At 41.2% G+C, this 63756-nt stretch overlaps 4 protein-coding genes across 7 annotated transcripts; 2 read left to right on the forward strand and 2 right to left on the reverse strand.

Moving 5' to 3' along the window:
• Positions 1–8644: 8644 nt before the first annotated feature.
• On the forward strand, positions 8645–33560 carry LOC139289087 (lymphocyte-specific protein 1-like). The gene is made up of 14 exons (XM_070910599.1): positions 8645–8797; positions 14399–14539; positions 17486–17744; positions 18492–18628; positions 18750–18999; positions 20437–20553; positions 21205–21228; positions 21317–21358; positions 21670–21701; positions 21940–22024; positions 22132–22272; positions 22717–22815; positions 23612–23717; positions 33397–33560. Exons 1-14 carry the CDS (start codon positions 8739–8741, stop codon positions 33420–33422), a joined length of 1518 nt encoding a protein of 505 aa, XP_070766700.1. The 5' UTR covers positions 8645–8738; the 3' UTR covers positions 33423–33560.
• Positions 27333–32872, reverse strand: LOC139284839 (uncharacterized). Its single transcript, XM_070905182.1, has 7 exons — positions 32460–32872; positions 31547–31781; positions 31092–31321; positions 30630–30800; positions 29396–29486; positions 27443–27676; positions 27333–27344 (listed from the first exon to the last, which is right to left on the reverse strand). The coding sequence occupies exons 1-7, from the start codon at positions 32870–32872 to the stop codon at positions 27333–27335; spliced, it is 1386 nt and encodes a 461-aa protein (XP_070761283.1).
• A 6202-nt stretch (positions 33561–39762) lies between the features above and the next one.
• Positions 39763–53865, forward strand: LOC139284127 (troponin T, fast skeletal muscle isoforms-like). Of its 4 annotated transcripts, XM_070904501.1 has the most exons (16): positions 39763–39840; positions 42473–42512; positions 42668–42681; positions 42962–42970; positions 44641–44778; positions 48914–48931; positions 49147–49167; positions 49823–49841; positions 49929–49974; positions 50866–50982; positions 51165–51242; positions 51629–51742; positions 51881–51990; positions 52800–52890; positions 53210–53250; positions 53582–53865. In XM_070904501.1, the coding sequence occupies exons 2-16, from the start codon at positions 42493–42495 to the stop codon at positions 53616–53618; spliced, it is 873 nt and encodes a 290-aa protein (XP_070760602.1). In that variant the 5' UTR covers positions 39763–39840; positions 42473–42492; the 3' UTR covers positions 53619–53865. The 4 variants fall into 4 exon arrangements, with proteins under 4 accessions (XP_070760602.1, XP_070760446.1, XP_070760523.1 ...); XM_070904345.1 differs by lacking the exon at positions 42962–42970; XM_070904422.1 differs by lacking the exons at positions 42962–42970; positions 49147–49167.
• Positions 53866–54967: 1102 nt separating this feature from the next.
• LOC139297895 (myoblast determination protein 1 homolog) lies at positions 54968–56310 on the reverse strand. The gene is made up of 3 exons (XM_070920742.1): positions 55765–56310; positions 55398–55470; positions 54968–55164 (listed from the first exon to the last, which is right to left on the reverse strand). Exons 1-3 carry the CDS (start codon positions 56308–56310, stop codon positions 54968–54970), a joined length of 816 nt encoding a protein of 271 aa, XP_070776843.1.
• Positions 56311–63756: the final 7446 nt, after the last annotated feature.

The following is a 63756-nucleotide window of genomic DNA, read 5'->3' on the forward strand; positions in this document are numbered from 1 at the left end:
CTGTAGCTTTGTCACAAGAATACACATTGGAGACATCTGGAATAGAAAAATCTACTACTGACAATGCTGCAGCCACAGGCAACCGTCATACAACCCCAACAGCCATGAACCACTTGATGACTTAAAGCCAGTCACTTTCACTTCCCTCATTTTGAAAAACCTCGATGACCCAGCTTGTTAAGAAAACTGATGTACTACACCTGATGCAATTCACCCACAGGGTGGACAAAGGAGGTGATGTTGTAATCTTTAGCCATAAAGCTGATGGTGGGATTGATTTTCTGACAAACGGTAAACTGATAGACTTTCACCTCCTCTGTGATGCTGAAGTTTCAACATCTGTTCTGCAGGGAACACGTGGAAGTGGAGCCTAGGGTCGTCAGAATACAGAAACTGGGCATCAAACGAGCCACGGGACAACGGCGACTGTGTCTCCATCTTCTCTTTGAACAAAAGCATGGCCACCCGAAGCTGCTCTGCCCGGTTACCCTTCATCTGTTTCAGGGACAACCTGGTCCTGGTAAAGGAGAACAAGACCTGGGAGGAGGCGCTGGAGCACTGCCGAGCCCTATCCTACAATCGCTACGAGCTGGTCAGCGTGCAGCCTGGAGAAGACCACAACTACGTGATGATCAAGGTCATGGAGGCCATCACAGAGAAGGTGAGAACCTGAGACCACAGTTGAAAATAAGCTTCGGCTAGAGCTGCTGCAACAAATGCATTCAGCATTGTCACTGTTAAAGTGAAAAAATATATATAAATAAATAGAATATAAACAGAAAATCTAAGGAGGAAGACGTCACTGTCCCACACACACGTGATCTTCAAGAATTGATTTGCCGAAGCACCACAATGATGTTTTTTTTTCTTACACCTCCATCTTATTTGTATTATAAGCACTGATTACCAGACTCTAAGATGGTGCACATTTATTCCCATGAAAGCGTCTCACCCAGCACATACGCTGAAAAATCTCTTTCTCTGGGTTGCTTCCGTGTTGTGCAGCCGACTGCATGTTCTCATTATCATCTCTGTGAGCACCAGCCCGGCACATAAACTCCACACTGAGATTACATCATGCACATAAAAATAGCTTTTCTGTGCTGGAATGTACAAATATTAAACTTTAATGGTTTGAAAATAAAAATACAAAGAGTTGTAATTGACCTTGTTTGCAGTTGGAGGCGTCCTGTCAGCAGGTGATTTTTCGGATGCAGTTCCACGGTGCATCTCTCTTAATGCATCTGTGGAGGATCATTAGTTGTTTCCTCTCCTTAGGTGTGGACAGGCCTCCATTTCCTGGCCGGTCGTTGGCTGTGGGTCAACAAGGCCAATATGTTGTACTCTGACCTGCCCCTCTGCCCCCCTGAGGGGCAGCGCTGCGGAGCTTTATCCCAAAATGACTCGGGCAGCGTGGAGACCACAGACTGCTCGGAGAAAAGGAACTTCCTGTGTTACAGAAGATGGTAATGACATCACTACCATCGTCTGCATCAGGGTGGTAACTAACAGATCCACCACGTTTATGATGTTCAGATGATAGACACACAACTGTGTAGAAAGGCTTTGAACACATTAATGCAATATGTACTATATACTAAGGAATAACTTTGCTCAACCTTTATGTTAAAATGGGTAAAATAGGTTTTATGTAGCTGAATTTTCTTTCATTGAATATTGGTGCACTGGTTTCATTTTTTTATGGAAATGTACAAGTTGACAATGTATTTGGTAGATTGTCCATAGGAACATAGTGATACTGTGGAAACTTTCAAAAGAGCAAATTGATCAGCGCATTAAACCAAAAGTTATGTAATTTTGTAATGCACAATGTACAGCTTTGTATGAACAATGATGCTCCTAATGATGGAAAAAGGTAACAAACTGGTCACATTAACCAGCAGCTATTTCAATGGAGGCTTCCACTGGAGGGGGAACGCACAGCTAATGTTCTGCAGCTGCTGAAATCCTAATTCTGAAGCCAAAACGACGGCTAGAGTAACAGATACAAGCCACTGGCATCACGCGGCAGACAGTCTGAGCGATAGTTATAGTAGCCAGCAAGCTAGCTAGAGCGAGCAAACACAAGCTAACAAGGTCCAAAATAGTCCAAGGTACTTATTGTAAGCTAGAGGTAACCACACCGGTATGTTGGATGTCTTAACTGAATTGTCAAAAGGTTGTTTGTCTTCAACAGTAAGTTTCATAAATAAGTGATGAAAAACAGTGGAAAGCATTTTAATTTCAACATTTGAATGTAAACCAGATTGGAAAACCACCACATCTACCAGTAGCTACAAAAAAACTGGAACAACCAAAAAGAAAAAAAGCAATTTTTTCCTTTATTTAAGTGTTTTAGTGTGAAAGTCTGGCTGTAGCTGGCTGTAGCTAACAAACGAGCTAACAAGCTTTGACGCGTTCGCTCACATTACCAGTAACTAAAGGTTGAGTAGATGTCTTCACAGAAGGTTGTTTGTCTTCAGCTGCAGTAAGGTTTCACGAATTGAAGTGATGAACGCCGACAGTGGAAATAATTTTAATTTCAATTTATAGGGAGTGCTATGGCCTGACTCAGAGACAAATCAAAAGTAAGAAACCAACCAAAACGTTACCCACGGTTAACTGATTTTGAATGCAAATCCCATTATTCATTACTCTTTAGCTTTTTGTCATATTTTGTGGTGATAATAGCTGTTGTTGTTTAAAACCATACATTTATTTGCTTTTTGTTTGTGATTTTTGGACAAACTTAACTCCATAATCCAAAATAAATAGAACTGTGCGATTTGTTATTCGTGTGGCCGCGCTGCTCTTCCCGCTCTGTTTAGCGAGGCAGAGATGGATGAAGTGATGAACATGGAAACGGGCCACTCGTTCATGACTCACTGCGAACACTGTCCATGTTGTAATGGAAACGCTGGAGATGAAACTGATTCCTGTCAGTGATCAGAGTGTTGCTGTGCAGAGAAACATGCTCTCTGTAAATCACTGTAGTCAGCTGAGTATCAGGCTGAACACACACACACACACACACACACACACACACACACACACACACACACACACACACACACACACACACACACACACACACACACACACACACAGCAGGCGTGTCCAGTATAACAGAAGCGTCTCAGTGAAACATCTGAGACCAACGAAAAGATTCTAATTTTGAAAGCAGGTAGAAATTAAATGAAAACAACCTCGAGGATATCTGGAATTTATCAAAAGCTGGATGAAGGATATTGTAGGTAGTGTGATTTCTGTTTTTGTCTTTAACAGCTAATCTCTCGCTGTGTTTAATGAAGCTGGCAGCTATTCAGTCATGAATGTTTCACAGATGTGTCATGTGCTTGTTATGAACGAGGGCTGGAAACCTTTCCAGGCAGGCAGAGTCTTAGAAACCCTGAACGGGACGTGTGTGTGTGTGTTTGGGCATTGGAGTGGCTTATAAACTATGTCCAAATACATAATTTCTGTGTGAAACTGTTGAAAAAGAATGATTTTACTTGATTTCAATGCAGTGTGTGGAGAGAGCGGTTGGTCCTGAGGTGCAATAAAAAACAGGACTTGTAAAACAAATTACCAAAGAACTCAAAGTTTCCAAACTAAATAATGATTGTCATTGCTTTCCAAAATGATCCAATCAAAACAAGTGTCTTCCAAAGCATGTACAAACCCAAAGAATGAGTTTTATGATCTGCCACCTCTACGGTTAAGGTCTGGTTAGATTTATGCACAAAAGGGTACATTAATTCCTTCTTCTTTGTCAAAGCCTGGCCCTTTCATTACCCACAATGCAATTTGAACGCAGACAGTTTGGTCTGAGATTTAGGTGTGTTATGCTAGTAGTGGCTAATATAGCCTCGAGCTGCTAGCCCAGCGCAGAGATCAGGTGAGCTCACTTCTTCTCAACTTCACACCCACAGAGTTTTTTTTTTTTCATTTTCACACTTGTAGTCTTCAACCCGACACTGACTCAAGTGACATCACTTGAGGTAGTTTATCCCCGAGACCTGTAAACAAAAAACAAGACTTGCAGCTGTGTAAAATCAGTGGGAATGATTGTGGTCCCGATTAAAAGAAACCAGCGTTGAAAGACACGGATGCAAACACTTGTTCTTCTATGTTAAAGTCAGATCTTCTGAAAGCCCAACTGCCCACCTCAACCTCTGGAAAGGGGTTTTGCATGAAAACCTGCTAATGATGCACAAAAGCTTTGAATGGGAAAAGAGCAAGAGCAGCAGAGAGTGATAGTTTTATATATAGTAGTAACATTACACAGTGCAGCTCTGATATGACTGTAGGAGAACATTCACTTCTGATTGGAGAAAATCAACTCGTGATTTTATTCTGTTTATTCAGAAACATGAACATGATTCAGACGTTTAGAAATCATGTTTTATGTACATGGCGTTTTTTATGAATTCCATAATACATTCAAATGTAATTCAAATTATGTTTCAATGTGGAAACTTTGAGCACAAAACCAAGAAGCCACTGTCTTCTGGTCAAACCCAGAGGCCGACTTAAGAGAGATGTGATGGACCCTGAAACTCTGAACCAGTACTGACGGCATGTAGTGCTACTGGCAGAACATGGAGGTTTATTGTCAGCAGCTGTTCATTCATTTGATAAGAAGTTTAGTTTAGTCTAAATCGTTTTTTGGTCAAAGGGAGATTCAAATGGATTAGAAGTTAAGTGGAAAATTGACGGAGCTGACGTGACTCATTCTCACCTTCATCTTTGGAAAAGTTGACGTCAGAGTTTTGTTTATGTGTTTGTGGATGAAGGCAGATACAGACGTTGTAGTCTACAACTGATCTAACTGAGAGAATCCACGACCCTCCACTCTGGTCCCGGACTATGCAAAAGTTTGTGCAAATCCATCCAGTAGGAAAAGTCAGGGGTTCACCAAAGTCACTAGCATTCATCCTCTGGGAACCATGAAGGTCTGTACAGAATTTCATGGCAATCCATCCCATAGTTCCCAAATGGTGGACTGACCAATTGACAGGTTGACAAAACAACATTGCCATCCCTTCAGCCATGCAGCCAGCAAAGCTAAAAACTATGGCTGTATTTGAAACCGCCTACTAGTACGTACTGATTTGGCCAAAATGTAGCCTGTAGTATGCAGGATGTCACAAACACCTGGATGTCGTGCTGATTTGGAAAAAATCTCCAGTCTGCATTAGACCAGTCTACCTCGCATACTGTGTCCGGTGGTTTGCCATTAACGTTACGTAAACACTTATTTCAGCAGTCATCAAAATCTGTTTCTGAAGACATCTGAGGTGAGAAAGAAACAGCCCAGTTACTGAGTCTTCACTCATATATATATATATAGATCTACAAGGCCTCATTTAAAAGTTTGTTCTGACTTTCATGAGGCAGAATACCTGCATGATTACTACTTCCGCTTTCCAAAACCTGAAACCGGCTAAGTCTGCTCGGGTATACTGCAAAATAAATCTATTCGACAGTTTCATACTGCATACTACTATGAAAAGTTGCTTTTGTCGGTAGTATGTTGTAGGTGGTTTCGAAAACAGCCTATGTCAGGTGGGTGAAAAGTCCCAAACAAACATGAATTACCTTGACAGAGACTGGGGGACTCTGTAAACTCAAAGACGCTGCACGGCTCCTCTCGACTACTGACACTTTTTGTACTGTACACACACCAAACAGTGTTTTTTTTCCTCCTCTTTATGTTGCTGCAAAGATTTTCTTCCATCTGGCGAGTTCCTTTTTTCAAGACTCTTCCTGTGAACACATTCTATAATAGCCTGAATACATCCGTTCATCAATGGTTACGCTGAAACAAAGACCTGCTCCTGAGGCAGTGTTCCCTTCCAAGCCGTGCATCAACTTCTTCCTGACGTCACTCACTTTGAATCCATTCCCTCATCTGTCTGGATCGGCAGCGGCTGCTTTCCTGCTCGTGACGCCGTCTTTACGGGACAGCTGGCAACGTTTACCACAGTGAGAGAGAGACTGACGGGGGCGCGTGAGTGGAGAGCAGAGCTGCAACCTTCAGGCGCAAACTCAAGGCAGACGTTCTCAAATTCAATCAAACAGTAAAACTTTGGATTACAGAATGAACCCAAATACAACGCAAAGGCAGCATGAAGAGGCCGGTTCTCTCCGGGTGACAGGAAGACGTCCGGCATGACGCCTGACCGAATCCACACGTCGTTTAAACTGATCCTGATGCAGTTTGTATTGTAATGTTGAGTGTCAGTGAGGAGAGATCAATATGAAATGAAATACTGATTTGAAGTTAAAAAGAAGGATCTGGTATTTGTAAGCAGTCTACATTGCTTACATTCAATAAATGGTTTGAAACACATAAAGTGTTTATTAATGTGCAGTATTTGTCAACAACTATAACTTCTCTTAATAATTATTAGATTATTATTATCTTATTGGATTACTTGTTTATACAGCAGCCTCTACTTACATTACACTACATTAATAAATACTTCTTGTATCTGCTTACATTTACATAATAGTGTGTAATGAACTATGTATTAAGTGTTTATATACTGAATATAAACACTAAATAGGAGAGAGTTAAAGTGTTACTGGTGAGGGATTCTTTAAATCATATAATTTTCATGGAAGTAAGCCAATTAAAGATACTGGTAAATAACAGATAAAACCCCAAATAATAAGCCCTAATTAAGGTGTACTATAGGTTGTACACAACAATTACTACTCATATCGCACTCACTGAGACTATGATATTATTAAGCAGAAACAGGTTACCAGAAAACACTTTTTACTATTCTACTACTCTGTTCTGTGTTCATATTGAAGTATTTTGGTCTTTGTACATTAACTGACTGAAAGTCCGCCAGATATATGCGAATATCACCTGAAACTGATCATCAGCCTGTTAAAGAGAGCAATCCTTCAGCCAGCTATCACGTTTTCACGGGACAATAACACAGTGTGAGTCTTGCTGTCATGCTTTTATTCTCTAAAACCGAACTCCTCCTTTGGGGAAATACAGGAGAGAGTGTCTCCGTCAGACCCCATCAGCCTCGCACGGAGCTGTTACAACAGTCAGACTGTGTTAAGTGCTGTGGGAGTGTTGCCGTGGCAACCGTTTTGTGGAGTGTTTGTGAGTGTTTCAAGCTCCCGCGGGATTTTGGGGGGGGGGTGGGCGAGCGAGAGAGAGTGTGTGTGTGTGTAAATCAGTGTTGGCTGGAAATGCCTGGGTGACCTAATGCACATCTGTGAGTGTTGGACTGATAGACGGAGAGAGTTTTTAAAAAGTTCCACTTCTGACTTTGAGTTAAAGAAGTCGAGAGCTCAGTGTTTTATCCAAGTGTCTAAACACAAACAAACAAACAAACTAACAAACAGACAGACAGACAGACAGACAGACAGCCGGGTGGTGCTGAGCCCCGATGCTCCGACAGCGATGTGAGTATTCAGAGGTGGACACATCAGATCAGCTGGTCGCCTCCAGCAGCTGCTCCTGTTCTGAGCTGCCATATCTTATTCATAACCTGCGGAACAGTAACCAGATCCAACACACTCATTATTCCTGCAGCCTCGTTCTCAGGCTGCTGCTCATATCTGAGTTCAACACAGTCAGAACAAAGCGAGCGAGTCACTTACCTGCTGCGTTTATTATGTTTATCTACACTCCTGCTGTGATGAAGTTTCTATTTTAATTTGTGTTTACCAGACAGACAGTTTGACTCCTTTCCTTTCCAATCATTTATGATTCGTATACATTTTTGACATAAATGACATAAAATAGCTGTCTTAATTCTACATATTATATTACATTATATTATATCATTGGATCCTGCAGTTTTGTTTTGGGGGTTTTTTTGCAACAAAGCTCATTTGGCGGGACACCAATTCAGAGCATTTGCAAAAGTACCAATAAAACAATGTAAAAAATACTCTATTGCAAGTAAAAGTCTTGCATTTAAAGTAAAAGTAGAAAAGTATTATTAATAAAATGTACCGACAGTATCAAAAGTAAAAAAGTACTGCTTTTGCAGAAAAATGGCTCTTTGTTGAAAGGTGAGAGCCTCATCGATGATTATTAGGCTGTTTGAAGGATGTGAAATGTAAATCACTTACCAGTATTTATTTATTCTATTTATTGGTTTATCTAACAGCGACATTAATAAACATTCCTATAAATCTGAGTTCGACAGATTTTCATCTGTAGTCCCCGGACAGGTTTTACAAAGTTACACCGTCAGGACAAGAAACATTGATTGGTAAAATTAATGGAAATTAATAAATTTTCAATTCAGAAAACAACAAAGAAGAAGAAGCTTCATGTCACAGTTGCATATTTAAAGAATTAAATATAGTAATTGATTATTTCTCAGGCTGATATAAACACACTCGCTGCCTCACAATGTGAATATGTACAATATACATGCATATAATATTATCACAGATCCACTGTTATGATATCATCTTACTTTCCCTTGGGAGAGTCACATGACCCTTGTTAGAGTGAGGGGGGGGGGTCAAAAGGCTTCAATGAAAACCACATGGAGGGAGGAGAGAGCTGCAACTAAACAGAGAGAGAGAGAGAGAGAGAGAGGCCAACATGAACCACAGAGACAGACGAAGAAGAACAGGAGAGCAGCTGTAGGAAAGTTCTAAGCCTCCAGAACCAAGATCAGATCCGGGACCAGCGGCTACACTACAACCAGAACCAGAATCAGAGACCAGGAGCAGCCCAGTCCACCATGTCAGAACCCATCAGAAGGAAAAGCTCCAGCAGACAGCTCCTGCAGAACCTCATCAGGTGAGAGAAAAAAGCTTTGAACGCATGACCGTCGCAGATGTTTTCACACCTGCAGGATGAAATTTGCAATTTGCTAAAGGTGCGTGATAGATCGCCTCTCAGAAGAAGAGCAGAACGTGACTTTCATGCAGTCATCATAAAATAATATAATATTAATAAACCACTGGTGGAAAGTAACTGCACGTACTCTAGCACTGCACTTAAATACAATTCTAAGGTATTTGTATTTTACTTAAGTATTCTGCTCTTATTTGACTTGTACTCTTCACTTCTCTACGTTTATGTGACAGTTACTTACTTTGCAGATAAGGACTTTAAAAAGATTTACAGTACTGTACACCGAGCAGTATGCAAAATATTTAAATGTACTTGACCTCGACCAGAACAAATAAAGTAATACAATCATTTCTAATAATGTAGCACTGACAGGGGCCATTCGGCCTACATAATGGGTACTTTTACTCTTTTCTATCTGTGTAGTATTGATACTTTGATACTATTTGTCCCTTTTACTAAAGTAGAGCATCTGACCGAATACTAATATTATAATAGTTAATTGATAATAATATAATATATTGGTACTAATATTCCACAACTGGAAAAACAGTTTATGTTCACAAAAGCACAATGTGGGAAAAACTCAATCAGTTTCTTCCCCCTTCCTGTAATGTGGTTGCGATTGTAAAAGATTATGTAATTTAGGAGATATTAAAGTGTAATGAGTATGTTTTGCAGAAGGGTTAGAGGTTAAATTTAGGTTTTCTGTCTCCAGTAAAAAAAACCCAAGATGACATCAAGTGGTAAACCCAAATTACAGCCTCATAATAATTTATTTGAATTATTGTAAGAGGGGGATTTTTGAGGCGTCAACTCTTGCTGAACTGCAGTAGAAGAGCAGGAGTGCTTGCTTTAATCAAATTGAAATATGTAACATGTTTAATTAAAATGTGTAAAATGTATATAATGTACATGATTACAGCTTCATACAATCTTTTTAAATCTCTGAAGCAAGAAAATCCAAACTGGGGAAAAAACGTTGGAGCTCAGGTGGAGTTGAAAAATGGCAACCATATGACACATATTATAAAGTTAAAAACATATTGACTCTGTGTTTCTGGAAGAATTGAGGGGTTTTCCTCATTTATTTGAATACAGTCAAAGATTGGTGTCGTGTTCATTAGAAAATTGCAGTTTAAAGCATTTCTGCATTGGCTTCGGCATTAACGTGCGATGGTTGCCAGTTAATAATGTGTTCTCAAAAGATGTGGTCAAAAAATAATCCAACCATGTGGAACACAAGAGAAACCAGATAACCGGAAGACCAGATTGTGGTTTACGATCCGGCTGTCAGAGGCGATGAGCTGAGTTTAATAACTGCTAAAATGGGGCATCAACAGTTCACCATTACTGAGTTATTATTAACAGGTATGACTGATGCATCATTCGGTGTTCACCCCCACCTCTAATGAAACAAGCCGTTTGGGGTTCATCAACAATGAAAGTAAACTAAACTAATGGTTGTATTTCCCTCGATCTGCCACACTTTATCTGAAAAATCAAATACTGATATCATTAGTTTTTCCAGTTGTGACGTCAGCGCCATGAGCAGCTCAGAATGGCTTTCTGTGATGAAGCAATGAGAATTATTAGCCTTGTACTCGAATAGCACTGAATAACATCTCTAACCCCTCTGTAGACAGATGGTGGAGGCTCTATAGTTGGACTGAAATGCCTCTATTTAAGTTATCTTTCTCCACCATTACAATCTGTTTCAATTCAATCACCTTTAATTGTGTCCTTTGTTCTCCATTGGCCTAATTTGACCACCTAACTCCGTCTATTCTGATTGATCTCCTCTAACACGGGAGCCTGGTTTCTTGCGTTGTTTTCTGTGTTTGCGTCCCTCTCCTAACTCCGGTTCCTTATCGTCAGAGAGGGTCTTGTTCCCTCAGTGATCTGTGGAACATTACTGTGTGACTTCACTGAAAATGACACTGAGCTCTGAGGTCAATGGCTTCTTTTATAGCTGCAACTTCCTTAATGGCCATGACATCATCTGGCTGAGTCCTGAACCCCCTCCTGCTCCACTACACACACACACACACACACACAAAGAAAATGCCATTCCCCCGGCCTCCATTGCCTCATTGTGTAAAGGGTGGAAAAAGTGATGTGTATCAGACAGATTTCCTCCATAATTTGCTCGTTTCACATTTATGCCTCGCAGCATCGTGTTAAATGTCCCCGTAGACTCTGAAGGTACCTGGAAGGACAGACGGCCCTGCAGAGACAATACCCTGTACCAGTGTGAATAAAGCAGAGCAGACATTCGTCACCTACATCTGCTTCAGTTAGTGATTTCCTACACTTCCCATAATGCCTTTTGATCATCTATCATCACTGTACAGTGGATGGTTTTTGTAGCTTCGTGTTTGGAGACATTTAAGATTATTATTTTTTTATGTTGTGTGCGCACAAGCAACCCTGTCTCCTCGAAATACCACATATATATATGTATATATATATGTATATATATATATATACATATATATATATTACGAAACTTTTTTTTCCCAATCACGTTGTGGTGTCAAACATAATCGCTGCTTGGATTATGTTCAGAGGCTTCGTCTTTTAGAGTGAATGAGGTGCTACATTTGTCTATCTTGAGTCACAGAGAGGTGGTGGGGGTGGGCGGGTGGGGGGGCGTACAAAGCTCAAGACACCAGAGTCTGGGGTTCGCGTTCAGAATCCCGTCTGTGGTTAGGTTCATGAAACAGACCTTTTCTGTATTAAATCAGATCATGATCTTTCCCTAACCTTAACAAAGTGCTGCCAGTGCCTAAACATAACTTTAATAATGCTGTAGTCACAATGATTGTATTGTAAGATCAGATTATTTTCGTCGAAAACGATGAAATACGTTGTCAGTGAACATTTTACTGCCATATCTGGCAACTAACAACATTTCCTCATGATGTCAATAGAATACGTAATCTGTTTTCCAGTGTTTCCAGTGTTTTTCTGTTGCAAATTATTTGTATATAAATGTAATTTCTAAGGTTGGCACAAGATATTAAGTTATTACAGTTATTACTGTACAAGTCCCTACATATAATAATAACAAGATATTAGACCATCTAAATAAAATACCAAATATCTTCAGTTGGAGTTTAGAGGATTAGAATATATGTGATTTGTAGGTATTGGCTAAAGCTTTGAGCCAATAAAAACACTTGCAACACATGCAGGACCACTGATATGGTCCTTTAGGGATTTTATACTCCTTCCCCTTGTTGCATTTCAGGCAGCAATGATGAGGTTCAGACAATCAAACCTCATCCCCAGTTGACCCATTTCCCCCAACAAAATGTCCTGACTGAGAAGCCAAAGCAGTCCTATCACACATCAAACTGATTTACAGCAGACAAAGACTGACTCTGGCCGATATGACTCCCACATCTCTAGTGAGTATGATCTTATGTAGGTCACTTTCCCACATAATAATGACCGCAGCATGTTGGACTGTCCTCACCAACAGCCATAACCAATGACATTCGCATCAGCCTTTCATATCTGAATTTGTTTTTTTGCCCTTTAAAGATGCCAAATGTTTGATGAAGCGAGGGGTTGACATGTTGGGAAAATGAATCATATTTTTTGGGCGAAGGCCTATGCATCGAATTTAGCTGCAATTGGCCGGTACAAAGGAGGATGGTCTGCATGTTTTATGTATTCTTTTAATGAGAACCAACAAGCTCGAGGCTTTGGCCCGTTTTTCTTCCATGATGCTGCTGCAGTGTTGTGACTGAATTCACAATCTGCTTTTACCAGCAGATTTTTATCAGTCCTCGTTCTGTGCGAAGATGCACTGTGAAGTTGATCTTAAGCCAAAGCAGTTAGTAAAATCAAGTGAGCGTCTCCCAAAGTTGCGGCTGTTTTAGTACAAAATTCCCTCTTTTGCGTTACTTTCCCTCCTCTGCGGCTCAACAAGGAAACGCAAAGAGAGAATTTTGCAGTAAAAGGAGAGTAACTTTGGAGAATATCCACTTGATTGTGTAACTTGTCTAAGTCAGACTGCTGAAGCCTCATATTAACGTTGTGTTATCTTTGGATATATTTTAGCTCAGGAGGAGGACTGTGGTGGTTTCAGTGTTTGTATGGGCATCTGACTATTGTCTATTGGGCTTGAAAATTGTGCCTTGTAAAGGATTCTGGTTTATTACAACTTAGGTCAGGTTTTTGTTTTTGTTTTGCCATCGTTTCTGTCAGTTATGATAAAATGTGACACTTGAGGAACTCCATCAATCAGACAATTAGGTTGTAAACGCGCTAAAAGTTATAAAAATCCATCACTGAACAGGAGAACCGTGTGTGCACAACTACAGTAAGAGCAGTAGGTCAAAGTTGAACCAAGAAGTCAGTCTGTAAACTGTGATGGATGTTTTCAGAAGGTTTGCTTTAAGTTTTTCTAACCCTGGTTGGTTTAAGACATGTATGACTGTCATGTTTCTTGCCCAGTCAGACATTTTTACTTATGACACCACGTTCTTTGAGATCTCAGCAATTACTTTGGTGAGTACAACGTTATCATGGCCAAATCTAAATGATCCTTTCAGACCAACAACAGGTGCTCTCCAGAGAGTTCACACCGACGTCCAATCAAACGGCTGACTGATTACTTCCAAAGTTCTTCTCGTTCCAGTTCTTTTGACAAGATTTTCTCCAGACCTCCACAAGTATGACGAGATGGAGTTAAAGGATTAAAGTCTCTCTCCTGCTCCTCCTCCATCTCTTCACCTCCTCCCTCTCTCTCTATTTGTTTCCCTCCAGAGATTGAAATTAAGTGAAACAGCACAGCAGCTGGCTCAAGCTCCACCAGATGTGCTTGGACAATAAAAAGGCTTATTGTTATCAAGTCCCGCCCACTGGAAACTAGAGCCGATCAGACAGAAGAACTGAATGAGCTTTCTATTGAAGAGAAGGCCAACTAATTCTTTCCTATGATTTTTAAATCCACTTTCCTCAGACATAAACTTTTACATACCTTTAACTGTTGTAGCAGACACATAACTGATAGGAAATGTGAATAATGTGTAGGTGGGTACCAACGTGCTTGGTGGAGCAGATAACATGGTTAAAATTTTCTACATACAGTATTTATCTTCCCTACATTGATATTTAAGACAATAACGTGCTTCCAACTTTGGGGCAACAGTAGGGGGAAGATCCTTTTTTCTGCAGAAAGCCACCTCCTCAAAGAACTGGTTTTCCCAGTTTGATGTGGAAGAACTGCACAGAGCCCTGACCTCGACCCCAACACCTCTGGGGTGAACTGGAACGAGCCAGACCTTGTCAAACATCAGTGTTGGCCCTCACTAATGCTCCTCTGTCTGAATGGGAGTAAATCTCTTCATCTAGGAAGGTGATTTTTCTTATCTTGAAGCTACTTAAGGGGGAAAACGAGAACATTGTATGTGAAGAGGTGTAACACCACTGTCTGAAGGGTCCTGGTGAACTCTGTTACTGCTAACTGAGAGTTTCTGAGGTGTTGTGGGAGGTGGTGTGGTGACAGCCTGTTGGCGTCCACGTTGGTTGCAGGGTGACGGCCCAGCGGAGCCAGGAGGATGCTGAGGAGGTGGAGCGGGAGCGAAGGAGGAGAGCCAGGGAGAAGGAGAGAGGAGAGGGGAGCCCCTCCTGGCCAGAGCCCCCCCAACACAACGACCTCACACACAACACAGAGTGAGTACGACAAACTGTCACACACCTCACTGTACAGGCCTTACAGTTATAAATATCTACCAGCCAGACCAGAAACACAGAGCTACTGTAAAGCTGTCATTATTCTCTAATAATGTCGATGTAGGTTTGTTTTTAAATATAGTTTACTGTCCTAAGTAAGTTTCCAAAAGACCTCAACATCACAAAGAAATGTGTTTACTCTCCCCTCAAATAAAAGGAGAATTCCGAACATGTTCGCCCTGTGAAAGTCCTATTTCACCCTAACTTTCTAATGAAGTATTTCATAAGGGTTATAAGATGGAGCTAATGGCTTATTAAAGGTTAGTAAATTAGCTATTGATGCTTTGAAGTAATAGTTGGACATTTTGGGACTTTCTTGCTGAGTGATAGATAAAAAAACAACAACATTGTTCTCATATCTGTGCAGCTAATATGAAGCTAGAACTAGCAGCCAGCTAGCATAGCTTAGCATGAAGACTGAAAGCATGGGGAAACAACTAGCTTTGCTCTGTCCAAAGCAAGACTCAAAAGCACCTCTAAAGCTCACTTTTATATCTCATTTGTTTAAGTGTGACAAACTGGTTGCCTAGCAACCTCATGGTGATGACAAGACTCCAGGAAGTCACTGCTCCCGGCCAAGAAATAGTCCGCCATGTATTGCCTTGTAAAACCACCATTTTTACACTTCATACAGAACAATCTAGATTCAACATGTTTGTTAGTGAGCTTACGAGGTTTCTCTTTATGCTAAGCGAAGCTAAGCGGCTGCTGGTTGTAGTTTCATATTTACCATACAGATTTGAGAGTGGCATCAATTTTCTCATTTAACTTTACAAAGAAAGCGAATAAGCAGATTTCAAGATTAGTAACAAGCCTTTAGTGAGAACAATATTTGGGTTGCCAAGTTGTAAAAAAATCCCTCTTGAACTATCCTCAGCTCAGTTTGGGACTGATAGATCCCTGTGTTTTGAATTTGGAGGCACATTTGTGTGTTTACATCACTGATTGGATGGAAAAGTCTCCCCATTACCTGCAGTGCTGATTACAGGGGAAAAGTGTGCGTGTTTAATCAGTCGGTTCAGTCCAGTTACAGTCCAGTGATGTTGCTGGTGAATGAGCTGAGAAAGCTGCCGTACCATCAGTTTCTGTTTAATTGGTCAGAGATGTGACATCCGAGCAGGTCTATCCTCCTCACCTGAGACTGTGAGCTGCTGAGCTGCTCATTTACAGCATCGAATACTGCACCGTTCGCCGGTTCACTCATTAGCTGCCCGGAGAGTTGAATGATATTAATCTACTGCTCGTTCAACAACAGGCTGTAAACAACAGTTAAGACAGTTTGTTGGTGCACAAAATAATCCGGATACTCTGTTAATACTTGATGATAAACTCAACTTAAATTATTTGTATTTCAGCCATACTCTTGGGTAGTTTCTTGTATCATGAGCGTTGGATTAAAATGATTCAGGTAATTAAATTGTTTGTGTGGCAAATCAAAGAACAAATTCAAACATTTTGGGGGCTCAAGTATTTCATTTACCAGACATGGTTATGATAGAAGGGAATTTTGTGTGAAGAAGGATGAAAAATCAAAAGCAAAAAATGATTCATGTTGCAAAAGAAAGAAATCCAGAAAGAAACAGCTTCTCTCCGTCACGTTTCAGAAGTTATTTGTCAAAACACAAAACAAATCGTAAATGGCTGTCCACACCTGATGGCTTTACATCCCACCAAATTTCACAGAAATGTGTTGAGTATATTTTGAGACATCCTGCTGTCGGACTCACAAACAAACCGGACTGAAAATATAATCTCTGGTGGATGTGATCATAAACATGACAAAGGATCAACTAAAGATCAGCTATAGACGACGTTTAAGACCTCAGAGGCCACCGGTGGAAATTGTTTTAGTGTGATTGTGTGTGAAACATTTCCTGTCAGCCTGAATTAAATGAAGGTTAAACACACACACAGCTAACATTAAGAAACCGCCAGCATTAGTATTTAGGTGTTTTTCTAGTGCTGATGAGGTCCAGTCTGCTGACCTGGAACAGGAGGACACAGTGCCTCTCTGTTTATTGTTTCCATGGGCACCGCCTCTGTTTCCATGGAGTCTGAAGCTGCAGGTCCTGTCTGCCACCTGCCGCCTGGCTCAACACTCTGCCCTGTCAGAAACCTTTGGCAGAGACTCTCAACCCCAACCTGGGTGAAAAAACCCCATCAGCAGGAGACAAACCCCGACACCGTGCAGCAACATATTCCAGAAGACCACGTCTGTGGCATCACCCATCATTCACATCAGGATGAAGTGTGTTTAGCATGTAGCAGATTTGTGCAAACGAGATGGAGGACGTGGAGAAACGACAGCAGCGTGAGTCGAACAAAAGATCTGCACACTGTACTGATTCAATCTACTCTCAGACTGGACCAATCAGAGCAGAGCTGGATAACATATTAAATCTAATTTAATGTGAAGCATGAAAATCACACAAATCATCCAGAGGAAACAATTATCATAGAAAATAGAAAATAATTATATATATAATAATTATATATATTACCCCAAAACAACAAAAACAAGTACAAACTGTGGGCCATTTGTATTAAAAGGAAATCAACACAAAGAAGAGAAAGAGAATATAAATGGTTGAACAGATATCACCTCCAGGGAGAAACGATGAAAACATATTCATATTAAAACATTTTGAGGAGAATAGTTTCTTTTATCTGCCTGCTGGGATTCAGATGTTCACCTGAAGGCTTCATCCAGGCTCAGAAACAGAGCTTTGATCCTACTAATTCAAGCTAGAAAGACCCTTCCATCAGTCCTCTAAACCACTGACATGGTTGTATCATACCTGCATTTGTTCAAAGTAAAACTTGACTCCGCCTCTTGTCGGTCAGGAGAGGTCACTAAAAGGTAACGGTTCTCCACTTGGCCCCCAGGTTGGACGAGGAGCTGAAGCCCCGGTGCTGCTTGGTTCTGGAGGAGGACGAGGGCTTCAGCGACTGGAGCCACAGGTTGGAGAATCGTAACGAGCAGGAGGTGCCGGATGACTGCAGGGCCCGGGACCAGAGACTTTCAACACCACAGCGGAAACCAGAGCCTGAAGAGGAGAAACGGCAGGAGGACGGAGAGGAGGAGGGACGTGAGCCAGAGCGAAGCGGTCGGTCACAGGAAGCTTCAACAAGACCTCCAGAGAAGGTACACAGATCAGTGCAGTCAACACTGGGGTTAAAATAACACATGAGTCTGTGTCTGATGCTCAGTCTCAACACATCAGTGTTAAATCAACACTTTCCAAGTTGGTTTCCAGATGATATTACAAAGAAACGTAGTGAAACATTTTCTTGGAATGGATTGTAATAATTTTGGTGATCCCTTAATGTTTCATCAGCCTCACAGAGCTGCTGGCATTACTGTCGACGCTTAGTGTTGTTTAAATATTCAATGCAAAAGAGAAGGCTGTATTCATAACTACCATTGCAGTAGTTTGTAAATACTTCAGCCTGTTTCTTAACCTTTTATTTACACATTTGGAAAGAGCACACCAAGGAACAAGTTCTGTTTTGCAGGTGTGCTGAGTTTAGGAAACAAGAAACTCAAATAGTACTAATAGATATAGATATTATAACAACAAATGCATCAACTGAGCAAGTGCTAATCAAAAGCATCAATGTTTTAATTAAGAGTGTGATAAATAAAACATGTGCGACTAAACAGCCCTTAAAGAGTTCTCTGAAACTACTCAGACTCATTATCAAGCTTCAAACTCTGTTATATATGATTCTGAAAACTTACTCTCCAATCTCAGTATTTACAGTTTTACCTGTAGCCGAAGTCAGTCTGCAGAACACTTCATAACGTCTGCACACCTCTGGTACATTTATATGCTTTCAGATACATACTGTGGAGCAACATCTCAACTGATTTGCTTCTGGTTCGTTTTAGATGTCCAGCAACAGAAAGGAAGTCAGGACGTCATACAGCTCAACGGTCTTCCTGCCACAGGACGCCAGGCTGCAGCACGCCATGGGCCAACCGGCAGACAGGACGTCCTACCTGGTGGCGGGGACGATGAGGCCACGGTGTGTTTTTAATCTCATAAATAGTTTTTTCTCTTTTGGTGCAGTGTACGGTGTGTTCGGATCCTGGGATCTAAACATGCTCATTTTTCCATTCAATAACTTTTCATCATCTCCTCCACAGTGGAGGGGCCTGCAGGGTGGATGGGGAGGTGGAGCGGGAGGAGCAGAAGGAAGAGGAAGAGATGCAGGTCGCTCTGCAGAGGGAGGGGAGGTCGGCAGAAACCCGACAGAACCCCGGAGATGAAGATGATCAGGAGGAAGAAGAACTGAGCTTCACACATGAAGAGAAGGAAGACCTCCACCTCAGGAGGGCGGAGAGCCACAGGAAGGAGGAGGAGGAAGAGGAGGAAACGCACAAGGTGCCAGACAGGGTTGGCTTTCCAATAATCCTATTGCTACTACTGCTGCTATTATGATTATCTGTACGTTGTGCCCCACTAGTGAGGACACCTAGAAATGACATTTCAGTTGGTTGGTCTTCATGCGTCATCAGGCCACACCTACATATGTTGGAAACAACCGCACAGATTGTCATGAAACTCGCTGTAGATGTTTTCATGGTCACCGGAGGATGATTCCTTATCATCCCTCATAAAGGTGTTTTGAAAATTGATGGATTGTGCTGTGGATATTCATGGTCCCCAGAGGATGGATCCTAATGTTTTTGACCTTTCCTCCAGCACCACAATTTCCATTTATGCACCGGACATGACAAGATTTAATTGTGAAAGGAGGAACCGTTTCATTTTTGTACACTTCATAATAATGTTTTTAGCATTCAGGCTGTCAGATCTGCTCAGGAGACTTCTCATAATCTAGACTGACATGATATTTGTTGAGCACATTCAGACTCCCACGCAGATAAACCCTTTTGAGAATAAAGGTGCCTTCAGGTGTTTTACCCACTAAAACATGTGTGCGTGTATTCTCACCAAGTTATTCAACATGTTGAATCCATTCCCGTCCTCGTAAAACATTTGCAAAGCCGATCTTTCTCTTCTCATGTTTACTTGCGAGCATGTCTTTTTCTTCCCTACCTTCGCTGACACCTTGCTGTGTTTCTTGGCACATTACCGCCACCTGTGTTAAACCACCTGCAGGAATGTTTATCCCGTCATGACGTGTGTGAGCGAGGACAAATTAAACAGGGACCCACTGTTAAAAACATCGCTCTGTAGCAGGATTCCTTTATTGTCCACATGTCATCATCCAGAACAAACTTTACATTTCTACCTAAACTATGCTGTTGGTTATGTCCAACTCTCTCACATTGTGGGGCGTCTTATAGGAATTTAGACGTATTATTCAGACAATACTTTCACTACTGAGCAGTAGTGCGCTAACACATCTTGTTTCTCTCAGTGTTCCATAAAAATTTAATCTAACACATGCACGCATATTAGAAAATTCACAGTCCATAGAATTTGGCTTCAAATCTGAAAGTAATAAAGTAAAAGAATGCTGCTTTGGCTCACAGGGTGTAGAAACGAGGCGTGCAGCCTGACGAAAGCAGCAGTGATGTAAGCTGTTGTAACAAATTCCTACTTCTAGCACCCGTGGCTTTCCAGCGTTTCATTAGTCTTTTGCCACCAAATAACTCCGTAAGTTTTTAAAAGTTTTAACCATTATTGTAGAAAAAGATGAGGGAGAAAGAACAGATATTCGGGAAAACTGTTCTTGAGATTATACTTTTTTAACACGATAAGGTAGTTATACTGTTAACTTTTTTACTATTGATCAGGTTTGATCAGACCTCTGCTTATAAAATGGTACCATTGGTTGACATTTGTATGTTGGTGTTGTCCCAGAGCTCGATGGAGGGCAGCAGGAGTGAGGAGGTGAACAGGAGATCCACAGTCTCTCTTTGCAGCAGCGAAGGCGAGGAGCCGCTGAACTGCTACGGTCCCATGAGCCCGACATTCAAGGTATCTCATAAAGTTTTCAGACTCAAATAGCATTGAAATGTTTCATTTTTGAACACCACCATCAATAAGTACGGCAACTAACAGTGACTTGTGATGGAGATGACTGGCAGTCTCAGTCTTAAAGGAAACACTGCCATAAAACATCAGGCTTTTACTGTTCTGCCTATTTACATTTATATTTCATTTAACCACCAAGTTGGACAGAGACCAGATTTTTCTAATGCAGTTAATCTCTCCACATACGGCAAAATTCAACAGCCAAAAAACCCAGAAAATGGCTGATGCAGTTAAAGATGAAGTCCTAATCTGATATCTGTATTTTCCTTGATAACACAGTAAAGTATGTTAGTTAGTTTGGGAGTTTTCTAACTAATTACATTTCCCATAAACCTGATTGTTTCCGGTTGCTATGAGGCTGTTGTCACTCGGCTCTGGAAGAATAGCAGCTTCTTCCCATTTTATGTCATAAAGCAGCTGTGCAGATTTGGACCACTGTGTTGGATCGGGGATCTACAGGATGTCAGCTTCAGAGGCTGCCAGTGGTTAAAGTAATGTGACGAATCACTGAAGGTAAAATGATTTAGTGTTGTGTCGTGTTAACCACGCTAAAAAAGTTTTTTTTCTCTTCCATCCTCCCTGCTGCTCCACCAGAAACTCCTCATCCAGTTTTACCCAGTAAGTCCTGTGCATGTGTCAGCTGTTACATATACTTACACTGATGCTGCATGGCAGAGTTGTATCTGTGATCTGTGTGTCTTTACAGGATGAAGTGAACAGCAGAGTCTCAACAGACGGGAAATGCACGGTGAGTGCTGCTGTGGACGAGTGTCAGGGTCAAAGGTCAGCAGCTGCCATAAGATCAGAGATGTAGCAGGTCAATTCTGCTCTCTGCCTCTGTCTTTTGTTAGCTTGCAGAATTAAATCCCTTCTCAAAACGAATCTTTTTAATTAATGCTAGCACACTGTTTTATGTCCAATGTGTCTTATTGGTTTTATTATTATTATTATTGTTGTTTAATCTCATATAAAACAATAATATCAGATATTATAGTATTATTTTTAAATGTGTGTGTGTAAAAGGATTTTAACCGTCGATTGTTTTAATTCTTTCCTCAGATCATAGAGAGAACTGAGTCTCTGAGGAAAAGGTGAGTCTGTGTTTGTGATTGACTGAGCTTTGTAATAAAACAGTTACTGTTGTTCTTCTATGACTTTGACTCAACCATTCAGATTCGGTCTGTCTCCAGCACTGCTCCACCTCTTGGAAATGTTCCTAAGAATATAAATCCAACTGATGCTTGTACAACAGCTGCATATGTACTTAGATTTCTAACAGAAATATACTTTTACCGTGACTGATCCGAGCATTTATCCCTTCTTCTAAAGCACCGGCAGCATAAAGAAGACGCTGCCACCTGCTGCTGTTTCCAAGATTGACAAGAAGCTGGAGCAGTACACACACGCTCTGGAGGTAAAACCCCACTGAGTCGGCCTCTTTTTTCAGTGGGTATCATTGTTTTCTAAACGCTGACCTTAACTCCACAAACTTGAATCTGAATCACATTTTATTTTTCGCAGGTCTCCTCAAAGGAAGGCAGATCAGGCGGTCAGGTGCCGACGGACCTGACGAGTCCCACTGAACCCGTCTCCTCCAAGAAGAACCTGTTTGAGGCCGGAGAAGCCTGGAACCAAACCGTCACCTCGGTCACACCATCTAAGGTTAAGAGATTAACTGATGAACTTCATCAGTCATATAATTCTGGTTGAGGTTGAAATTGGGGGTTGAATTGGGGTTGTTAAAACTAGTCACTACATAACCAGAGAAAGTTGTTTTATGAGGAAAATACTGCAACAATATTTTTAAATCTGATGGACGAATGAATTTCTGGATTTTAAACTATTCATGACACCCTTTGAAACAGTTTCTTAGCATCTGATTTTTAAGAAAATAGTTATTATTATTTTTTTGCCCAATACACGATGATAAAAGTAGCAGCATGAAAACTAAACCACTAATATTTTTGCGTGAAATGTTTGTTTGGGCGCTCCTTGCATTCTTGAAGGGTAGACACAGAATTAAAACAAATATTTAGGGTCCACGAAATAGATGCAGGTGGCTCAGAAAACCACGTGCTGATGAATGTTTCTTCTTTTCGGTTTCAGGATGCAGATGGTTTAAGAGTCGGCGTTGCTGATCTCATCAATCAGTGGGTGAAAGGAAGTGAAGATGGCAGCAGATGCAGCTCGCCCTTCAAACCAACAGTAAGTCAGAATTTTACCCTGATTTACAAGGATTGTATGAAACTTGTCTCCTTGCTTCACTGTCACTGTGTTGCTGTATATTTGGTAAGATTCACAAAGCAGCCCCCCCCTCCCCCTCTAATTGACTCTCATCAATCAGCATTATTCTCTGTTGCTGTCTGCTTCATGCAGCCACAGCCCAGCCTCTTTTCATCTGGCGTGAAACATCTCGACCCCGTTTAACAGAGCAGCCACTGAAAGTCTGCCCCCTTGTGTCTGCAGCAGCGTCATTCAGGCAGAGATGACAAACTGTGTGTTGCTATATTTAAACCTGGTGGTGTTTTAAAATTTAACGAGCACATGTGTGAATTCACACTCCAAAATCTGTCGATTGATGCTTGTTACATTCCTCTTCTCTTTATTGGATAACAGTGTTTTTCCACAGTGGTGCAATACATGAGCATGCTAGGAATGTTGCAATGTTCTCTCCATCCACAGCCATCAACAGATAGCCTCCTTGAAAACCAGGTGTTGAATAAGAAATTAGTTGAAGTGTGATTTAAGACCCCCCAGGGCATTATTTACGAATCTTTTTGGCTCCCGACCCTTCACAATAAAGGCAATGTCCATTTGACTATGACCTTAGTGAGGACGGACATCATGATCAGTTCCTTCTCAGATTTCTCATAAACTTCAGAAAAAGTGAACATAGTTTTGTGTAAAAGACATAAATATTTTTTCTTTCTTTTCTTGAGACCCCTCAGATTTGTTTGTGAATGTGTCTCTGATAAACATTGTTTTATCTACTGGATTTCAGGAGAGCTGTACTGGTAAAAGATATAAGTTTGTGGTGACGGGTCACGGCAAGTATGAGAAGGTTTCTGTTGACGACGGCTGCAGTGAAGAAGCAAACTGCCGGTCAGGTAAGACACTCCCTCAACCTTCATTCATTCTGCAGGAAAACAACTACAGATGTTCTGTAATGAGGTTAGACATGTTTAAATTTGTACCTGTTGTTTAAATAATTTGTTATAAATTGTAATTATTATTATTATTATTATTTATTTATTTAATTAGTTATTTAATAATTCAGATTAATACCTTCACAGAGACTTAGTGTTACTGATGCTGATTAGGTTCTGCATTCGAAAACCTCATTCTAACTTAACTAAGCTGCAAAACTGGTGAAGTTTAATTTGACTGAGTATATAAGACAGAGTGTGAGGATTAAAACATAACATTGACTTGTTATTCAAAAGAAGATCATTTTTTCATTTAAACCCAAATAACTTCGTAACAAACAAATTAAAGGATAAGGCTTGTATTATTCTACATTTTTGTTATTGTCAACAAATCCCATGAAAAGACCAAAACCAACAGTGAGTGTATCTATGAACAGGTATTGTGTGTATCACTGCCTAATACATCCTCTTCCTCTGTGCCATAAAAAACTATTAAAACACATCAGTGAGCCTCACTGTTTCTTCATCACTATGAACACACAGTAGTTCATTTTGACTCAATCCCACAAACACCGTCCTGCTGCCCCAAATACTCACTACAGCACCAAATGTGGATTAATCCACTGCTGAAAATAGTCCCCATCAAAGGCACTATTTCCATCTGTTTGAGTAACGTTTGCTAAAAACTACAATGACCAGCTTCAGGATATTATTTAGCCCTTTTAAATAATGAAAGTTTATAATCGAGACCCATTTATTTAAGGTTTACATCTTCAGTAGGAGCGAGAGGGCTACTGACAGGGTTGGGAAGTCAGAAAGAATTGAGAGATGGGCTAACACTGTTGGTTGTGGGATTTGTTTACAATAACAAAAATATAGAAAAACACAAACCTTATCATTTAACAAGGACTTATCAGCTGTGTTGTGTCACCTTTTAAACTTACAGTTTTAACTCCTTCCGTTGTGACCTGCTGTTGTTATATTTATGCTGCCAACCAAAGCATTGTGATAAAAAAAAATTAGAAATACAAGACAAGAGTTTCACATTCATTTTTATGCATTTTTGAGAATCACACAGTAAACAAAAACATGTTATAGTTTAAGCATCAATGTCATAAATGGGGCTGTGGTTAGCTTATAGGGGTAAACGTCCCCCTCACCTAAAAGAAATTCCATCATGATGGTCATCTTGGGGAAAACAACTATTTTTAAAATCCAATGTAGAGACAAAAGGTGTAACAACATGCTAATATCTGCTATGGCAGCAGCAAAATCCTCCAAAGCTGTGAAACATCACGCTCATCATTCAATAACTGTCCTTCTTTAGTCCTTTAGTCTGTCTTCCTACTGTAGGCCTCATCATCACTCATTGGTCTTCACTTCCTACATCCTAGTCACAATCTAAACTCAGTAATGTCCAGGACGATCCACCACAAGGCAGGAAATTACTCTCACCCACAGGGTCACTACGTTTATGTGTTACAGTGGTTGGAAATGTTGGTATCATATCATCGATGTGGAGCGAAAACGATGGATCTCCAACTGTTTGCAACTAAGGAAAACTTTTTCCAGCTCACTTCATAGACTTTCCTCAGCTGACAGAGGAGCTTGGATCATCAAGTCAAGAGTTTTCACACAACACTGGTGATATGATGAAACAGGAATTTGGCTCTGGGATGTATTAGGGCTGGACAGTGTATGATGTGATGGTCTCAAATACCACCAAAGAAGCAATTATAATGTCAGTTTTCTCCCAGACATGCTAACATTCTCACTGTGGCAATGCTAGCATGCTGATGTTTAGTAGGAATAATGTTTACCATGTTCACCATCTTAGTCTAGTGTGTTAGCACGCTAACATTTGCTAATTAGTACAGCAGAGGCTGATGGGAATTTAATTAATTTTGCAGGTATTTAGTCATAAACCAAAGTATTTGACAAATTAAAACTTTGACCTGACGGTGGTGCTAGATGAAAAGTCAGGGGTTCACCAAAGTCAGTCGGATTCATCCTCTGGAGACCGTGAATGTCTGTACAAAATGTATTGGCAATACTTCCAATAGTTGTTAAGATATTTCAGTTAAGACCAAAATGGTGGACCAACCGACCAACAGGCACCAACACTGCCATCCCCAGAGCCGCTAGAAACAAAAAGACAACATCACCAACGCACCTATAAACTTCAAGTGATACTATACAATCATATATACTGACACTACATGAAGTATCATTATATTTTTTCCATATTTCCCAGCCCCAAGATGTACCAGCCCATGTGTCTGTAGTTTCCTGTCCTGATCGAAAGCTTGGACGCCTGCTGCTTCATTTTCATCCATACCTGACTTGCAGAAACCTAAATCTGTTCTGACTGGACCTTCACCCTTCATACATCTGTTTTCCTTCTTTCAAAATCCATCTGCCCTGTTGTTCCAGGAATGTAAAAGCCCTATTTATCACCGAGATTAAAAACAGCCTACCAGCGGTGTACACTAAAAGCCTGACTTCGTTTAGAAAAATAGAAAAAGCTAGAGCATTACAAATGAAACAACCTTTTATTCTATCAAAGTATCTACAGTACATGCATTCAACACTACATCTAGGCCATCGTCAAATGAAAAAAGGGAAAATCTATCCAAGTAGAGTTGTACAGTATATAATGCTCCTTTCTTTGTTTGCCTTATCTTTTTCTTTTTTGTCACATCCTTATTTGATTTTATTAAAAGTGCAAAGATGCCACACCTGTATTACCACTGTCTATTTTTGACCTTTTAAAAGCTATAACTGCTAACTTATACACTTACTCATACATCCTAAGTAAGCACAAAGTTTAAATTTAAAGGCCTGCTCACCTTTTTATGATTTATAAATTAACTTTGGCTGTTCTATTGCAGAAATCCACAAATGGTTTTATGTCTATTTTCTTCCAAATCGCACACATCACTTATCATTTATCAACCCCAAACATACTTCATCAGTTCAAGTTACACATCCGTAGTTTTCTTCGACCCAAATCCTCTGGCTTTTCTGTTGAAGTCCTTTTGTTCGTCTTCCTGACATTTGCGTTTTATGAGCCCCCTTTCAAACACTGCTGCTATTTTCGTGAGCGGCTTCTCTGCCGCCTCTTTGAGTTTCCTGGCATCAAAACGGGGGCTGTACAGCAAAATCGGCAGACGATTGACAAAAGAAGGAACTTCTGCTTGATTTTCTTTAGAGGCCTTTTTCTCATCTGAATCTTTCTTGGTGGTGTTGATCTGGTGCATGATTCTGTCTTTGGTAGAGAACATCTGAAAGAGGAGGGCATCCCACATCTTCAACGCCTTGGGACCTTCTTGGTTCATAACCACGTCCTGATTAGCACGTTGTTCTGCTGACGACACATCATTACCACCTTGATCTGCTTTTTCGTTGCTGCCACTGGAATCAACCTGAGATTTTACCTCCGGCTGTGGAAATGTAGGTTCCTCTGGCTCAACAACCATGTGTTTCTTGAGCCGTGTCCATCCGCTGAGCTTACCCTTAAGGCCTTTCAGCTTCTGGACTGCTTTGGGCTCAGCGGATGAAGGGGATGTCTCTGCTTTAACTGTCTTCCTATCAGCAGTTGAAGATGCAGTTGATGTCGCTGACTTCGTGGAGGGTTTGACTGCCGGGGCTTCCGTCGATGCAGCTGTAGTTTTGGTCCTCAGAACGTCCTTGTCTTTGAGTCCAGTTTTTTGCTGAGATGGCGGTGATGTTCCTCTGTTTGGGGATGGAGCTTTGACTGAGACTGAGGCCTGAGGCAGAGAGGCAGGAGTGGCAGAATCAATCACAGCGGCTTTAACTATGGACGGTTTCATGACAGTATCTGTTGCTGGCTTTGCAGGGGAAATGTTCTCTACTGGTAGCTCTGTCGATGGCTGAACATTACTGGTGTGCAAGCTAATCTGGACTGGACCGGGGGGAGACTTTGAGGAATCGGATTTTACAACTGAGGGTGTAGTTTCTACAGTGGCAGAGGAAGGTGTTGGTTCTACCGGCTTAGTGGGAGGTTGTGCTTTTAGTGTAGGTTTACTGGTTAAAACAAGATCGGTAGAATGGATGGGAGCGCTAGTTTCAGTGTTCAGTGAAGGAAGTTTTCCTTCCTTACTTGAATTTGTTGCTAGATTTGTTTTTATCTTGTGCGCTTGGGAATGTACTTTTACCTCAGCACTGTTAGTCAGGACTGAAGTGTCCTTAGTTATGGGTGGTTTTATTTCTGGTTTTGAGACATTCTCTTTGATTGACTCAGCAGAGGGCTGAACAGTGTTTGTAGGTGTGATACTTCGAAGAGGAGTAAGAGGCGGTTTTGTCTGGTCTTTCATTTTGACTGACCAGGGTTTCGTTTCTGTAGTATGGTTTAAAGAGACGGGAGTTTGAGAGGACTGGGGTAAGGTTGGAGTATAGGATCGAATAGGTGTATTACGCACTCTTGCCTCGGGTAGAGGGGAGGCTCTTGTTGCTTTCCAAGGTTTAGTTACTGTATGAGGGCTAAGTGGGGCTTTAGCATCTCTGGCTGACTCAGCAAGGGGATGAATATTTGCACCAAAGTGAATATTTAAATCAGTGTGTGAGACGGTTTGAGTATTTACAGTGTGAATGTTGGTTTCTTTAGATTTCGTTGTTTCAGTGACAGATTGCCTAAATTGTTTTACTCCAGTCTGAGAGCTCATTGAATTCTCAGAGGTTTGAAGATTATCTCCAGACAATGTGATTTGACTTTGCCTTGCTATGGTTTGTTGTTCTACACGGTTACTAGACACGTTACCTATGACATAACCAGAAGAAGTTGTTGTTGTTGACTCAGTCTTAGTTGTTAGAGAATTTTTTGTTTTTGTAGGGGGACTTGCTAAAGGTTTATTGACTGTAATTGGCTGGTTGAAAGGAGATTGTTCTTTTACGGTGGTTTTAGCAGTAATTTGTGGTGCAGATGTCTCAGATGATCTTTGCTCAGCGATATGTCTACCATCCACTTTTGAGTTTGTGTAGATTCTTGTTTGAGCAACAGCACCAGAAACAGGTTTTGCATCGATGACTGGCTTCGTTGCAGATCGACTCTCAGGTCTGTCTGATCTCAGCTGAGGGCTTTTTGGTGGGACATGCCTCATGGTAGGGCTAGATGGCACGGTAGGTTTACTAACCGGCACAAAACCGGCATCAAAAGATGGTTTAATGCTCACTGCTGGGTCTGTCATCATAGGAAAAATAGCTTCTGTATGAAGCTTGTTGGGGACTTTGCTTTCAGCAGCAGTAATGCTGTGAACATTGATGTCCAAATTGGATTTATTTGACTGTGCAGTTTCTGCAACAGGTCTGACGTGTTGAGAAGCCTCAACACCTCCTGGTTGTCCAGGTGAGATGGTGTCTGTGGAAGATTGGCTGACTGTTAGCAGTCCTGCAGATGGTTTGTTGGACAGTGTGGTTTCACTTCTAGGCATGTTCAGTACTGTGTTTCCTTTTGAAAGATTAGAAGCTGGTCTCGTTTCAATAACACATTTTGTTTGAATGTTTTCTCCTCCAGTAGGTATAGTGGGAAGATGCTCTGTTGGTGTTTTCCTAGTTAATAAACCTACTCTTCCATTGGTGGGTTGTGGATGCAACTGTGTGTCTACTGTTGAGTTGCTGACTCTGTTAGTGTCAATATTATTATAAGTGAGGACTTTGGCTTCTATATTAACTTGGCTCGACAGTGTTGCATCTTTAGCAGGCATGTTAAGGCTAGTTACAGTTGCACATGCAGCCTCTACTGTAGCTCTGCATGAATTTGTGTAGAAACTTGCTCCTTGAACAACTTTATCTTGGCTTCTGGATCCTATACTGTTCTGCATGTTTACATGTACATTCTCACTAGTTTTAGTTAGCATTGGGGGCTTTTTTGTGGGCATACTGGTCATATCTAAAGGGAGTTTAATGTTGGGTGATTTAGTTGCAGTGACATATAGGTCAGGTAGTTTGATTTCTGTGCTAGGTTTGCCCACTAAGTTTGTACTAACAGCAGGTGTATTTGGAACACATGGTGCTTGAGAAGATTTTGAAGAGAGACCTTCTCCGGGCAAATGGATCTTGTTTTCTACTATTTTACTATTTCTGTCAATTTTAGTCTCTGCACTGAGCTGTTGTGTGATTTTTGTGCTTTGGACAGCTGCAGATACTGTGCAGATACCGTAGTGTGCAGAACATACAGATGCTGTGACAGGCTCATGTGGCAAAATGGATCCTGTGGTAACGATAATTGAGTCTTTAGAGAATATATTTGAGAATTGGGGCTCAGTGTTTCTTTTGTCAAGGATACGTTCTGTATCAGCAGCCACAGAAGGCATAATGTTCCCCATGTTTGTTTTATTGGGTAGATGAAACCCGTTGCTCGCTTTGATATGCTGATTAACCTCTTCCCTTTGTTTGTATAAAACAGCTGCAGTAGCCTTATTACTGGACAGTGGTGTTTCGGAAACCAGTTTGGTGGCTTGTTGCTTTCCTAAAATGAACTCACCATTAACAATGGCAGTCCCCGAGAATTTAGGTTCTAGCGCTGTGGCAGGAGATTGAACATTTTTACTGTCATCAAGGTCTTTAACGGGCTTCGCAGTGAGTTGGAGTTTGAGACCATTGGCTGTTGATGGACTGACTGCAGCAGTTTGGTGAGACTGGACCGGAGCTATCTCTATTCGTCCTGACTGTTCTTTTGCATTTGTGACTTTGGATTCTCCTTTTGTAGGTGTTTTCTCAAGATTGTCACTTTTCTCTATGATGTCTATCCCTTTTGCACTATGCTGTGTTTCTGCATTTGAATCTACTTTCACTAAAGGTGAGGAAGAACTTGACAGGTAACTGCTATCAGTCAGGCATGGAGTCGTATTTTGCGCTGCCTCTATAGAAAATAGTGGCGCCCTTTGTGTGTGTACCTCACCTGCTTTAGGCATTGGTATTGGAGCCTCAGAATATGAGGCTTTTGGTGTGGATACGTCACTTGTGGATTGTTGCATTGTTTTCTGTGCCAAGCCAAGGGGAAGCTCAGGTTTTATTGCGTCCATGCTAGATGTTTTAAGTGATTGTATCCCAATACTGTGAGCTTCAGACCGACTTTCCTCAAGCACATCGTTGCAACGTGTGACGGCCTGTTCAGCTGGTAGCTCAGAATCCCTTGGACTTGACAGAGGTTGTAAAATGTGAGCAGTAGAAACCTCCATGGAAGAGGGGAGATCTTGATGTCCATTGAGTTGTTTGGTTGCATCAGACTTTGAGACATGTGATCCATCTACAGCTACATCTGACTGTGTATTGTTTGAAGCGGTTTCATTAACCCTGGGGGGTACAGGGCTGTGCTGTGATGCGATACTCCTAATCCCACCATAGGCAACATACTCAGATGGAGTAAGCCCGTAATACATTGATCGTGATTTGGGCTTTGAGGTCACTAATGACATTTGGGTCTCCAGTAGTGACGTCAAAGACTTGCGTGCCTCGACCACAGGAGGATGATAAGTGGACGACAGGGGGCTTGGATTTCGTGGTGCTTGCATTGAAATCACTGGCGAAGGGTTGAGACTTGAAGTCTTTGGTACAGTGGAGAAAAATGATGGAACCTTTGGCAAAGGTGAAGCTTCACTTTCAGAAACTTGGTTTGTTTGTGGTTTTGGGATAACTGGTTCTATTAGTGTTGGTTTTACCATACTTGAAGCTAAATTCTCTCTGGGGTACAGCTCAGTATTTAATGTACTCCTTTGTGTAGTTTGAATCTCTATCTCTTTGTAATTCCTGGCTTGTTTGATTGAAGTAACGTGATCAACATCAGTCCGCTTCAGTTCTTCTGTGGCATCTGGAGGTTTACTTAAACCACTAGTTTGAATCGCTGATTTGTGTCTGAGAGACTCGTCGGGAGCTTGTAAATCTTGAGAGCAGTTGAAAGCAGGACTTGCAGCAAATAAAAGCGGGTTAGGTTTCGATATTTCAAAAAAGGGCGTGGATACTCGAGCTGGTGCACAGGAAGGAGTCTTAGGTCTTCCACATTGGGACCTGGACAAGCACAGTTTCTGATCAGTTTTTACCACTGACACAGCTGTTTTTTCATTGTATACAGCAGATAATGAAGCTCCCTGGTAGATGGGGTTTATTACTGTGAGGTCCTGGATGGAGGGAGGTTTAGAGATCTCATAAAATGTTGCCTTTGATGTATAAATCCTGGTTTGTGCAGCATCAGGCCTTGTCTCTTTCACTGCTTCAACAAGTGATATTTTTGAGGCTGTTATCTCAGGGGACATCTGGCTTAGAACAAAGTTGCCACTGGTAGGTCTGGTGGTCCAAGACAATGTCTGGCTCTGAGAGTTGTCCTTTGAACTGCTGTTTGTCTCCCTCTGGCTGGGAATAAAAGGTTGTGTCTGAGTGTTTGAAACTGATAGCAGCAGTGGAACAGGAGGTAGGTCTGCAACTTGAGAAGGTGCCGGGCCTGGGTTACAGTTGGGGGCGGCTGGGGAAAGGGTCAGGGTGTGAGTTGATATTTTAGGGCTAGACTGCAACACAGCGACTGGAGGGACTGTTGTGACTGACCCATGGGAATTTGGTGTCGTGCTTAAATTGAAAGCAGAGGGTAGAGGTGGCGCTGGAACCTGCTCAGGTGGTGATGGGGGTGGTGAAGCTGAAGGTGGCATCATGAAAGGAGCCACATCATCGAATAAAAAAGAGGAGCACTCATACAGTGGAGCCACCTGCTCTTCAGAAGTCCTGATCTGAGCTATGTAGGACTGAGGGGGTAAGCTGCCAGTTTGGCCATAGGGGCTGTTCCGAGGATGAGGGAATGCAGATGCAGAGTGATCGTAGAGGGAGCCAAAGGGGAAACTGGACACTGAAGACTCTGCATTGTAGGCTGAATCCGGTGTCCTTGGTGGGCTGGACTGGTCGCTGTGCTCGAGGTCTGTGCTCGCTTCGTTGACAGGCGACAAACAGGAGCGAAAGGGGACGGGCGTCTGAGAGAGGCTGCCTTTTTTCTTGGCTCTCTTCTTCTTGAGTTTCTGAAGCCTTGCGTTGTCTTTTCCTGGTTTTGGCAGTAAGGGCGGAGGATACTGCTGGGAAAGGTCAGGATCCAGCCCGTTACTGTAGCTGACTTCCATCAGCATTTCAGACTCCTGCGAGACAGATGAGACACATCAACCTATTTATCTATTTAACAGCAAAGCAGACACAAAATGATCAAATTATTTATCAAAATAGGCTTGACATTTAAAATGTGTTAAATCATATTTGTTTGATAACAAAACCAATGCTTCTAACGTTATTTGAGTCAAAGTTTCCCCCCAAAAAATATAAAATCAGAGCCAAGATCCAACAAAATGTCTCATGACGAGGAGACACATCACCTTGACACTGGTGATGAAACTTTTTTGGCTTTTAGGGCTTAGGAACTAGATTATTAAGACTTCAGAGCAGGAATTTGCTGAGATGCATGGTGTGATGTTCTCAATCAGTGAGAAGTTGAGGAGTTTTGTTCCAATACAGAGTTGGGCCAGAAAGTACATATTTAAAGCCAGACATCTCAGCAGCTGAGTTTGTTTTTTATTTATTTGATTTCGGTAATTAATTGTGTTTGTATGACAAGTATACATGCTGATAATACATCGTTTTTCTTCCTTTTCAGCTGGACAGTTCTATGAAGATTTGTGAAACACATGTTGGAGAAGAAGAAGAAAATCTATGAAACTGCACAAATTTTAGCCACTATCGCTTCAGCATTGTCTGTATTTCAAGCTTTAGGTTGGAAATGTATTTAAATCCTGTTGTAATGTCAAATTTCCTGTGACACTTTGGCATCATTTTACAAAACGTAGTGGAGCAAATAGTGAGTCCTTTCTCCGTTTTAACTGGACAGGTATTCATTTTATCCTGCAAATAATAATCCCAAGATGTTTCAGCAGTAGTAAATGTTTTAATACAAAGAAATAACTTCAATTAAACAGATTTCTGATGTTTGATTCCTTTGTCATTTACTGTGTAGGTGAGCTCATCGTCTTCTACTGTGTTCCCAGTAAAGCGTGTTCAGCTGCTTACCCACTGTACTGATTTAACCCGTGCTAATGGCTCTGAGACAAGTCTGCAACTGACTTTAGAAAACTATGAGCTCTCATGACAACAGGCTCATTAGCAGGTTTCAGAACTCTTAATTGGGTCCTGAAGATGCTGCATGGCTACAAGAAGCGTCACTCTTGGAAATAGAAAGGCATGTAAAGCTGCTGCTTATGGCAAGGCTACTTTGAAATGATGACAAACTACTTATGAAAATAGTCTCTCAAGGAGACTGTTGGATTTAAAAATGACCTCTGCAGGAAATAAAAGTAAACCCAAAGGAAGATGATTGACACATACAGGAGGGTGACCAGGTTCATGCAGGGAGGAGGGGTGGTAGCATTTAGCTAAAGTTCATAACCAAAGAAACGGGGTTAGCAGTAAATTGGGTCCAAATTCCTCAGTCATTGAAATCACAAGCAAACAACAGGAAGGCGGTCAAAGGTCAGAAGAATAATTAACTGACAATAAATGTGACATACATTCCTGTGCACCAAGGATTATATTAGACAAAGATGTATGTAGAAAGCAAATGGATGAAACTGAAGCCGCAGAGGAGGTTGAATTTTGACCCACATATTGCGTGAAAGCTTACATAACATCTCAAAAGATAATAGTAAGATAATTCAAATTTGACTGACATTTTATGGTAGTTGGTTTTGTTTACTGTGTAATACACTTTTACTAGGTTGACTCGAGGGGCAACATGAGCTGAATTGTTCCCTTTCTGTCTGAATATCTTTGGGTGACACGAGAAACGTTCCACGGTCTAATTTTAGACTCAGGGAAATAAGAGCAAACATCCTGACACCGAGCACCTGCTGCCTGCTGTCCTGCACTCACACAAACAGCCTCAGTCTGCTGGAAATGAATCCGAGGCCCAAATCCTCTCAGAGCTCCTCCGACTGTGAGCTTAGCCTCGTGTTTCGGAGAGACGATTATCTTTAATTTTCATTAATGTCGTGTTAGCACCGGTTTAGAGAAATATACCCAATGGGATACTTTCCGCAAGTTTCACCTTCGTCGTCTTGAATATTTCAAGTTGCAGCATAGAAATACCTCCCGTGATATGTTGTCTCTTTCTTGAAATTGAAACACTCTGAGATGTTTGGCTGGTTTGGAGCGAAGGTTTTACACAAATCCCTGTTGTCAAAGTGACTCCTGAAGTCACAGTGACAAGGAGGCCAGCTGACACATGAGAAGTCCCCCTTTTAAGGCTCTGGGGTTGGATATCTGGGAGGCTTCCACTGGAGCAGCTCAAAAGAGGAAAGTGTAAGATTAGCTTTGCGATAAAACTGTACCATGACCTCAATCTATCTAGATCTACGGAACTCTACAGAGCTCTTCATTGATCAGGTTGCTACAATATGAATCTGAGCAACACTTACCTGAAGTGGAGATAGGTGCAGCGAGTGTTTTGCTGGTTAGGGGGACAGAGACAATTCATTTATTTACCTTTTACAACTCTCAGTGGATAAAAAGGGCAAGAAATGAATAGAAGTATAACCTATGTGCTGGTGTTCAGGTTTTGTTCATCGCTGATTCAAGCTTACAAAATTGTGCAGAAACAAACAACACGGTAAACACTGCATTGCAAGCTCTTCCTCTCACGGATATAATGTCTGATATGCATCATGCATTTAAGATTTCAGATCGTGCTCGTGCTTCTATCAAATCCTATCCACCGTTTGCAGGTTAGCACCTGGCCGGTGGGTCAGGACCACGCTGCAGTACCACCAGAGCTTGTCAATCAACAGACACTGAGTTTGACTGGTTTACCTTCGGCGAGCGGCTGTCGGGACAAACTGCTCTCTGCTTGTTAATCCCGGCTCAGAGTGCCACATGGCCGACTCATCCTGAAGTGAACTGAAGCCTTAGGGAGCGAGCCACAGTGCCCGTGGCCACTCCAAAAATAAAACTGTTGCCTTCAGTGTGTGTTGCAGGGGCAGATGGGGCTTTCCAGGCCACCTGAGATGGCTGAGGTGCAGCCCCTACAGGCGGTCGGCAGACACCTCCACCTGAGGGAAGGTGGTCGTTTTTGTCAGACCAGTGGGGAAGAAATCCAGTTTGTAAGCAGGACATGAGCCCTTTACCTGACATCAACAAGGGCACTACAGCCTCAATCATAGCTTTAAAATAAACAACCATTCTTATGTAGTTTCTCATCTTGTTCCGCCCTTCAAAAACTGCGATGAAGCTCCATTTACAAAAGGAGGAGTTTTTCAAGGTTCTACCAAAAGCATTTTTTCTCTCAGGTTTGACTCACTTTATTTTGGCCAGATTTCTGTTTCCGGCACAGATGTAGTCCAGATAAACAGTCCTGGTACACCTAACAGAAAGCATGACTTGCAACTCGCTTTTCATCAGTAGAGAATGTGTGACTGCATTCAAAGCATCCTGTTTTCTAAAAAGCAGATTTACAATGACTTTAACGTCCTGAATGATTGCTACAATTGATGTCAAAGAAGTTGTTCTATGTATAATTATAAAGTATTTTAATAAGGTTGGAAAACTGTGAGCCTACTAAATATCTAACATCTAGATTGTGTGTCATGTAGTTGGGTAGGTAACACGTGTTTCCATGCGGTGTCTGTTCTGCAAGTGTCGCTTTATTTCATAAAACGTTACTTCCTCTTGTGTAATTTGTCACTATCAGGCTGTAGAGAGGTTGAGGAAGTGGGCCTGGGACGAGAGGATTGCTGCTTTAAAATGATGATGGGGTCGTCTGCCGATCTGCCTTCGGGCAAGGCATGTACACCAGTAACTACACCCTCTGGTAGGTTGTGGTTGCACTGTTCAGCTCGCAGGGGCAATAGATAGGTAATATTTCAATGACATGTTACTGTGTAGAATAGTTTTTTGTATGTTGTCATTTGTGTTTGAATAAAACTCTCTGCGTGTTATTTGGTATCTCTGGCTGGCTTCAAGCCGGTGCACAAAAAGCACTGATGATTACTGTGTTGTTGCACTAAAGCCTCCGACCACCAGTGGCAGTGTTGTGCAGCATTGAGCGGCAGCACTCCAGTCAGTGAGCGAGGAAGAATTTATGCACCTTGGATTTTTCCAAGGCCGTGTCCAGGGAGGGGTCTGGGGTGGCACCAGCCCCCACACAAGGCCCCTCCACTAAACTGTTGACATGTTAGCTGTCGGAGAACCGGGTGGTTTCTCAGTTAACAAAACTCGAGAGCATCCCGACAAGTTCAGGATGTTCTTCTTCTGCTTTGAGTAAGTACATTTTTATGAAATCTACTGCTCTTTTGTCCCAAGTTAACAAACATGTAAATGGTAGAAATGGTTTAGATGTACAGTCCCTTTAAAGCTGTATGATTCGAAAAACAACTGCCACCAGCTTACAGTTGTTAGAGGCTACAGCGTGTTAGCAAACAATTAGCAACATTAGCGTTCATTAGGGGTCGTGTTTCTGGCCACCTGATGAATTTAAGTGTAATATTCACTCTCCTTTTAATGTTAGTATGACAATACACCACCAGGGCTCTCTGATAGTTGCACATAGCAGTGATGGAGACTCAACTCCTGAGAAGTTTCACCAGTTCAGGGATTCACATTTTCTATTTCACTCTACAGCTTGGCCGTTATGACCAGACACTTCTCACCACCACTCTGCCCATTTACCTAATGTTGATGTTTATGCTTGTTCATGGGGATTAGCACTCTCATCCTCGTTGTTGCTCGGATCCATTAAGAGCTCCCTCAAAGAGCAAAGCCTTGCCACTAGAAACCTGAGGTTTGCAGCCTGCATTCCCCGCGTGGTTAGTTTTAGGCAACAAAAACACTTTGGTTTTGGTTAATTGTTAATAAAGTCAACATGTCCGGTCTCATGCTTCAAATCAATGTTCAACTTTTTCAATATTAAACCAAGATCGCCATCTTTCCTGAACCTTCACCTTTGTCATTTGTTCGTGTTCTCCAGAACAATTCAATTCAATTCAGTTTTATTTATATAGCGCCAATGACATCTCATGACACTTTACAAATAGAGCAGGTCTAGATCGACTCTTTATGATGTTATTACAGAGACCCAACAGTTCCCACCATGAGCAAGCACTCTGGCGACAGTGGCAAGGAAAAACTTCCTTTTAAGAGGCAGAAACCTCGAGCAGAACCAGACTCTAGGTGGGGGGGTCATCTGCTTTGACCGGTTGGGTTTGAGAGAGAGAGAGACATAGAGAGGGAGGGGGAGAGACAGATAGACAGACAGAAAGAGACAGAGAGAGAGAGACAGACGTAGAGACACAGACAGACAGACAGACAGACAGTAGCCATAGCAGCTATAATCATAATAATAATGGAAATATGACTGATAATAGTAGTTACATCTGTGATAATAGCTGAGATTAATAATAACAGCTTTAATAGTAACAGAACTACGACTAAACATAATAACTGTAGTGATGAGAGTCAGACAGGCCCATGGCAGCAGCACCCAGGTGTACCAGGACCACGATCCACAGGAACCTGCGAGACGACAAAGCACAAAGAAACTCCGGGGAAGATATAAAGTTAGTGACATTGGAGGGAGATGAATGTGTAAAGATGGAGAGGGAGAGGAGGAAAGCTCAGTGCATCATGGGAAGTCCCCCAGCAGTCTAGGCCTATAGCAGCATAACTAGGGGGCTGGTCCAGGCAGGACCTGAGCCAGCCCTTAACTATAAGGGTAACATAATAGTGTTCTCTGATCTGACACCAACATATCGACAGGAAGACAAAATATAAAACCATTGTCTGATGTTACACTGTAGTTCGTGTTTGGCATTAAAACAACATGGTTAGGGAAATGGAACGATCCTGATTACGTTTGGATCACTTTCTGATTCTGACTGAAATAAACCAACGTCTGTGTTTAAGTCTGACATTTTGAGGTTTGCTTTTACATACTGTCACACTATTTCCTCCTTCGGTCCAGATGGACATAATTAGTCGTAATTCCTGCAGCCACGAGGCTTTGTCACTTGTTGTTTACGTATTCTCTCGATGCCACACATTCATCAGGTAATCAGGTCTTTTGGCACGAGCGGCAGTGGATTTGTTTGATGATCCTCTACTGTAGACTGTAGACTGCTATTTTCAACATACTGTAGTGACTTAGAAAACATGCGGTGGTATGTATTTGTTAATACAGACTGGGTTAACACACCTTCACACCACTACAGAAAGATGCACCTCTCACAGTCCCTCTGCTGAAGTGAAGTAAAACCTCCATATTACTCTACTTACCCGACCAGACTGAACCCAGCTAAAGAGAGACCCATCGGGTAACGTGAACCACAGAAAACCAATCAGACAGGGCAAGTCTGCATATCTGGACTTGTCTGAATGCATAGCAGAGGGAGGGCTGTTGTTGTTGGGTTTTAAAAACATAATCAGTCTTGTTAGCTATGAAGCCACAAACTACAAGCAGAGAAAAAAACGTAAATGTAGACCTTATTAAACACGTTACTGTCTTTTTCTTTTGCTCCAGAAATCACATTAAAATGGGCTGATTTGTAGTGAGCGTCTGTTTTTAGTCCGGTTCTATTATTATTCTATTCTTCTGTTACTCTGTTCTGACTGAGTGTCTGACTGATCGACTGACTGGTTGATGAAGTGGCTGGTGCCCACACACACACACACACACACACACACACACACACACTTTCTCTCCATTGTCTGGATGCCAGGCTGATGTGTAACCCCCCCTCTCAGCCTTCTATCGCTGTAAATTTAGCAACAGAAGCTTCTCAGCTGCTCCTTTCCAAAACCTGAGCCCTCCTCTTCCATCCACAGTATTTCATCCATCTCCTTCTCCAGGGTCATGACTGCCCCCCCCCCTCCTCTCCCCACCTTTTCCACACATAAACATACATACTACACACACACACCTCGCTCTCATCCCACAGCCAATAAGGGCCTGATGAGCTCAAGTATCACTATAACACAAGGACTTATTCTCTGAGCGGAGCCTGCAGATTCTTACAGACCTTCATCTTCATCGCCGGAGGAGCTTCTCTTCCTCTCTGAGGTAAAACCACCACTGACAAGTGATGACCCTGACATCACTCGTCTGTACTAAACTACATGTTTCTGACTATTTGTTTCTCCTTTTAAGCCAAAATGTGGTGGTTGTAGATTTAGTTTTTGTGGCATGTGTGTGCAGCAGGCGGAGAGCCTCAGGTGTTCTGTCCTCCAACTCTGCAGGATGAAACCTCAGGAGGGACGTTTGAAATAGACTTAGACATGTTCTGCTGCATGTTCAAGATGTGTAGTTTATGTTTGGGATGGTTAACAGTCTGACCCGAGAGCAGGAGTCCAGTTTCCTGAGACCAGATTGATTTAACAGGTTAATAAAAATGTCACTTTGTCATATGTGTTTAAATCAAAATGACAACTTGAATTTATGTTTATGTACCTGTAAAGGCGGTAAGTCATCATTTGAAATGATGCAGTGAAACTTAAGAGCTCTGGAGGGAACTAGATGGATGTATTTAAGAAATCAAAGGCATATAAAGTACCATGAGATCCCTTCACTCAGCTCATACTGTCCAAAACTTCATCTCTTTAATTTAGTTTCTGACTGTTTTTACCAGCACAGATCAGCATTATCTCTAAATATTACATACATTACATTCACTTCCAAATAACATATTTGCTGCTTTGGCACTGAAGTTTAGCGTTAGATGTAAACTGTAACCTGCTGAATTGTCCATTATGAACATAATTCCTGGGGATACAGTGCTGGTAACTTGGAGAGGCTCACCGAAATCCCAACTACTCGTAGTGCTTATCTGCGGTCTTAAGCCTCAAACAGATGCTGATTCTTTGAACGCCAAAAGCCTGAACCCACACAGATTGTCTATTTAATTTATTTTTTGGTTGAAAATTCTCATATATGTGTGAATATCTGTACATATAGACACACGCATGTTCACAGACTCACAGATTTAGGTTTTTAAATGAGCAGATGTTGAATTGTCAGATTTCTGATTTAAGAAAGCCGTCTCTTTTTTTCTCCTTTGTAAATCTTCATTATATAAACCTACAGTATATATTACAGGAACTAAAAGGTTCTCCTCCTGCAACCTCCTTTCAGTATGTTGAACTCACATAGCCACAGGGGACGACCTGAAAACCAGGCCGACATTTCAGAGTATGAGGTTTTGAGATAGTGATGATACAAAAGGTCTGTTTACTGTCAGGAGCGAAATACACCTCCTTCATCCTCTCTCTCTCTGCGTCACTCTGATGTACTGCTCTATAAATCCGGCTCATATTGGCATTTCAGTCTAAATCTGCTCTTGATTGGCTCAGGATGTGGCTATCCTCTGCGCTCTCACCTGCTCCACCAGTCTGCCAGTTTCAGCGCCGAGTTTTAGTTTCAGAAAGACTCAGAAACACTTCTCAGAATTCAGTGTTCTCATACTGAAGACATGAAGTGGCCGTCCACTAAATATACAGAGTGCTGAAGTGTCGGTATGTACGGAGTGAATGCTGGACACACAGAGGTGAGGCCGCTGTCAGCTGTAAGTCCATCAAAGAGCTCGTTTGTTGGAGGAGGACGCTGATTGGCTGTTTGAGTGCAGAGGATCCTCCCTCTGGACCAAGCCGAGGGATTAAAGCAGCTATTTGGACACCGTTCCTCAGCTGATGGGTAGAAATACGATCTAGAACTAATCCTCCGAGTCCTCTGCAGCTGTGCCCACCGCTAAGCGTCAAGGAGTCATCCAAAGACACTTTACCTACCTCAGAAATAGAAAGTGAAATATAAATTGTTGGACGTTTTAATAGCTTTCCACAAAGACGGATCTTTAGCTTTAGCGGTGCACATAACAGAATTTTAAGCTCTGTGGTCGGATGTTTTTTTTGTTTTTACCAAGATGATCCTTCTTTCTTTAATGGAATAGTTAGACATTTTGGGAAATACGCTCATTTCCTTTCTTGCCGAGAGTTAGAGAAGAAGATTGACACCACGCTCACGTCTGTATGCTAAATATTAAGCTACAGCCAATTAACATAGCTTAGCATAAAGACTGGAAACAGGGGGAAACAACTAGCCTGACTCTGACAAAAGTTTAAAAAATCTCTAAAGCTCTCTAATTAACATATATATTCTATGATTATTGACAATTTCTTCATTTCTTCCTGGAGTCTTGCTGTCACCTTGGCGTTGCCAGGCAACCAGCGGAGAAAGCACGTAGCTAACCGTAAAACAACTTTTTGTTTTTACACTTTACTGTTTTTGTATGAAGTAATACAATTACATATAACATGTTAGTTAGTGAGCTTTAGAGGTGCTGGAAGGCAGATTTTTTTTTTACCTTCAGACGGAGCCGTGCTAGCTGTTTCCAGTCTTTATGCTAAGCTAAGCTAACTGGCTGCTAGCTGTAGCTTCATATGCACTGCACAGACATGAGAGTGGTACGGATCTTCTCAAGCGAATGACCACATTTCCTTTAGGTCTTTTGAGTCGTGTACCTTTTCATCAAAGAAACAGATTTCCAGTTTAATTAAAATAATGAAGCGTAAAATGGAGAAGGATAAGTTTGGTATTTCTGCAGCAGGACAAATGTCTCTGTGGGGATCAAACTCTTAACCTTTTCAAAGCCACACAGTCTCTCTGTCCGTCAACTCATCAGGCTCTTTGTCTTTTCCCTCAGGTGTGAAGTCTGCTGTCACCATGTCTGACACTGAGGAACTGTAAGTGAATCCCACACAACACACACACACACACACACACAGCTGTCTGATGTCGTTTCACCAGTTTAAACTTTATTTAAACAAACTGATGTACGGACGCCAGCTGGGATTTCATGTTTGAATGATTTTTGAATGCGTTCTCTTTCATATTTCAGGGATCAGGTCGAGGGTAAGTGACAACCACTCAGTTTGTTTAATTTCTTATGTGTGTAAGTTATATTGTGTAAAATAGGAAAGCTGCGTGACTTGTGGCTTTAAATAAAATGAGCAGAATTTGGTTTTATTTGTATTTAAAGTGTCCACACAGATTAGGAGGTGGACAAAATTAGTTTCCTTCTTTATGTTTTGTCGCCCCTAAGCAGTGATAACTTTACACTTTTTCAAAATGTAATTATGAAATGATATGTTTCTGTTGTCCCGTCTTATGCCTTGTTTTTCCAAAACTGAAGACGAGGAAGGTAAAGACGACTGAATCGAGCCGATATTTCTCCACTGTACTAATTTGTCAGTTGCCTGATTTCACCCTTATTTTGAAGTGTTTGACGCTGACACCTGCTCTTTATACAGGACACACTAACATGTGCACAGATTTAATTTAAGTTGCAGCAGGATTTTCTTAATGCAAAGTGGAAACCTCAGTTAGGTTTTATAGTCGATAAAAGTTTAACAGATTAGACTCTGAGTTGAATACATCTGCATTAAAAATAGCTTTGTCGATTTTTCACAGAATCATTAAATGCCTAAAGTTTTAGAATTTCATGTAAAATATTTAATTGTCTGTTCAAAAAGGAAGCATAGGATGTTTATTTCCTGGTGAGGGAGAAAGCTAACTTAACACCCAGCTGTCAGTCAAACACTTCCAAGTTAAAGGTGACTTTTTCTGACCGAGTGATGTTTTGAATCACGTGGCTGAGAAAAAAAAATGTCATTGAGCTTCATGGAGCTCTGCATTTTGTTTTTTCTTGGCATGTGACATGTTTACACTGTTTATGTCACATCAATGCAACTGTCATTGACCTCATTCACACAACGGCCATAGTTTCAACAGTGGAGGTGGGAAAGTACCTGGAAAAAAAATCACACTGGCAGCAAAAAAGTCAGTCACATCACAATACAATTAGCAACAAGTTAGCTAGCAGTCTAGCCACTGTTCCACTAGCTGAGAACTCTTTATTTAACTTTTATTTAGGGTTTCTATCGCTGGTCACGTGCGCCTGGGTTTACTATCTATATTTTATTATTAATTTGAGATTAATTAGCTTCTACTTAGCCTACTATTTAAACCATTCAGTAGGCTAGTTGTTTTACCCACGTCACTGTAATTGTTTTCTCCCATAGTTTTTAGAAAAGATTAATTAATTTATTTATTATTCGTCATTATCTATGCTGACTGCACTACACAACATACAGTTGAATAATGTTAGTAATTTGAGTTATCATTCATTACTTCCGGAACAGACAAAAAGTGCCCACTGAGAGGCTTGTGTAAATATTCTTCATATATTTATTAAAACATAAAGCATCTTTCTATAGGCTTCATCAGATTTTCTGTGTGATGATTTGCTTTTGTTACATACAGTCTGTGAACAAAGCAATGCTGCTAATATTAAAATATTATTCCTTCATGTTATCACTTAAAAAGTACAGACCGACAGAAGTCGCAGAAGTCATTCAATTCAACCTTAGGTTTTGTCAATAATAGATTATAGAGAAGATACATAGATAGATAAGAGAAAATTATTAGAATAACTGAATTTACCAGACAAAGTTTACCTACCAAAGCTCTGATGATCTGGAGATAAATATAATCAGCCTCTGTGGCTGCTCTGGGCTTCCATACAAGGCCACTGTTTTGTACACAACAACAGCACAAAACTGACTGCTAGTTTTCCACCTCAACAGTTTAAAATGGCTTCTGTGTGAAAGGTCAACTGACTCTCTCTCATCATCATGTGTTTCTCTCTCTCCAGCAGCTCTGTCCCTCGCTCACGCATCCATCCTCTCTGTAACTAAAGTAATCTCTCACTTTTGGTTTCTAATGGCTCTGTCATGTCTGTGGTCTTCATTAACGGCCTTCTCCGACACCCTCCCTCTTCCCGGCGGTTTGGTGCATGCTGCGTGCCCGTAGCCCAGGAGGAGGTAGTAGAAGTAGAAGTAGCCCCTGAGGCGGAGGCCCAGGTAGAAGCAGAGCCAGAGGTAGAGCCTGAACCAGAACCAGAGCCAGAGCCACAGGAGGTGGTGCAGCAGGTGGTTCATGATGAGGAAGGTACGTGGCATGGGCAAGTGCGTTCACCCTTCTCCTGCAGGACATCCAGCACTCTGCTCTGTAGGACAGACAGTCCTGTCAACACCAACACGCTGCAAAACGTATCCTGCCTGACAAGACACAGTGTTGAGTCTTAAAGGACGAGGCGGCATGATTGGAGTTTCTGCTCATCTTTTATATTTTACGTCCCTTCCATGTTAATTCTGCTTTTACCTTTTGAAAGATATTTTTAATAGATTTTTTCATCAAAATGCTATTTCCAAGGTTAGAAATAGCCTCGCTGGCGGCATGACTTACGGATGCAGGAGCCCACAATTGCTTTTTGCATAGTTGCGCTTATGATTTCCATATTTTCTTATAATAATAACAGTAATAATTGAATAATAACAATGCATTCTTTATGTTAGGCCCTTCCTCACAGTGCAGCTCTCCACCTACAGTCTGTAGAAAATAAATTAAGCCAGTTACAGAGTTTAAATATATTTTATATAGGTGCCCAGTCATGTCATCACTTTGTGGTACAACAATAGCTGTAATATGATGTTTTACAAACCAAAACCCCACTTTATTTGTTTTTGTGCTTCTATGGCAGCATTTTAAACTTTGAAACCGTAATTTACACGAAGGATTCTGTTAATGAAGTTGCTAGCTAGCTAGCGTTCTGTCTTTCCTGCATGATGTTATCGAAGCGCAGATGGTCACACGTCAACTATTACAATACAATAAAGAAAAAAGCTGCTGAAATTACATTGTTTGGCCATGTTACCACTGCTACTACAGTCAAGTCTTCTTCTTCTTCTTTTTCAGAGTAGATGTACTGGTTTTAAAGTGATGTAAAGTTGTACGGGAGGGCTAGAAAAGAGCAGAAACTCTAATCATATTAAAACGGGTGTCGAAGGCTTTATTTTCCCTGACGCGGTGATAGAAATCTGCCAGGTATTTCTAGTTTAGACTCATATTATGTGTTCTCTGGTGGAGCGATCCGGAGATAGTAGATGTCATGCTGCAGTGCTGCTATATCACACTCTGCTGACATCTGAAGACCCCACTTGTCTTGTCAGGTTTGATATTTTTGCAGTTCACTGATGTAGCTCCCGTTTAGCCCTTTCCACTGGAGTTACCTCCTCTTCATAACTGCCCACTAAAGTAAGAATTTGTGAAGTGTCGGGATGCATTCCCAGCAGGAACAGATGGTCTTAATTCTCTGTAAAAACCAAAACAACAAACAGAAAACCCACATGCTATCTAGCTAAATTTAGCTGCAGCATGCTAGATAGCAGCTGCACATCTCCTCCAAATTTTGGAGTGCGTTAAACATACAATGCAGCTGATTAAGCCAATTGAATGGTTCAGAGTTACATTAACCCCAGTGGTGGAATGTAACTAAGTGCATTTACTCAAGTACTGTACTTAAGTACAATTTGTACTTTATACTTGTACTTTACTTGAGTATTTCAGTTTTATGCTACTTTATACTTCTACTCCACTACATTTCAGAGGGAAATATAGTTGTAGTATAGTACTTTTTTTACTCCACTACATTTATTTGACACTTCGTAGTTACTTTTTACATAAAACCACATATGATGTTGTATGAAATGATGCAGCACTACGCTACTAATCTACCCAGTAGTATACAAAGTATCTAGAACTACATTGACGAACTACAACGTTAAAATGCTTGTACATGTATTTGTTATAAATACATACATGAAAACAGAATAATAGAGTAACTTTCAAAGGAACCAGTACATTTTGCTGATAATACTTAGGGAAGTAATGTTTGAATTCAGGACATTTACTTATTTTTAGATATGTTATTTCTACTTTTACTTAAGTAAAGGATCTGAGTGCTTCTTCCACCATTGATTCAATCATATAGTTATCAGAGAAACCCACGTTCACTCCGTCATACCAAAGCAGAGAAGTTACACACCCATGTTAAAAAATAAGGTCAGATGCAGACTTGTGTTTGTTCCAGGTCTCTGTCAGTCTGAATCGGTTACACTCACCGCTGGGGTTTGTGTTTGAGCAGGAGAACAAGTCATCAAGGCCTCACTGTAAAGAGAAACATATTTGACATCATGGCCTGGGAAATCATGGAGATGAGAGTTAATACTCCAGTTCTAGAGGCAGACACTGTAGAATAAACTGTCCCTTTCCAGAATAACTTATTGCCTCTTAACCACACAAGGACCCATCAGAAATACACAGGTGTTCTTCAGATACCAAACGCAAAGGGTTCCTTGAAGAAGCCCGAGACGGTAGTTCCGCAAACATTTATCATTGTGGAGCTTTTCAAAAAAACCTTTTAGAGAACCTCATTTTGGATTGCCTCGCTAGCAGATGGTTGGTCGGTCTGTCCGTCTGTCTGTCCCACACTTTTGGTCCAGGCCAAGATCTTTGCCCAAATTGCTATGACATTTGTGATATTCATGGTCAACCAGATGATAATTCTGAGTGTTTGTGTAGATCCACGTTTCAGTCAAAGTTTCTCATTGACAAACAATTTGGTCCATCGTGAGATATTTTTGCTGTAGATATTCAGAGTACCAGCGACACCCTCAAAACAAATTACAAACAGAATGGTAAAATAATCCATTTGTTCATCCATTCCAGCGTCACTAGTTAGGCAACACACATCAGCAGGGTATGACACGTCCAAACACTTGGTTTACCTGGTCTACATGGCTTTCTGTGTAAGCACACACACCTGCAGCATCAACATACCGTCCTATTCTCCAGCCTCAACGCAGCAGGTTTATGACATTTGCTTCCCGGACCAGTGTGGCATGACAAGGCCAGTGTGCATTGCACTTTAGTCTTGTTCTAACGAAGAACACTAAAGTGCCTTGTGGTGTCTTCGGGTTCCTCGAAGAACCCCCATGAACCCTTGTTTGTTTGTTTTTTAGAGTGCACTGCAGCAAACATCTTTGCTTTATAAAATGTTATTTTATAAGTTATCACATCACATCCCCATCAGTGCTAGCTGACACACAACCAAAAAAAAACATTTTGTCCTGTTTCCAGCATTATTGCTCAGTTTCAGATGTGTGTTTTCAATATGTGCATATAAATGTTGAAAGGGAGAAGAAGAAAATCAGCTGCCTTTACATGAATCAACCGCCCCGTCTCATCCATGTCTATGTCTCATTTTGTTATTAATGACTATCGCCATTGTTCAAGGCCAAAGCAAAAAGGATGATGGGTAATTTCAGTCATGTAGAAGCTGTTTTCTTTGCCTCCCTTCAGTCAATGTTTAGCATCTTTTCTTTTTTTTTTCTGTGTGTAGAAGAGTGAGACTGGCAAACTGCTCTCAAGCATTTACATTGGGGTGTTTTGATGCAAAGCAATATTCAAGTGTGTTTAAATGCTTTTGTGATCTGTACAAACTGTTTCACACAGATGGAGTCACTGCAGAAGTCCCAGGCTTTACTGTACGCTCGCTGAACTAATGCTTTGATTTTGCTGCTTCAGCAGTGTTGGTTTCTAAAAGTCTAGTTTCAGGGAGGAACAGCTGACTGACGATGTTGCCGACCGCTAGTATGGAAGACTTACGATATATAAACAAATCAAACAAGGGGAAAAAGTGAAATAAAATACACGTTTTAAGATGCATTTCCTTTGTGTATGTTATAGTTGAATGAAAACCATATGTTAATAGGCAAATTATTTAGCTTTTTTCTTTAATAACTGAATTAATTTTCATGAATAACTACCATGTTTGGGGTAAAATCCTCATAATTCTCCCTCAATTAGTCCAAACAGCATAGAAAATAACTGGGGCTTAGCCAGTAGTGATGACCCATCACGGTGAAATGAGGAGCTGTAATCAGAAAGCTGTTATTAGGGAAATAAACGTTTGTGTTTTAAAGAAATTCACAAGAATATCCTTAGTGATATGCAGCCAGAAGGAACACACAGTTTCCTGTCAAAATAAAACCTCAGGGATGTTAGGAAAGTAAGAGCTGCCTGCAGGATTAAAGCATGACATGACACGGGACTTCTGCAGCCACGTCCACAATATGAACGCCCCAATCGGGTAAATGTGCTTCATAAGCTGTGCAGTAAAGAGGACAGGCCGACCACTAATGATCTCTGTTCTGCTCTTGCTTCGGACGCTTGCTGCATGCAGACGCCTATGAAGAAGAAGGTATGTTGATTTGTATTCTTCTCTGTTTCTGTTTCCCCCGTCGGTCAGGGATGAATTATTCAAACTGCGTGCATTTGTTTGTTTGATCTTCCTTGAGGGAAAGGCAGAATTGTATCTGTTGGCTTTAGTCGTCAGAGGTGACGTGGAGGAGCATGGTGAAGGATGCACTGCTCATCTCTGCTTCTTCTCTTCTTTGCATGAATGTGTCCTTCCAGGGGAGGAGGGAGATCAAGATGGTAGTTTGTATTTCCTGCTGAGTCGCTGTTGCTTTGCCTGCGTTTTCCTCCCGTGTTGTCTGTCTTTTCTTAGTGTGAGGGTCCCGTTTAAAAATACAAATAAAAAGCTAATCACAAACTTGGTTATTTGTAACTGTTAAAATCCTGGTTGTGTTTTTTTTATTATTTTTTTTTTTTACCATGCACATCAATTAACAGTAATTACACTGTCAAACTCCCTGTTGTGAAAAGTGTGCAATGACGTATGTTCCGAAAATTTAACTATTAAATAGTTTATGTGGTGATTCACGGCACACAACGTACTGATCCTGATTAGCACTTCAAATGTCTCAGATTATATCGGTTTGATTTACACACTAATGCACAACAAATTAACACTGTGGAATCGAGAAACCAGGCTAACACACAGGGATTGGACCGCTGATCATGAAAAGTGTTGCTACATTGAGACTTACTCAAATGACTTTGATCTGTTGGAGGTGTGAAACAACTTGCAGCCCTCAGATGTAACTCAGCTTGTCCACATGGATCCCCCCCCCCCCAATTAACCAGTAGATCTTTTAGTCTTTGTCTCTCTCCATATCTGTGTTTCTAACAGCTTCATCTCTCTCTCTTCTCTCCCTGTTGCTGTTTTAACGCTGAAAAAAATACCCAGAGGAGAAGCCGAAGTTCAAGTGAGAACATTTATTGTCTTTCATCAGAGGCAGCTGGCAGCTTTGAGTTACTTGTTGTTATAATTTGAATGTTATTTCCTTCAACAGACCCACTGCCCCAAAGATCCCTGATGGCGAAAAAGTGGACTTTGATGTGAGTGGACTTGATTTCGTTGACTGATATCCATCCAGGGAACGATAAAGTTAAATTGAAATCATCATCGTTACACTTAAACAAGGAGGTCTGAGATCAGTTCCAGTCCAATTGTGGTGCAGTCAGAATACATACCGTCCTCCCACAGGAGAGAAAATCAGACAGCATCATTCACTCAGCAGACAGTCCTGCACTGTTAGCGAGAAAAGTGATGTGATAAAAATCAGAAAATAAATGTGGAGGCAACCACAACATGGATCAGAACAACAGTGAACAAGTGTAAAAGAAAGCGGGGGTTAGGGTGGCGGGGGAGAAACACAAGCTCACAGTAAAGTGTAAACTACAGTTCACCATTGTTTTTGTGTCCTCCCAAGACCTTTTTTCTTTAGTTAGAGAATTAAAAGTTACACTAGAAAATGATTGCAAATTGTTTCTGCATCCAAATCGAAGACTTTCGGAAACATAATATTGCAAGTTGAAAAATCAAATAATCACCTTTGTATCTCCTGAATGTCCCTCACGCAGATGGAGAAGTTTTCAACTCATGAAACCAAACGATCGCAAATTCAAGTCATTGTCAAATCGCTCCCGACGGTCAAGCCAGCGCCCTGCATGGCAGCTCGTTGCCATCGGCGTGTGAAGGAGTGAATGAATAAATCAAATAAAAGCGCTATATGTGAATGCAGCGGCTGTAGGGGGGCAGCTGCAGCTTTTGTTCGTATTTACTAAGTAACCATAAAAGAATAATTAACCAAACACTTCTGCGCTCATCGTCTCTTGTGAGCGCTTCTTATTCACTTCCAGAGGCCTCTTTTTTTTAATCAGCGTGGGTCTGGAGCCAGCAGCCTCTGTCCTGTTTGTTGACTGCTGTCTCCTGTCTGTCTCTCACAGGACATCCAGAAGAAACGTCAAAACAAAGACCTGATTGAGCTGCAGTCGCTGATCGACGCTCACTTCGAGTGCAGGAAGAAGGAGGAGGAGGAGCTGCTCGGGCTCAAAGGAAGAATTGTGAGTTTTTACTCATGTAAAAAATATACATTACACATTTTCTATTTGTACTTTCATAATCAGGTTTGTTTTAAATATCACAGCAGTCCCAGATTATGTGGAAATAAACTACAAAATAAAGCATTAGAGTTCATTTCTGCACATGACAGAAAAGCATCGCAGCGTTGTGTTTTGATTTCCAGGAGAAACGTCGCGCTGAGCGAGCCGAGCAGCAGAGGATTCGTGCCGAGAAGGATAAAGAGCGACAGGCCAGGCGGGAGGTACACAGCTGCCACAGTTTTCACAACACACCTCAGTCTGCAACTTCGTTCTTCTGATTCTGTCAACAGATTCAAACCGTTTCACGTAGATTCACCTTCACAAATATCCATCACTTCAGAGTAACACCAGGCTGAAAGGCAGCGTCACACTGACCTCTTCAGGTTATCACACTACACCCAGCAATGATGTCAGAGTGTACTGACCACACCCTGAGTACATTTCTACATCGCTGCAACGAGATGATGAGTGATGGAGGTTTTCAGACGCTGATAAGTTCTTTGAACCTTTTGTGGACATAACTGACAAAAGGAAAAAAATAAAAGACGAGCGGTTGACTTTCCACTTGTCATGCTGTCGAATTGATATTTTAAAATGAATTTTACAGGCTGAGCGGCAGAGAAAGGAGGAGGCCGACGCCCACAGGAAGGCTGAGGATGAAGCCAAGAAGAAGATAGCACTGAGCAGCATGGGGTCGGGCTTCAGCAGCAGCCTGCAGAGGGTACTTTGTTTCTTCATTTCTTTTATCCCTTTTTTGTTGTCGTGATTTCATATTTTTGCTTCAACTTCATACAAAACAGGCAGCAACATGTTGTGTGTTTGTGACGACGTGGCGTTTTAACTAGCTGGACGTTTCTAGGTCGACCAGAGGAGAGGCAAGAAGCAGACTGAAAGAGAAAAGAAGAAGAAGATTATGGCAGACAGATGCAAACCCCTGAACATCGACGATTTCAGCGAGGACAAGCTGAGGTAACCCAAAATTGTTTTTTTTTGTGAAATCAGGAGAGGACAGTTTCTGGAAACTTGCAAAATCTTCAAAACAGGCAACAGTAAATATGTCTTCCCTCAAAATGAAGGTGCTTCCCTGTGTGGACCAAACAGTCCGACCTGTTACGCCCGATAAAACTAAGAGAAAAAAAGATCCTGCCTGAGAATCATCACATTTTTACGTTTTCTTCAGCGTCAAATTAATCCACACTTTTAACGGTGCCTATTGGCAAACAAATGTAGGCTTAAAAAACAAGTGACAGCATAACTCTGACTGAATCCATGGCAACATTATACTTCCTGTTTACCGAGCATTATGGGCACTGTTGTCCAGAAACAAAGCGCATGATTATCCCCAAACAGAAATAAGACAAAGAATAATATTAGGGGTGATGAGATCCATTGCAAACATCCAAATGCACTTTTATATATACTTTTTATACATTACTAAGGCTAAAGCAGAAGGTCCCAATAACATGGTTCTTATATCTCTGGAGCACTGACATGTTCCTTTATCCATTCAGTACAGATATTTACCCTTTGTTGAACACCTACGGACATACAAACACAAAACAAAGAAATAGAAACGGTCCTAAAACCTGTACAGTACAGCTCACATGCAAACATGCAAATACACAGTTGAGTGTCTCAAGAGAAAAACGCTTTCTCTGATTTCTCTGATTTCTCTGATTTCGCCCCAGACTCATTTGCATGAAGCAGCAGGTTATTTTCAGCTGCTTTAGAAGATCACTGATTGATTGAATGTTTGGTTCCTGGTTTGTGATTGTCAGGGACAAGGCGAAGGAGCTGTGGGAGTGGCTGCACAGCCTGGAGGAAATTAAATACGACCACTGCGAGGCGCTCAAGAGACAGAGATACGAGGTCAGTTAGGAAAGGTTGTGTCTAGATATTCAAATTACCACCTCTTGTTAATGTACCATTATTTACCGTGAGAGTGTGGTTTTTATTACCACATCAAATACTACAGTCTTTTCTTTTCTTTGGATGAATGTGTGATGAATGACGTGTATTTATCTGGGCAGTGGGGATGAGTTTGGATGTGTAGGATGTGTAGTTTGGTCCACTTACTTGGTTGTGTTCAGTTGCTGGTATCTTAATGTGGATAAAAAGTTGCGTGTTGCAGCTTTAAACAGAAGTCCTGAAGGTGTGTCGGCTTCAAACACAGCTGTCTGTCTTTCAGGTGATCTCTCTCAGAAACCGCATCGATGAGCTGCAGAAACAGTAAGTAACTCTGTGTCAACATAAACAAACAGACGCTGCGTCACAGTTTCATACTAGATGTTTATTCTGTCTGTAAGTGCACTATGTTGTGAGGGTGAATTATTAGTGAAAACAGTGAGAAGAAATTTAATGAAAACTAAAAGATTAAAGAAAGAAAGAACGAATAAATAAAAAGAATAAATTAAATATTAGTTCATTGTAGGTCCATGATTTTCACCAGTCGGCCCAAGTCTGGACACTAGAGGGCATATTATATATATATATAGATATATATATATATGAAGGGCCACTGAACAGATGTGACTTTGTTTTTGCACTTTGCGCTTTGCAGCAGCAAGAAGGGAGCCGCCTCGCGCCGCAGGAAGTGAGCGTCTCCTGAGTGACGGTCAGGCCGGACAGGAGGCGCGTCCCCTCGGCTACAGCAGCGGCTCAGACCCCGTCGACTCCCGCAGCTCCGGAACAAAGGCAACAACTGTCTTACCGCCTGTCTGCTTGTTGGTTTTCTGGTTTTCTGGATGAATTTAGCTCCAATAAAGAAATGTTTCAAAATGTAATCACTGTGTTTGTGTAAAAGAGATTCAGAGAATAAAATGCCAGAATGATTAACCCCCCCCCCAGTCTGTATACGTTTGTGTCTATCAATCTGTTTGATCGATCTCATTGATTATGGACTTAACAAACCGAGATAACTGAAGATAATCACACCACTAACCTTTTGATTATTGATGTTATTATATAGTATCGTTGAGCCTAAATGTTATTTGACATTAACAGTCTGCTTTATTGGAAATGTATGAATTGGGAGAAATAACCATAAAATCTGAGCCAACTCAAACAGCCTCAGGTGAAGTCCACGGCCTTCATCATCATATCACAAAGTGTTATTGAGACGTTGCTGTTTGGGTTCATTTTGGAAGATTTCTGTTTTGAAACAGTTGACTGTCCTTTAACTCTGATTTTCATCTCAAATGTCACCGAAACAGCTTCAGGGTCATTTCTCTTCCACATAGTTGAACTTTGTTGTACAATGTGTACAGTAAGTAAAATATTCAAACTTACTGAGGTATTGATATTATTTATGGCAGCGTGAGAATACTCACACACACTCTTACACACACTTCCCTATAATTTGTCATCTTTGGAAACATTAGAATCACCACTACAATTGAAGTTTGTATACTTTCAGCTGCTATAATCAATATTATATATATTATATATATATATAATATTATAATATACAGACAGAGGGTCATCATCAGACTCCGGTTGTTTTTGTTTTATGTCATTGTTTTGGTTTTTTTCAGCAACTTGACGGTAATGACGGTTTAAATAAAGTTTAGCTGCATGTTCGTCACAAAGGAGGAAACACACACAGCACTCATAATGCCAGCAGAATGAATCAATAAATATCGGATCAATTAATAAATATTGGATGAGATGAAAGTCAGAATATAAATATTTCTTTATTAAAATGTCATTCACTCATAAATAATATATAGAAACATGTGACACAACAATCCCATCATCCCTTGTGTCTGTATGTGTGTGAGTCCTATGAATATAGCTCTTATTTACACACAAAATGGTCCTCGGTTATTAAATCTGCTGCAGAGATTAAGATTAAGAAAGTGACGCAGAAGTCTGGAGAAACTCTAAAAGTCTGTATAAGTTTGTCTTCTGGCTTCTTGTGGAATATGAGTCCTCGGCTGCGTCGGCTTCAGAGCGGCTCGTAGATGCTGTTGGGTTCAGCAGAGGGACTGGAGCCTGCAGGGCTGCTCTGAGGCGATCCGGGGCCCCGGGGGACCACGCTGTCGCCCGGGGGGGCCACAGCTGGATCTGTGCTTATCCGCTCCACGATGCTCGACAAACAGTCCAAACTGGAAATGAGCGAGCAGCGTTTACTGCTGCCGGAATCTGCGAGAAAGAAAGAGGAAAAATCAGTTTTTACTCAGGCGTTAACTACATTTTTCATTTCAAACATTTTAATGAGAAATATGTCATGTTAGGAGGAGCTGCTCATATTAAAGAACAACCAGGTCAGGAAATTATCATCAGTTATCATTATCATAGAATATTGTAGGATGTATCACAGAAAGCAGACGCGTTTACATACACAGAAGTGGAAACACATCATAATGAAAACTGACCGTCTGCTGTCTGGCTGCAGTAAGAACCGTCACTGTTTTCACTTCTGGACGAACACGGAGAGATGAAATCCATCTGGAAACAAATCAATCAAGTCGATTTCAGTCACCGAACCAAACATCAATGATCAAATTTAAGTATTTGAAACTGACTGACTGTTTCAAACAAGGAAGAAGTGCATTTATTGTGGTTTAGTATCAAACATTCAAAAGTCAAAAAAATGGCCTAAAATGTGATTTTTAAGTTGATTTTAAAGGTCCTCTTCATTGAAAATGTATTGAAGCACTGTGGCCAAAAATAATTATCCCAAACACATTCCAAACATTTCATGAGGCAGCACATGAACTGTTCAGCTGTCCGTGGACTCACCATGCCATCGGAGCAGTTGGAGCGGGGGCTGGAGGCGTCCGAATCCCCGCTGTAGTGCTCCAGCGGCGGGTAGAAGCCGTCGTCCCGGCCGGCCCTCAGCAGCGCCTGCAGGGACTCGATGTAGCTGATCGCGTTGCGCAGGATCTCCACTTTGGGCAGCCGCTGGTTTGGATTGGAGGCCGTGCAGCGCTTCAGGGTCTCGAAGGCGTCGTTGACCTTACTGAGCCGTCGCCTTTCCCGCATCGTTGCCGCTTTCCTCCGGTCTTCGTGTGTTGTTTTTCTCTTGCAGGCCTTGCAGGCCCAAAGCAGGCAGTGCCCCGCCTGGTGGGGGCCCCCGGGAGCCCTCACGTGCTCGTCCTCCTCCTCTGCGATGGGGACGTGGTGGTGGCGATGGTGATGAAGATGGTCCTCTGACTTCAGCAGGCCGGCGTGCGTCAGCCGGGCGTCCAGGTCATCAAAAAAGTTCATGTCGCCGGTGCTGAAGCAGGGGTCATCGTAGAGGTCGTCGGCAGAGGAGAGAGGGAAGGGAAGGTCGGACAGATCCATCCAGAAGATTCCCCGAGAGCCACGAGACGGTGAAGAGTCTCCTGAAAAGTTCCTCTAATGACCGAGGAAGGAAAAGTCCCAACAAAGTGTCTTCTTTTGTAGAACTAGAAAGAATATAAAAGAAAGGAGGAAAAAGAAAAGCGTCTCTTAAAGTCTCCGGTCAGAGTCAGCTGACCTGATGAAGAAGAGTAGAAACTGTCTGCAGAGGAGATCAGAGCTTTTAAAGGGCCAGTCTGTGAAACTTCAGCTCCTCTTGGCTCCGGCTGTCTTTATAAAGGAGTCAAAGTGTAGGCGGGGCTCTGGTGTGAGTGACCAATGGTCTGAGGGGTGTGTGTGTGTGTGTGTGTGTGTGTGTGTGTGTGTGTGTGTGTGTGGAGAGGGGGGGGGGGGGGGGCAGTGAGGTGAAACTCAGCAACAAAAAGGAAGCAATAAAAAAGCAATTGAGTCTATGTTAAGAATCAGAAAAGCAGCTCCATCGCACGATTAGAGGTCAAAAACTCCACGGGGAACCTTGAAATGAGAAAACACAAATATACAGAAAACTCCTTTAAGCTTCATCTGTTTCTATATTTTCTTTAATCAGGTAATAAAATCCTGAATTGAGGCAGGTCAGTCTTCATCCTGTCTCCACTAAAGCACCATGTTTTTGGCTTTTTAAGGACAAAGGTTTAAACTAAAATGACTCTTTGAGATGTTTTAGGTATTTCTTTAGTGTTTAGATTCACTCACGATGGATTCTGTAAATCAAATGTTAAAACTCGTCATTCGACTGCATTAAACGACTTTTTAAGACGAACATGTTGCAGTGCAGTTTTGTTTATTAAGTGTTAAACTGGACATTTACACGTGATAAGTTTGCAATGTACTGGTTACAATATCGTTATCATAATTGTAATTGATAATTCGGTAAGGATATTATTATTATTATTATTATTATAACTGTGATAGAATAGTAAGACTGAAGTCTTCATATTATTAATTTGAAGCACAAAAATACAAAATGTCTTTTCGAACTCTTTGTGTCTAAAATGAAATAAGAGTTACTGCTTCTTATTTATTAATTTATGTTGGTGTTTATCGTACAATCAATTAAGCCACTTAAACAATTTTCTGGTGTTTAAGTGTCTTTAATTGTGACCTCATGCTGTGTCTAAAAATCAAAGACTGAAGAACAATTAATGTCGATTATTCAGACAAAGTGTAAGTTTAAGTACGCGTACTTTTAATATATTCTTGATTGAAACTTTCCACCAATCACAGCGTTTAAATTAAAACAACAGTACACGTCAATGCACTGCGACATTATGGGAGCGGAGCTGTAATATCACAGCGATGTGACTGCTAAGTGCTTCAGTCTGCTGTCCTGCTGAGGAGGTCATAATGTCACACAGTTGTCAGGTCTCTGATCTGAAGAGACAAAGAGTGTGTGTGTGTGTGTGTGTGTGTGGACAGAGAGAGAGAGGGTCGTCACTGGACAACAGTTTAAGACAATTTGTCCAAACAGGTAAAATGATCTCAACTCACAGACTGATTTTCATTTGTTCTTGAGTTGAAGCGGTCGTCTGTTTCTGTCTCTGGTACATTTTGTCTTTGTGTCTTTAAACGCTGCTGAAATCACAATGGCGTCACATTAATGTACCGTCTTCTACAGAGCCTCATCTTTTTTTAGGTCAACTTACATATGAATATGTGGGGAATGTGTGAGGTCAACCAGCCAGTCAAGTTTCTTTACAGTTAATTACGTGAGCCTTTGACCAAAACTTTATTTTTTAAACAAGTAACCTATTTTAAATATAACACTCAATTCAAAATAGCTCATTTTAATCTAACCCTTACAATCTGAAAGAAAAGTTACCTTGTTATTAGATGAAAATCTAAACTTGTAGTTTTGTTACAAAAGACAGAACAATTTGCTTTTCATAGAATATGAAACTTATCAAATTCAGATTCAGATTTAACAGTTCCTCTGATTGAGTATTTGTACATGTTCTGTGTTTGTTTACTTGCTTGTTTTCTTGTAAACGTGTTTTGTGTTTAATCATGTGTTTGTTGTCGCGTAGATGTGAGATTTTTCACAGCCTCAGAGATATAAAGTCGAGGGTGTGGGACACAACAGCTCACAGCACAGACTCCTCGCTGCTTAATGGGGAGGCAGTCCGTTAAATTTAGCAGCTCGTGAAATTTAAGACAAGTGCCCTTTTAACTGAGGCTGGTATCATTTGGAATATCCCCCGACTCTCAAACCCCCTCCTCTGCTGGGGACACATTCAAATAAACCAAAAGAACATGAACCTGAACGCAGCATAATGTTGAACCTCTCCAGCTCTGTTAAAATGTTAAATACACTGAAGTACAAGACGAAAGGTCACATACGAAATGAGCAAACAAATACATATTTCAAGTAGTTTGCAGCATAAAATGCTCCCAAAAGGTTTTGTAAATCTGACGCTTCTATATGGAAATTGTGTGTTTTTTGTGTTTATTTTTCTTTTTTTGTCCAGTACGGGCTGCAGATCATTCAGGCAGGTTAATGACAGGGCTACTGTCTATAATTATAACATAATTATATTATTATATCATTAAAATCTGCTGGGATTTATTTTATTCTCCAGTCATTATAAAATAGACTTAAAGGACACAGCTGTCGTTATTTAACATTTTGCTTATTGTCAACAAAATACTGGAGGAAAGGAGGAAATAGTGCATTTGTTGGGGACTATTTTCAGCGGCGGATTAATCAACATTTGGTGCTCTAGTGAGTATTTGGGGCAGCAGGACGGTGTGTGTGTGTGTGTGTGACTGAGTCAGCATAAACTACAGAGTGTGTGTTGATGGTGATGAAGGAACATGTGGCTCACTGATGTGTTTTAATAGTTTTTATGGCTCAGAGGAAGAAGATATATATCATTCTGTGATACACCCACAATAGAGTTGTTTACTATGAGAAACATATAGAATATCACCACATTTGTCCTTTGATTTAACTCAATAGATGAGGTTTCAGTTCAGAGGTTCCTCCGTGATCACAGCCTCAGACGCTGCTCGGTACTCTTTGCAGCTGGATCACTGCCCGAAGGCTTCGGACTCAGTGTGGTTTAAGACATCTGAGCAAGCAGCCAATCAGAGGTCAGATAAGGGCAGAGCAGTGACCAATCCCTGTCCAGCAATGAAACAGGTTGAAGCTAAGACATTTTGAATGTGTGTAAACATACATCTATGTACAGTTAGAGAACTACTAACACTGCTTTGTACACATATATATCAAAGCACATTTACATTGGCTATCCACACACACACACACACACACACACACACACACACACACACACGTATGAAGCTATATGAACACTAAAGATAATTTGCTTTCTCTTCTGTTCTCTCTTTAAATGTACATGTTCTATATATTCTCTATATATGATTGAACACTTTTCCTCGTGTACATATCCACTGTTTATATTCACTTTTTATATTCACATTTAACACAAAGTAAAGCCAAAATAGCTTCAACCACACTTTAAGTGTTTATTACTGTAACGCTGTCAGACACACTGAGTGAGTCACTCCTGATCTTGTGATACTCTGCTGGTATTTTCATGTGTTTTTTTTGATGATTTGTAGAGAAATTCTCTGCTTTTCAGTCTTACCACCCCTCCTCGATTCCTCAAAATCCTAATCATAAACTGTATGAGTGTGATGCCGGGAAACAATACTCCTCCGCACTCCTCCGTCCCCTCTTACGCCACCATCTTGCATCAGCCACACCTTTGTTTTCATATTAGATGTGTGGGAGGTTCGGCGTGCACGGACTGTGTGCGTGCCACTTTACACAAGTCATGAATGTTTATCTTTTGACTTAAAAACACAAATGTTAAAAGCATCCACGCTATGTGAGATTATGATGCTGATGTCTATGGACGGATGATCTGAGGAGATGAAAGCAACTTTTTACAAGTAAAAACCTTGTAAAGCGCTTCAGATAGAGGCTGTAATAATTCACCAAGTATCACTATTACAATAATACTATCTTCATTCTAATGTCAACTGACTATTGACTATCACTAAATTAAAAAGGGATCCATTCTGCAGAGCATTGTCAGCCAAAGGTTTAATGACCTGCTGTCCCTGTCAATCAGGTACAGGACTCACTTTCTCAAATGGCTGAAATCCCGTTTGAGGACTTTTCAACTAAAAACCTAACGGACAGAAACTGGATATTTAGTTCTGCAGTTCTGCAGAACCAACAGCGTCCGTCCTCAACCCAGACGTTCTCTGCTTTTTGAGTTTGGCTGAAGCTCTTAATCCCATTTCCGTCGGCTCCGCGTTACAGCGAACGCCTCATGTTTCATATGGACCTTTGAATATCCCACCAGGGACTGATACCAGATCAGTTTATAGCGTCGGGTACCAGGCGAGGATGTTTCTATTAATCTGTTAAAGGCTGTGTGTTGTTCTGCTGTTGTGTTGGATTTGATTTGTTTATGTAAACTTATATATATGTACTATATCTTATAGTGTTTCGTGATACGACTGTATTATGAGACATGAAAACTAGAATATAACTTTATTGGTGCACCGTCAACAATTTAGTCCTTAATTATCAGCTGCAACTAATGACTAATTATTCTACTAGTTTTCTTGATAAATCCATTAATGATTTAATCCGTAAAAGTTTGATGCCCAGAGTTTCCAGAGTTTATATTTTTAATCAGCAGACACAAAAAAGGAACTGAACAAACTAAAACAAAACAACGAACGACACAAAAGAAAATAAAGCAACTGATATTTTTAATTGATAATTGAAATTCACTGATTAGATTCATTTGCTCCCGATAGATGTAACCGATTAATCAACGGATGATTTTCAGCTCAAGTGTTTTGTTAAAGTCCACCTTCGTCAAGTGCTGCTGTCGTTTTTCTTTCTAATGAAAACAAACAAACGGTAAATCTTCGGCCCCGTCACCTGTCGTCAGCGTCGTCATCAAAGCATGAAACCTCGATCTGATCTCATGTGCAGCGAGCGGACATGTCGGGACACAGAACAGGACGGGGGTGACAGCCAGCTGGACCCGGATGTGGATTCCAGATGGATCAGCGCTCGGAGCCCCAAACACACACACACACACCACTGTACCCCCTCCTCAGTTTTACGACTCCTGTTAAGAGTCAAAGCAAACTGACCATCGTCTGGCTAATGAGTTGTTTCACTGCTCTCGATTTCAGCACCCTGCTCGGTGTCAGACACCACAGCTCGCTGAAGGCCCCAGTGTGCTTCACACAGGGTGCTTTTAGGATCCTCTGAAACCCACTTTACGAGGGCGAAGTGTGGGGATCGGGTCCACAATATTTGATTTCAGATTTCAGAGCGAGACTTGTGTTTCTTTCTCTGAAGGGATCTTTTCCATAATGTTTTCACACACTCAGAATAACAATCTGAGCCTGTCGCTGGCAAAAACAAGCAGTTCCAGTGGGAACAGGAATAAACTTTGATATGTCGAGTCTTGTGCTTCTTCACAGGTTTCATTTCTCTAAAAACAGAAGTAGGAACCACGACCAGAGCTTCTTACTGCAAAAAACGGATTAACTAGATTTCAGGTTTGCTTGAATATTTTGTGAAAACTCAAAAATGCATTTTCAGTTTAGTAAAAATCAGGAACCAGATTTCTAAAACGTTCTGCAGGTTAGGAGACTGAGAGGAACCCACTTACAGCAAATAAAGATATATAATAATAGATATAGATGTGCAGGTCGTGTTAAGATGCACGGGGATGCAACATCTGGGTTAAAAAAAAACAGTTTAAATTCCTGTAACACTGTAACAACACAGGAGATGATGTAAAATATACATAAAGGAGCTACTGAAGCAGTCAACAGATTAAACTAAAAACCCAGCAGCTGCTGAGATATGAAGTGGAGGTGGAGCCTGACAGGTGGAGCACTGCTCTGAGTGACTGTGAATTACTACTTCCTGTTGCGTGGCGAGGTGGTTGACCTCTGGAAACACTGTGATGGCCGAGACTAACTGCTCTAAGTAGCCTGCTGGGACGCACACGCACACACACACACACACACACACACACACACACACACACACAACCACATGTATATTAAATATTTATGATATATTTCAAGATTCATCTCCTGTGGATCAATATTAGCATCATACATTTGTAATCAGTTTCACACCATTTTCTCCAGAATCAGTTGTCTCTGATCTGATCTCTGATCTGAACTCCAGCTCTCATTACTCACCAGTGAGTCCTCACTTCTCTGTAAAAAACAAAGACTTCTCAGTCGTTGTTCCTGAAAATACTCACAGTTTTCCCGTCCGTTATGAAACAACAGCAGAGTCATGAGTCATTAGTCACACAGATTTTGGTCGAACGTTGCTGATTTTGAAAATGATTCCTTCAGATACAAAGAAGAGGGACGGTCTGTAATCTCAATATATTATTCTTATTATATAAATTATATAAATTACATTACATACGTTACATTTATTATGAGTGGTAATCATTTCAACAGAGTAATTTTATACATTTACTCTTGTATTGTACCTTATTTTAGCATTTCTGCACATTTAAATGTACTTTTTCACGCCACTACGTTTACCTGACAGCTGTAGTTATAGTCACTCTACAAACTAAGGTTCTACATTCAAAACATCCTTTAAAATATGATGCATTTTGAGAGACTGAACTACCAAACACTAAATATTTTCCACAGCTCAACACTGACCAGCTTCCTTTACATGTTAAGGAATCAATCATTCAAACCCAATAACATAAAATATATATTAATATAACAGTGAAAGAAGCCATTCTGCACACTGAGCACTTCTGATACTTTCAGCACATTTTGTTGCCAATATTTCTGTACTTTTACTCAAATTTTGAATGCAGGAATTGTACTTGTAACGGGGTGCTTTCATTTTACATCTTCCACCATTACAGAACATCATAATTATTTACAGTCTAAGGAAGTAGGAGTTCCTAGATGTCCCTCCACTGTGCGTTGGTCTTGAGAAGAGATCAGATCCACCTCTGTCTTCACTCCTCTCAGGGGTCAAAGGTTAAATCAATTCAACCTGCTCTCTCTATCTGCTCCTGCTGTGACAAAGCCATCAGGTCACTTCCTGTAGAGGGGACAAATGTCCAGCACTCCCTCTCTCTGTCCCAGGACGTCACCTGATGGTCGGGGTCTGGCCTTGTCATCAGCGGCTTTCACTCCTCCTCCTCTTCCTCCTCCTCCTGATGGATGTAAATCAGAGCGACGCTGCCGTCCTGTTCAAAGACACGGCGACAAAAGGGGCAGCGATTGAAGTGGTGACGGTGCTGACATGTTTTATGAACTTCTGACCCGAACAGGAAGGAAGAGAAGCTGAAAAATGGACTCATCAGCATGTCGGCTTTATAAACATCAAGAAAAATGACTCGTTGAAATGTCAAA

This window comes from Enoplosus armatus, chromosome 1, assembly GCF_043641665.1.
Source record: "Enoplosus armatus isolate fEnoArm2 chromosome 1, fEnoArm2.hap1, whole genome shotgun sequence".
In the NCBI taxonomy this organism is placed as follows: Eukaryota; Metazoa; Chordata; class Actinopteri; order Centrarchiformes; family Enoplosidae; genus Enoplosus; species Enoplosus armatus.

Excerpts from the sequence above, each read along its gene's own strand:
- LOC139289087 (XM_070910599.1), top strand. The coding sequence starts at position 8,739 with ATGTCAGAACCCATCAGAAGGAAAAGCTCCAGCAGACAGCTCCTGCAG. Across the intron at positions 19,000-20,436 it reads CGCACAAGGTGCCAGACAGG|AGCTCGATGGAGGGCAGCAG; the intron begins GTTGGCTTTCCA and ends GTGTTGTCCCAG. Across the intron at positions 22,273-22,716 it reads CCTCGGTCACACCATCTAAG|GATGCAGATGGTTTAAGAGT; the intron begins GTTAAGAGATTA and ends TTTCGGTTTCAG.
- LOC139284839 (XM_070905182.1), bottom strand. The coding sequence starts at position 32,872 with ATGGAAGTCAGCTACAGTAACGGGCTGGATCCTGACCTTTCCCAGCAG. Across the intron at positions 31,322-31,546 it reads AGCGGACTGATGTTGATCAC|ACTTCAAGTCTCAACCCTTC; the intron begins GTTACTTCAATC and ends ACTGTACCAAAG. Across the intron at positions 30,801-31,091 it reads ATTAGGAGTATCGCATCACA|CATGGACGCAATAAAACCTG; the intron begins GCACAGCCCTGT and ends TAAAACATCTAG.
- LOC139297895 (XM_070920742.1), bottom strand. The coding sequence starts at position 56,310 with ATGGATCTGTCCGACCTTCCCTTCCCTCTCTCCTCTGCCGACGACCTC. Across the intron at positions 55,471-55,764 it reads CCAACTGCTCCGATGGCATG|ATGGATTTCATCTCTCCGTG; the intron begins GTGAGTCCACGG and ends ATTTGTTTCCAG. Across the intron at positions 55,165-55,397 it reads CTGCAGCCAGACAGCAGACG|ATTCCGGCAGCAGTAAACGC; the intron begins GTCAGTTTTCAT and ends TCTTTCTCGCAG.
- LOC139284127 (XM_070904501.1), top strand. The coding sequence starts at position 42,493 with ATGTCTGACACTGAGGAACT. Across the intron at positions 49,975-50,865 it reads GCGAAAAAGTGGACTTTGAT|GACATCCAGAAGAAACGTCA; the intron begins GTGAGTGGACTT and ends TGTCTCTCACAG. Across the intron at positions 51,243-51,628 it reads AGCGACAGGCCAGGCGGGAG|GCTGAGCGGCAGAGAAAGGA; the intron begins GTACACAGCTGC and ends TGAATTTTACAG.